Genomic DNA, 72,089 nt, shown 5'->3' on the forward strand with positions numbered 1-72,089 from the left:
ACCCCACAGAATTTTTTGACAAATGCCACTTGCGTGCAGATGTACCATAATTCTCAATTTGAAAACGTATGTGGTCATTGCACATGAACCCGGTGAACGTTCTGCATCGAATTCCAAACGCCCCTGAAGTGCGTCACGGAAAAAAATATTTGATTGATGAGCCTAGCATGTAGGTGTAGCGCAGGGTTCACTTTCAAAATATGTGCTCAAGACACATGTATCGCTTGCCTAGCAGCGAAGAAACTTAAAATGTCAACGACCAATTTTTTGTCTGTTTCAGCTTACAAGAAAGCCTTGGACTGGAAGCGAAACGAAAATGAACAAGCAACCGTAGTGTTTAAGCAAATGGCGTCAGATACAGAATAACTTCGCTTTTTTAGTACACACACTGAATTTGTAGAATCTTCAACTTCTTTCAAAAAAGAACTAAGGAAACCGCTGAACTTCTCGAGAATTGAGCTGGCTCGTGAACAAAGGACAGAACATCCGCTTTTGTGCTCCTTAACACTCGGCTACGTTTTACGTTTTAATGTGCTCATAATTTTAATGCTGCATTAGCAAATGTGGTGAAATTTGATGAAATATTTCTGATGACTACAAACCATATTATAAACGAAAGAGCAGGTTCCTTTCGTGTAGTATTATGTGTAGTATTGAACTTGTTATCATTGTTTAATTATATCCTATACTTTTTTGCGCACCTTCCACTGAGATGCTGCTACCCAACACTAAAAAAAGGTGAAGAAGGCATGCTTACGCACTGAAAACACACGAAAGCATTTACCAGGCTACAATGCAACACCATCCAACTTGTTATCTGTAAGACTCGCCTGTCAACTAGGACTTCTTCACAGCAATAAGGAATGAAATATACAAATCAAATCTCACCAATATTCGGTGAGGACTTGGGATGTCCGTTTTTTTAAATGCAGCACTGGACTTCACGCTGCGTTGATGAAAAACTTTGTTGAAAACGACTTTTTAAAATGGCTTCATGTTTTTTAGTTTAGAGCCAATAAACAATGCAAGCCCAGCACACTGCAATGCTTCCAAATCAGTGGTAATTATACATATAAAACATCATGTTTATCTTACTGAGAGCATCGTGTACTGGAAGAATAAGAAGCGCTTCGTATGCGGCATAACTTTGACTGCAGAACTAAGTATAGCAAACTAACCTAACCTGATCGATCTTGCCTTGAGCTTACCTAAACATTCTTTATGGGAATCACGGAGCACTTCCGCAATTATCGGATGCAGCATTATGTTGTTACGATTCGAACAGTGAATCTTTGGCATATCCTGGCACAGTTCATTTGACTTTCCAGTGGGATCAACTATGTAATCAAAACTAGGCTTCCCTTGTTCGTCCATTCGGTTCAACGGAAAACAACCGTTTTCACTGTGTTTGTGCAGTATGTTTCGCATTTATTCACAAGAAGTATCCTCACACCCCATTTTTCTATATCTATAACACTTTGCGTTCATATCAAAGAAACACATTATCAAACATAAACCCTAGGCGCACGCCATAGTTGATCTTTTGTTTAATGTGAACGGATTAGATCCAGCTATCTCATTTTCAAACGATTTAGCAAGTCACTGTTTAGCACTGCCCAATATTTGATTCTTTCAACAATATATTGAACAATAACACCTAATTGAGCAATGAGTGAGATAGAGCAATGAATATAATGATGGTTTTCAGGTGATAGCTGGATAGCTGCAAAGTTGAGGCTGCTGTTGATGGTCACCGCTTCATCGTCGTAGGTTAAGGGCAGATAACTTGTGCAGTGTAATTGAATGTCGAATACAATAGTTTCCTTTTAAGCAGCATTTGTATGAATTTCTACCGATGTATAATTCATCCATTATTCAGGATGACTGGTTTCCTTTAAAAGCACGGTTGGTGCTAGAGCCACACTTGTTGCCCTTCCGTGAACACAAAACAGCATTTTTAAGGGTAACATGATGTTCCGCTACTTTCTTAGTAAAAATAACTTGTTTTGTTTAAAATGTTTGTTTTACCATGTGTAAGCGTCTAAACAAGCACCCGAACTTAATCGGATTCTCCAACAACTTTGCGCCAACTTCTACATCAGACGTGCAAAACGTCATCAAGAGATTCATGAGTGCTGCTTAAGAACTGGCATTCTTTAATTTTCGGAATCGAAAGTACGTCTCATTGATAAATGTGCACCCGAAGAACGTCACTGAACAAATTATTGAAAAGGCAATAAAACGGAGATTCCATATACGTCATCCGCTTCTTAAGCAGCCTTAAGTTGGAGCCCAAATGAAGATAGTAAAGAAACCTTGGTATCAAACCATCTATTATCAGCTAGAATAAATATTAGTATTAAATATGCAATTGCCGGTTTCGCTCGTATAACTACGTTCAAGGCACGTTGAACCCCAGCAACTTTTTGACAAACGTCACTCGCGTCCATATACACCACAGCGTTCACTTTGAAAACGTATGTGATGATTCTCTATGAACCCGGTGAACTTTCTGCACCCGCTTCAAAACACCGCTGATGTGCGTCATGTAAAGCCATTTGATTGATGCGCCTCGCGTGTAGGTGTAGCGCAGGGTTCTCTTTCAAAATATGTGAACAACACACATGGACCACTTGTCTAGCAGTGAAGCAATTAAAGTGCCACGCAGAGATTTTATGTTTGCTTTCAGCTTCCAAAAATGCCTTGGACTGGAAAGGGAATAAAGTGGACAACGAACCTTAGTTCTTAAGCTAATGGCGTCAGATCCAGATTAATGTCGCTTTTTTAGAATAGACACTGAAATTGTAGAGTGTTTCATTTCTTTTAAAAAGTAAGTAAGGAAACCGCTGAACTTCTTGAAAATCGAGCTCGCTCCTAAACAAGTGTCAGAATATCCGCCTTGGCGCTCCGTGACACTCGGTTACGTTTTACGTTCTAATGTGCTCATGATTTTAATGCTGCATTGGTAAACATAATTAAATTTAATGAAATATTTCCGATGACTACAAACAATATTATAGACGAAAGAAGAAGTTCCTAATTAGGGCGATTGAGAAATTATATGTAGTGCTGATGTAGTTATCATTGTTCAATTACATCCTATACATTTATCGCGTAATTTCTACTGAGATGCATCCACTAAACACTAAAAAAAGACGAAGGCATGCTTACGCACTCAAAATAAACGAAAGTTTTTAGCAGACTACAATGCAACACTATCCGACATACTATCTGATAAGACTTGCCTGTCAACTAGGAGTACTTCACAGCAATAAGTAATGAAGCATAGAAAGCCAATTTCACCAATATTCAGTGAAGGCTAGAGATGTCCTTTCTTTAAATGCAGCACTGGACTTGACGCTGCTTTGATGAAAAACTTTGTTGAAAACGACTTTTTTATATGGCTTGATGTTTTCTTTAGTTTAAAGCCAATAAACAATGCAAGCCCACCGCACTGCAATGCTTCCAAATCAATGGTAATTATACATATAAAAACATAATGTTTATGTTACTGAGAGCATCGTGTATTGGAAAAATAAGAAGAGCTTCGTCTGCCGCATATCAGTGACTCCAGAACTATGTATAGGAAAATAACGTAACCTAACCGAGCTTGGCCTAAGCTAATGCAAAATGTGTTTTGGAGAATCACGGAGCACTTCAGCAATTATCGAATGCAGCATTATTTAGTTACCATTCGAAAAGCGAATCTTCGGCATATCTCGGCACAGTTCATTCGACTTTCCTGCGAGAGTAGTTATGTGACAAAAACTAGGCTTGCCTTGTTCGTCCATTCACTTAAGCTGAATACGATTGTTTTCACTGTGTTTGAGCATTATGTTTCGCATTTATTCAGAAGAGGTATCCTGACACTGTATTTCTTCTATATCTTGAAAGCATTGCGTTCATGTCAAATAAACAAAAAAAATGAAAAATTAGAACAAGGCGTACGCCATAATGGATTTTTTTTCTTTAATATCAACGGAGTACTTCCAGCTAATTTATTTGTATATGGTTTAGCAAGTCACTCTTTAGGACTGCCAATATTGGATGCTTTCAAAGATATAATGGACAACAACGCGTAATTGAGCAACCAGTGACAAAGAGGAATGAATGTGATAACATTTGGTGGTAGCAGGATGGCTGCAATGTGCGACAGTTGCTGATGGTCACCGCTTCATTAGCGTAGGTTGAGGCCAGATAATTTGTGCCGTGTAATTTGATGTCGAGTGCAATAGTTTGCCGTTAAGCAGCATTTGTATGAATTTATTTTGATTTTTAAATTGTCCACTCATCAGGATGTCTATTTTCCTTTAAACAATTAATGATACTAGAGTCTCACTTCTTTGCTGTGGTGAAAACAAAAGAGCATTCTTCTGCTTAACGTGCTATGCACCTATTTTATTAGTAAAATTATTCTGTTCTCTTAAAAATGTTTTTTTCCCGATTTGTTAGCATCTAAACAAGCACCCGACCTTTATCGAATTTCCCGAAAATTTCCCGCCAAGTTCTATCGCAAATGTGCAAAATGACACCTACAAATTTAGGAGGGTTGCTTAAGCACATACATTTTATAAGTTTTACAATCGAAAACACGTGTTACAAATAAATAGGGAGTGAAAGAACTCCCCAGAATAAATGAGAAAGAAGCAATCAAAAGGAGACTTCGTATCGATCATCTGTTTCTAAAGCAGCCTTCGGTTGGAGCCCAAATAAAGTTGGTAAGGAACCTTGGTATCGAACTACCTGATGGCATGTAGAATAAATATTGGTATGAAGATGTTATTGCCGCTTTTGCTGGCATATCTAGGTTGAAGTCACGTTGAACCCCAGCGACTTTTTGACAAACGTCACTTGCGTGCAGATATGCCGCAATTTTTACTTTGAAAACGTGTGTGATGATTGTAAATGAACCCGGTGAACTTTCTTCATCTACTTCTAAACGCCGCTGAAGTGCTTCACGGTAAAGTTATTTGACTGATGCGCCTCTCGTGTAGGTATGCGATGGTTTCACTCTAAACACGTGCGACCAAGACACATGGACCGCTTCACTAGCAGCGAAGGAATTTAAAATGTGAAGAGATTTTTTTTTTACTTCTTTCAGCTTCCAAGAAACGCTTCTGCTGGAAACGAAACGAAATTGCAAAGCAGTCTTAGTGCTTAAGCACGTTGCGTCAAATGCGGAATATAATCACTTTATAAAAATAGACACTGAATCTGCGCAAAACCAACTTCAAAAAAAAAAAATTGGAAGCCGGTAAACTACCCGAAAATCGACCTGGCTCCCAAACAATTGTCCAAATATCCGTTTCTGTGCCATGTTACACTAGTTTACGTATTACGCTTTGATGTACTCATAATTTCATTATTGCAGGGACAAATTTGCAATATGAAGAATTATCGCAGATGATTACAAGTAATACTATAGACGAGAGAATGAGTTCCTAAATAAGGTGATTAAAAAGACATTTACGGATGGTTTTATGAGGTTTCTTATTTACATTGTATGCTGTATTCGTAAATTTTGCTAAGAGGCTGGGACCCACCACAAATAAAAGTATCATGCAGTAACGACTTTTGGCGTTATATATATATATATATATATATATATATATATATATATATATATATATATATATATATATTTATATATATATATATATATATATATATATATATATAGGATGTGCGTGTTTTTTTCAACCATCGACAATTCCCTAGACATCAAGTCGGCGCAACACAAAAATTCGTTACTGGATCGAAATCTAACGCTATTGCGTGCTATGTCCTTTATCTTTTACGTTGAAGCTACGGAAACGTTTCATTTATAAATAATGAAGTACTGTGCGGGAAATCTCACTGGGATGTAAACTTCGGGTTTGTCTTTCTTCCAATTGAAATGCTTGACTTCTTGCCATTTTCGTCGAAAATTTTGTTCGATACGCCTTTTTTTAAAACTCCTATTGCGTCAAGCGGAGGATGACCATTGTCACCGTGTAAGCAAATTTCTTAGAGGCAGGCCATCTAGCAATGCACTGTCAACCTATGGTGAATAAGAGGTTAAAAAGGTAACCTTATCGACAAGGAATAGCACTGTAATTCGAGCTGATGTCACTATAGCAATGTGTACTTCGAAACCAGGTGTACCTAATGAGAAATTATTGCGCAAGATTTTTCAATATAACATGGCGGTAATACAGTTTATAAATGAGATAATGCTACAAATGTTGAAAGTCCCTTTCAACATGTTTCCTAAAATGTTAAGGAAGCAAGATAGAGCGGACATAACAATTACGGTCCGGCGTTGTTTATTGCGCTGCGTATGCCCGGCAAACGCAGGCACCATATTCCGTAAAGAACAGCCAACTGCTTCGCAGTGTTTTAGCATGCCTCTCGCAATCAGGTGATCCGAAATGTATGCAGGTCATGTAAGGCGAAGGTGATGTATGATGGATTACAATATCTTATATAAGGAAGAGAACAATTCATTTACAGCGCAAGGATAAAATTGATCACAACAGCTACTTGAAAACTATCCCAGAACCACATGACATCTCTACAGTCTAGTAATCTTGGCCAGTATTTGAGCACATGGACACATACGGCAGATTGCATTATACGGCACTATACAGCCTCCGTTCTCCGAAACATGTTTCCAAGGATGCCCATTGCAAATTCAAGAAAATGTGCTGACGGAAAGATGATCACTCAGAAGGTTCGGTTTCTGTTTTCATGGTCAATGTTTTCAATGCCATGTTACGTTAATCCGCTCCGTGAGGAGCGCATTGATATGACATGATCGTGGTACACTTTCTGAAAGTTAGCGCTTTTGGAGATAGTAGAAATGTAGGCTGGGAGGTGGTTCTATGCTGTACTGGAGCACGGGATCAAGGAGTTGAGGTAAACACTCCAAAGGCAAATCAGCAACCCAACCTTGGACTGCTGGTTAACGTGCGCGAAAATATAAGGACGACATAGAAGTTCATCCGTGAGATAATGATTTGTGTAATAAATTTCGTTTAAAAAGTCATAGACGAGAATTCCTGCGCCGCCAGACGAGGTCAGGTAAACCAAAGGTTCATTTCACGGATGAGACACGGCCCGACGAGAATAATGGGAAAAAATGAAAAGTCCCGCGTGCTACTGAATGAACTCATGATTATTCGTGAGGAAACCATGCCCAGGGTCCCATATGGAGCATGCATGTTCAAGCTTCGGTCGTATTGGTGTTTTGTATAAAGATAAGAGTGAACTGCTGGGTTAGTTTGTTATCCGACATAATAAACAAGTTTTGCACCAAAACCAAACACACAAGAAAGGAGGCAACTCGGGCGATTACCTCAACTGTTTAATGAGCGTAAAGCATCCTACATATATAGCCCTCCCATTTCCCGAGTGCATGGGCATGCGTACAAACCATCAATTATATTTTTGTAAAACACGTTATCTGAGTGAGAGTGAAAGAACTTTCAGCTCTTCGTCGTACAGAAAAACAGATGTGTCACTTGCAGAATTTGGACCAGCTTTTCTACTTTGAAAACTTCCAAGGTTTCGCGTGCCGCTTGTTACCTGCCTCTACCCGAAATCCTCAAATCTGGGAACCTTGCAATACAATCGGTGCAAGCCGTGCAGTGTTCTACTAACCGTTCAACATCATTATGTTAGATATATTTTGCATGTTCCCTTAGTCGGGCATTCACTCAACGGCCCATCTGTTGAATATGTGTTTCTTCTCCGGGTGGGGAATTTCATCAACTACGTTAGTGGCACACTTTATGAAACGTTAGGCATGAGAACTACTGAGGCTACTGAGAGCCTCAATTGCCGGACAAATAACAAGGTAGGCTATGTTCCTAGGGAAAACAACGTCGTGTATCAACTACCCCTGCCGTGTGGCAAAAATATATCGGCCAAACGGGAAGGTGCGTGAATGACAGACTGCGTGAACATGGTAATAATGTGCAAACATGCTAATAATGTGCGAAGTGGAGGAGTGGGGCATCTGGCTTTGCACTGCAGAAAGCATGGGTGCAGTCCCATTTATAATCAGTCCACTGTGATAGGAAGTCCAACGCAAACAACACGTGAGATTTTTGAAGCGGCGAAGATAGGCAGTATGGCGAACGCTTGTGTTAGCGCGCCTTCAATTCATCTTTCAAAAAAAAAATTCACTTTTTAACAGTAGAGGGGCTCCGTGAAATGAGCATCTGAAATGCGTCCTCGTCCATACCCTTCATTATATCTTGATTTTATTGCCCTCAGTCATGAATGCATCGACGCGTTTACAGAGATCGATGACAACTTCGATGTAGCTGGTAAAAGTCTCACCATGCTGCTGAGGGCGCGACTGTAGACGCTGTTCGGCACGAAGCTTTTGAAAATCAGAACGGTCGAAGAACTCGCTGAACATTGTCTTGAACACCGTCCAGCTTGGGTTTCGCTTTCGTGGTTCCGAAACCATAGTAGGCAATTCCGGTGAGGAAAAGGAGGTCCATTTCGTGGTGTGATCCCATTTGTTGTTCAGACTGACGCGTTCGTATGATGAGAGCCAGTCATCAACGTCGTGGTCGTCAGTGCCGCTGAAGATGAGAGAGTCCCGCCGACGCAGTGTGCCGGGGCATACGGAGAACTGGGGAGGAGGTGGTGGTAAGCTCGTGGAGCTTGCGGTGGTCATGGTGGCCGTCAGAGTATGGCTGCGAAATTCCAAGATTACAAGATACCCAGCAAACCTTCACCAATTATGACAAAGGAGTCCGACACGCGTGTGGAAGACGCGAAGGACGCAGACAAGACGCAACAGCGTAGGCTTAGTCACTCACACCAGTTACAGCGTGTAGCCCGAGCCCCACTTCAGTAGCATTGGCGATCCGGCTGCGGAGCTCTGCAAGGCCTCCTTCTGCCTTACAATATATATATATATATATATATATATATACATATATATATATATACCTATATATATATATATATATATATATATATATATGTAGAGATATATACATATGTGTGTGTGTGTGAGTGTGGGTGTAGCGCTTATTAGAATAACAAAACTATTCTTGGAATTTAGCGCTGTTTCCACGTCGTACTACTGTCTATCGTCCCTTTTCGTGCGATAAAACCGTAACTGTTATAGAATACCAACATGCCCAAACTTACACTCCTTCGATGTACCACAATTCTCACTTCTAAAATGCACGCGATTATTGCGAATGATTCCGATGAACGTCCTGCATCGACTTCAAAACGCCGCTGATGTGCGTCATGGAAATTTTATTTGATTGATGCGCCTCCCGGGTAGGACGTCTGGGCATCAAACCACCTGTAGGCAGCTAGAATAAATATTAGTAATACATATCTTATGGGCGCTTTCGCTCGTATATCTAGGTTCGAGCCACGTTGAACCCCACCGACTTTTTTGACAAACGCCACTTGCGTGCAGATGTACCATAATTCTCAATTTGAAAACGTATGTGTTCATTGCACATGAACCCGGTGAACGTTCTGCATCGAATTCCAAACGCCCCTGAAGTGCGTCACGGAAAAAAATATTTGATTGATGAGCCTAGCATGTAGGTGTAGCGCAGGGTTCACTTTCAAAATATGTGCTCAAGACACATGTATCGCTTGCCTAGCAGCGAAGAAACTTAAAATGTCAAGGACCAATTTTTTGTCTGTTTCAGCTTACAAGAAAGCCTTGGACTGGAAGCGAAACGAAAATGAACAAGCAACCTTAGTGTTTAAGCAAATGGCGTCAGATGCAGAATAACTTCGCTTTTTTAGTACACACACTGAATTTGTAGAATCTTCAACTTCTTTCAAAAAGAACTAAGGAAACCGCTGAACTTCTCGAGAATCAAGCTGGCTCGTGAACAAAGGACAGAACATCCGCTTTTGTGCTCCTTAACACTCGGCTACGCTTTACGTTTTAATGTGCTCATAATTTTAATGCTGCATTAGCAAATGTGGTGAAATTTGATGAAATATTTCTGATGACTACAAACCATATTATAAACGAAAGAGCAGGTTCCTTTCGTGTAGTATTATGTGTAGTATTGAACTTGTTATCATTGTTTAATTATATCCTATACTTTTTTGCGCACCTTCCACTGAGATGCTGCTACCCAACACTAAAAAAGGTGAAGAAGGCATGCTTACGCACTGAAAACACACGAAAGCATTTACCAGGCTACAATGCAACACCATCCAACTTGTTATCTGTAAGACTCGCCTGTCAACTAGGACTTCTTCACAGCAATAAGGAATGAAATATACAAATCAAATCACACCAATATTCGGTGAGGACTTGGGATGTCCGTTTTTTTTTAAATGCAGCACTGGACTTCACGCTGCGTTGATGAAAAACTTTGTTGAAAACGACTTTTTAAAATGGCTTGATGTTTTTTAGTTTAGAGCCAATAAACAATGCAAGCCCAGCACACTCCAATGCTGCCAAATCAGTGGTAATTATACCTATAAAACATCATGTTTATCTTACTGAGAGCATCGTGTACTGGAAGAATAAGAAGCGCTTCGTATGCGGCATAACTTTGACTTCAGAAATAAGTATAGCAAACTAACCTAACCTGATCGATCTTGCCTTGAGCTTACCTAAACATTCTTTATGGGAATCACGGAGCACTTCCGCAATTATCGGATGCAGCATTATGTTGTTACGATTCGAACAGTGAATCTTTGGCATATCCTGGCACAGTTCATTTGACTTTCCAGTGGGATCAACCATGTAATCAAAACTAGGCTTCCCTTGTTCGTCCATTCGGTTCAACGGAAAACAACCATTTTCACTGTGTTTGTGCAGTATGTTTCGCATTTATTCACAAGAAGTATCCTCACACCCCATTTTTCTATATCTATAACACTTTGCGTTCATATCAAAGAAACACATTATCAAACATAAACCCTAGGCGCACGCCATAGTTGATCTTTTGTTTAATGTGAACGGATTAGATCCAGCTATCTCATTTTCAAACGATTTAGCAAGTCACTGTTTAGCACTGCCCAATATTTGATTCTTTCAACAATATATTGAACAATAACACCTAATTGAGCAATGAGTGAGATAGAGCAATGAATATAATGATGGTTTTCAGGTGATAGCTGGATAGCTGCAAAGTTGAGGCTGCTGTTGATGGTCACCGCTTCATCGTCGTAGGTTAAGGGCAGATAACTTGTGCAGTGTAATTGAATGTCGAATACAATAGTTTCCTTTTAAGCAGCATTTGTATGAATTTCTACCGATGTATAATTCATCCATTATTCAGGATGACTGGTTTCCTTTAAAAGCACGGTTGGTGCTAGAGCCACACTTGTTGCCCTTCCGTGAACACAAAACAGCATTTTTAAGGGTAACATGATGTTCCGCTATTTTCTTAGTAAAAATAACTTGTTTTGTTTAAAATGTTTGTTTTACCATGTGTGAGCGTCTAAACAAGCACCCGAACTTAATCGGATTCTCCAACAACTTTGCGCCAACTTCTACATCAGACGTGCAAAACGTCATCAAGAGATTCATGAGTGCTGCTTAAGAACTGGCATTCTTTAATTTTCGGAATCGAAAGTACGTCTCATTGATAAGTGTGCACCCGAAGAACGTCACTGAACAAATTATTGAAAAGGCAATAAAACGGAGATTCCATATACGTCATCCGCTTCTTAAGCAGCCTTAAGTTGGAGCCCAAATGAAGATAGTAAAGAAACCTTGGTATCAAACCATCTATTATCAGCTAGAATAAATATTAGTATTAAATATGCAATTGCCGGTTTCGCTCGTATAACTACGTTCAAGGCACGTTGAACCCCAGCAACTTTTTGACAAACGTCACTCGCGTCCATATACACCACAGCGTTCACTTTGAAAACGTATGTGATGATTCTCTATGAACCCGGTGAACTTTCTGCACCCGCTTCAAAACACCGCTGATGTGCGTCATGTAAAGCCATTTGATTGATGCGCCTCGCGTGTAGGTGTAGCGCAGGGTTCTCTTTCAAAATATGTGAACAACACACATGGACCACTTGTCTAGCAGTGAAGCAATTAAAGTGCCACGCAGAGATTTTATGTTTGCTTTCAGCTTCCAAAAATGCCTTGGACTGGAAAGGGAAGAAAGTGGACAACGAACCTTAGTTCTTAAGCTAATGGCGTCAGATCCAGATTAATGTCGCTTTTTTAGAATAGACACTGAAATTGTAGAGTGTTTCATTTCTTTTAAAAAGTAAGTAAGGAAACCGCTGAACTTCTTGAAAATCGAGCTCGCTCCTAAACAAGTGTCAGAATATCCGCCTTGGCGCTCCGTGACACTCGGTTACGTTTTACGTTCTAATGTGCTCATGATTTTAATGCTGCATTGGTAAACATAATTAAATTTAATGAAATATTTCCGATGACTTCAAACAATATTATAGACGAAAGAAGAAGTTCCTAATTAGGGCGATTGAGAAATTATATGTAGTGCTGATGTAGTTATCATTGTTCAATTACATCCTATACATTTATCGCGTAATTTCTACTGAGATGCATCCACTAAACACTAAAAAAAGACGAAGGCATGCTTACGCACTCAAAATAAACGAAAGTTTTTAGCAGACTACAATGCAACACTATCTGACATACTATCTGATAAGACTTGCCTGTCAACTAGGAGTACTTCACAGCAATAAGTAATGAAGCATAGAAAGCCAATTTCACCAATATTCAGTGAAGGCTAGAGATGTCCTTTCTTTAAATTCAGCACTGGACTTGACGCTGCTTTGATGAAAAACTTTGTTGAAAACGACTTTTTTATATGGCTTGATGTTTTCTTTAGTTTAAAGCCAATAAACAATGCAAGCCCACCGCACTGCAATGCTTCCAAATCAATGGTAATTATACATATAAAAACATAATGTTTATGTTACTGAGAGCATCGTGTATTGGAAAAATAAGAAGAGCTTCGTCTGCCGCATATCAGTGACTCCAGAACTATGTATAGGAAAATAACGTAACCTAACCGAGCTTGGCCTAAGCTAACGCAAAATTTGTTTTGGAGAATCACGGAGCACTTCAGCAATTATCGAATGCAGCATTATTTAGTTACCATTCGAAAAGCGAATCTTCAGCATATCTCGGCACAGTTCATTCGACTTTCCTGCGAGAGTAGTTATGTGACAAAAACTAGGCTTGCCTTGTTCGTCCATTCACTTAAGCTGAATACGATTGTTTTCACTGTGTTTGAGCATTATGTTTCGCATTTATTCAGAAGAGGTATCCTGACACTGTATTTCTTCTATATCTTGAAAGCATTGCGTTCATGTCAAATAAACAAAAAAAATGAAAAATTAGAACAAGGCGTACGCCATAATGGATTTTTTTTCTTTAATATCAACGGAGTACTTCCAGCTAATTTATTTGTATATGGTTTAGCAAGTCACTCTTTAGGACTGCCCAATATTGGATTCTTTCAAAGATATAATGGACAACAACGCGTAATTGAGCAACCAGTGACAAAGAGGAGTGAATGTGATAACATTTGGTGGTAGCAGGATGGCTGCAATGTGCGACAGTTGCTGATGGTCACCGCTTCATTAGCGTAGGTTGAGGCCAGATAATTTGTGCCGTGTAATTTGATGTCGAGTGCAATAGTTTGCCGTTAAGCAGCATTTGTATGAATTTATTTTGATTTTTAAATTGTCCACTCATCAGGATGTCTATTTTCCTTTAAACAATTAATCATACTAGAGTCTCACTTCTTTGCTGTGGTGAACACAAAAGAGCATTCTTCTGCTTAACGTGCTATGCACTTATTTTATTAGTAAAATTATTCTGTTCTCTTAAAAATGTTTTTTCCCGATTTGTAAGCTTCTAAACAAGCACCCGACCTTTATCGAATTTCCCGAAAATTTCCCGCCAAGTTCTATCGCAAATGTGCAAAATGACACCTACAAATTTAGGAGGGTTGCTTAAGCACATACATTTTATAAGTTTTACAATCGAAAACACGTGTTACAAATAAATAGGGAGTGAAAGAACTGGCATATCTAGGTTGAAGTCACGTTGAACCCCAGCGACTTTTTGACAAACGTCACTTGCGTGCAGATATGCCGCAATTTTTACTTTGAAAACGTGTGTGATGATTGTAAATGAACCCGGTGAACTTTCTTCATCCACTTCTAAACGCCGCTGAAGTGCTTCACGGTAAAGTTATTTGACTGATGCGCCTCTCGTGTAGGTATGCGATGGTTTCACTCTAAACACGTGTGACCAAGACACATGGACCGCTTCACTAGCAGCGAAGGAATTTAAAATGTGAAGAGATTTTTTTTTACTTCTTTCAGCTTCCAAGAAACGCTTCTGCTGGAAACAAAACGAAATTGTAAAGCAGTCTTAGTGCTTAAGCACGTTGCGTCAAATGCGGAATATAATCACTTTATAAAAATAGACACTGAATCTGCGCAAAACCAACTTCAAAAAAAAAAAATTGGAAGCCGGTAAACTACCCGAAAATCGACCTGGCTCCCAAACAATTGTCCAAATATCCGTTTCTGTGCCATGTTACACTAGTTTACGTATTACGCTTTGATGTACTCATAATTTTATTATTGCAGGGACAAATTTGCAATATGAAGAAATATCGCAGATGACTACAAGTAATACTATAGACGAGAGAATGAGTTCCTAAATAAGGTGAATAAAAAGACATTTACGGATGGTTTTATGAGGTTTCTTATTTACATTGTATGCTGTACTCGTAAATTTTGTTATGACGCTGGGACCCACCACAAATAAAAGTATCATGCAGTAACGACTTTTGGCGTTATATATATATATATAGGATGTGCGTCTTTTTTTCAACCATCGACAATTCCCTAGACATCAAGTAGGCGCAACACAAGAATTCGTTACTGGATCGAAATCTAACGCTATTGCGTGCTATGTCCTTTATCTTTTACGTTGAAGCTATGGAAACGTTTCATCTATAAATAATGAAGTACTGGGCGGGAAATCTCACTGGGATGTAAACTTCGGGTTTGTCTTTCTTCCAATTGAAATGCTTGACTTCTTGCCATTTTCGTCGAAAATTTTGTTCGATACGCCTTTTTTTAAAACTCCTATTGCGTCAAGCGGAGGATGACCATTGTCACCGTGTAAGCAAATTTCTTAGAGGCAGGCCATCTAGCAATGCACTGTCAACCTATGGTGAATAAAAGGTTAAAAAGGTAACCTTATCGACAAGGAATAGCACTGTAATTCGAGCTGATGTCACTATAGCAATGTGTACTTCGAAACCAGGTGTACCTAATGAGAAATTATTGCGCAAGATTTTTCAATATAACATGGCGGTAATACAGTTTATAAATGAGATAATGCTACAAATGTTGAAAGTCCCTTTCAACATGTTTCCTAAAATGTTAAGGAAGCAAGATAGAGCGGACATAACAATTACGGTCCGGCGTTGTTTATTGCGCTGCGTATGCCCGGCAAACGCAGGCACCATATTCCGTAAAGAACAGCCAACTGCTTCGCAGTGTTTTAGCATGCCTCTCGGAATCAGGTGATCCGAAATGTATGCAGGTCATGTAAGGCGAAGGTGATGTATGATGGATTACAATATCTTATATACGGAAGAGAACAATTCATTTACAGCGCAATGATAAAATTGATCACAACAGCTACTTGAAAACTATCCCAGAACCACATGACATCTCTACAGTCTAGTAATCTTGGCCAGTATTTGAGCACATGGACACATACGGCAGATTGCATTATACGGCACAATACAGCCTCCGTTCTCCGAAACATGTTTCCAAGGATGCCCATTGCAAATTCAAGAAAATGTGCTGACGGAAAGATGATCACTCAGAAGGTTCGGTTTCTGTTTTCATGGTCAATGTTTTCAATGCCATGTTACGTTAATCCGCTCCGTGAGGAGCGCATTGATATGACATGATCGTGGTACACTTTCTGAAAGTTAGCACTTTTGGAGATAGTAGAAATGTAGGCTGGGAGGTGGTTCTATGCTGTACTGGAGCACGGGATCAAGGAGTTGAGGTAAACACTCCAAAGGCAAATCAGCAACCCAACCTTGGACTGCTGGTTAACGTGCGTGAAAATATAAGGACGACATAGAAGTTCATCCGTGAGATAATGATTTGTGTAATAAATTTCGTTTAAAAAGTCATAGACGAGAATTCCTGCGCCGCCAGACGAGGTCAGGTAAACCAAAGGTTCATTTCACGGATGAGACACAGCCCGACGAGAATAATGGGAAAAAATGAAAAGTCCCGCGTGCTACTGAATGAACTCATGATTATTCGTGAGGAAACCATGCCCAGGGTCCCATATGGAGCATGCATGTTCAAGCGTCGGTCGTATTGGTGTTTTGTATAAAGATAAGAGTGAACTGCTGGGTTAGTTTGTTATCCGACATAATAAACAAGTTTTGCACCAAAACCAAACACACAAGAAAGGAGGCAACTCGGGCGATTACCTCAACTGTTTAATGAGCGTAAAGCATCCTACATATATAGCCCTCCCATTTCCCGAGTGCATGGGCATGCGTACAAACCATCAATTATATTTTTGTAAAACACGTTATCTGAGTGAGAGTGAAAGAACTTTCAGCTCTTCGTCGTACAGAAAAACAGATGTGTCACTTGCAGAATTTGGACCAGCTTTTCTACTTTGAAAACTTCCAAGGTTTCGCGTGCCGCTTGTTACCTGCCTCTACCCGAAATCCTCAAATCTGGGAACCTTGCAATACAATCGGTGCAAGCCGTGCAGTGTTCTACTAACCGTTCAACATCATTATGTTAGATATATTTTGCATGTTCCCTTATTCGGGCATTCACTCAACGGCCCATCTGTTGAATATGTGTTTCTTCTCCGGTGGGGAATTTCATCAACTACGTTAGTGGCACACTTTATGAAACGTTAGGCATGCCTTTTCTGACCACCAACCTTTTGTCCTTCCCAAGATATGCGTCAGCTAAGCTGGGCTAGCTTTTTAGAAGCTGAAAACACTACCGGTACGTTCTGTTGGTTCGCCACTTTTTTGAGGCAGTGCAAAACCCTGTGGATGTAGGGAACCACTACAGACTAGACCTTGCTCACCGATTCTTTCCTGCTGGGCCAAGCTTTTATCTTCCTCAGAAGTGTTTCTGCCACAAGGACCAAGGCCAACTCAGGGAATCCGACGGCAACTAGCCTGCCCAATCGGTTGTGAAAGCTAGATTGCATCTCATCCACACATGACTTCCGGAGTGACGACTCCAGGAAGAGGTATGCGATGCTTTATTTGACTATTTCTGAGTGGGCAGAATTATACTACAAGAGTCCATTTTGCGTACGCGGGGTGTAAGTCGAGTAAATATACCAATCTACAAATTTTAAGCGTAAATCCCAAAACTGATGCATGTCGTTCACGAGCAGTTCATGGGGGATCAATAGCTCCTTTCCGAATTTTATGAACTAATCTAAAGCACTGCTTACCGTTTCCTTACTAGAAACAGCCCTTTGCGTTGTCATTATTAAAATCATTAAAACAATCGTCTAAAAAGCTATCAATGAATAATGAAAAGATGTCACAAAGATTAGGAGCTATGCAAGAGCCGATGCAAATGCGCTTTTTTTTTGTAAGCAAGCTTGCTCGTCAAATATGATAAAAGTACTAAGAAGATCAAATTCTGAAAGGGCTAAAAAGTTATATTCACTGATATCAGCGAAGTATTGGAAAGGTACAGGGCCATGTTCATCTGTGCAACCTTTTACAGAGGCAAAAAGCTCAGAATGAAGCACAGAATAGAATAGATCATCCACGCCAACAGTAAAAGCACAACCTATGTTACTATTCTCTGCCAAAAATTTCGCTACACACGGCGAACTTTTTGCAAGAAAAGCATCAGTTATTTTCAGGCTATTCAGACTTCTCTTCAGGAGCCTACTGACGCAGTGCTGTCAAGTGCCACTTTCGTTTACAATTGTACGGAATGGAACTGCCGATTTGTTCGTTTTATCACTGAAGAAGACATTTAACGCCCCCCTGCTGTAATTAGTTATATCCCTAACAAGTCTTTGCAGATTTAGACGTTGATAATTGTTAAAGAGAAAATCAAACCTCCGCCCGCTCGGAGCAATTGCTAGGTTGATTTTCTTTTTATTAATTACTTTTCTCCACCTTCCTCGTTCCCACACAACTAAAACGTCATAGACGTTTATAAAGTGCAACAGCTTTACTCTTCATTCTTGTTTGACCTTTTTTCACAGGTACAAAATTTTTCTCTACGGCTTGCACGGCCTCATCATTATACATTGTTTTATACAAAACCACAACGCCCCCTAACTTATCTGTCTGCAAGAGACAAAGCTCAAGCACCCGTGTTGCCTCCTTTCTTTTGTGTGTGGTGTTGGAATGAAACTGGTTTATTATGTATACGGATCATTTTATCGGGACACTGCAAGTTGATAAATTGCACCGTAATAGCCACAGAAAGCGAATAACGTTCTTAGATATGAATTTCACAGGCAGATTCCATGAAACGCTGTCTTTTATGTGAACACCAACGTATTCATATGAATTCACGCTTATATGTGTAGCTGTATTCACGAAATTTTGTTTATGGTCTGCGGTTCTACACGCCAAAATCGAGATTTCATTATAAGGACGACGTAGAGAGGGACGCCGGATTAATTTTGACATATTTGATTCTTTAATGCACTACAGACTTATTTGAAACACCGTTCGTGCACTGATCACTAAGCTGATTCCTCTTAACTCGCTTGTGTGTGTACATATTTCATGGCTACATTACCTGTTTCATAATGAAAAATGCGTATCGATAGATGTTTGCCTTGCTTTTTGCTATGAATTCTAGCAGCGATTTCTGTCAGTTCTCACCACAGAATAATTCACAATTTCAATAGTATACTCATGCTTTTTGTCAAAATATGCACTGTGTTCTTAACCCCATTTTACGACGCTATGGATGAAGCATATGCATTTGACCTTACATTCTCAACTTTTCAGTTTAGAATGCTTCTTTAAAAAGCAAGGAACTTCTTATGATGGTCATGCTATTGGCCGGCACGGCCAGCCAACAGCAAATACAATTTTGAAGAAAAACATTTTTTAATTCAATCCCTGAAGATATTCTGGAACATCTGGGTATCTTGAACAGTAAGGCACTTGCATTTGAAATTGAAACTGAAACACCATTTCAACATTTAAAGCATTTCAAATTTTAAAGATTGAGAAATTTAAAAACATTTTAACCGCAGCTTGACACTGTTCAGTTCACTTCCAAGAATATTGAAGGCTACCTTCAAAGCTTGATGACGAAAGGGAATAGAAATGAGCTGATGGTTTTTGTCTATTTCAAAATGCTACTTCGTTTTCCAACTGGGCCTGCGATTGTGTAAGTTCATTCGAGACCGTATAAAGACTGCACGAAAGCCGCCTGACAACAGTAAGCTAACTTCTTTGCGAAAGTGAATTTCAGCTGGGGAAGGAAATGAAGCTCCACTTTGGTATTCTCGCCACGTATATCTCCGTCTTTGCCATTACGTGTAAGTGTTGAATGCATCTAAGTAAAAGAAATAACAGGGTGTACCAGAAATGCATCGCAATGCCGCATAGGCTAGGACTGAGGAGACAGACTTACCTGCTCATTTGGCATTTTAAGAGCGTGAATCTCAGGTGAAGATCCGATATTCATAGAAGTAGCCGAGAGGAGTTGCGCATGATTCACGTATTTATTTACCTGTGCGAAGGGAGATGCATCATATACAGGAAAACTGCTGAGAAAGTATAGTAGCATGATATCGGAGGGTTCTTTAGTGAGTCATAGTACAGTAAAAAGAAGCCATTCTACGCACACTCATGTTGAAAACCTTCCTTATCAAACTCATTTGCGTGTTTCTTGACATCGGTGAGAAGCTCCTTCTGCGTGTACGCTTGTAACAATTATAAATCTTGGCACTTATTATTACAACGATGAAATTGATGTTTCGTGGCAGCACTCGCATTTTCCATTTTTCAGAAATAATAAAAGTAATATAGTCACCATCAAAAGAGCTTATAGTAAAGGTGCCTTCAGAGCATTGCTGAAGCTGGCGAAGTTCTTGCCATGGCATATATCTGAAGAAGATTTAATTTTTTATTCCGTATAAATTTCTTAGGATATCTCGCGCACTTTTCGTTGTCAGTCACTAATCCTTTTCCTGGGAATCTTGCGTGACAGGATAATCCATGGCCTAATGAGTAGAGCATTCGACGGCAATGTTTAGGAAATCTGGTTAGAAGCCGACCACCAGGCAAACTTGGAACAATTCGTTATTTGAAATGAGTAGATGCTGCTTTTCAAGAATACCCTTTTACGACAACTGGTATCATTGAGTATGTGCCATTGGGTATCTCCAGCTGATCAATCGAAGCTTTTCACGTCAAGTGGAGACACTGGGTATGCGCTGCTCTTCAATCCTGTCGGAATACATATTAACAAATACACCAAGCGCGAACATTTTGGCGGCGCCGCTAGATGTTGGAGCGTGTCAGGATGGAAGTGCTAGAAGATAGCCGCATACACGATGCGCCCTTCCGGTAGTGATGTGCTGTGTCCGTACATTGCGTCTATACTAATAGTATGAACATACGGCAATCATCGTGAGATGGGTTGTGCAGGAATTTTTGTCTGGGTACATTTCTGTGCTGAAACCATTCTGCAATTCTCCTAAACACATTTCAGAACATATGGTAGTGAGTTGCGTCCGCTAGAATTCTGATATGTTTTCAACCAAGACATTGCTCCACTGACTAGATAAGTCGGCATGATGCTTCTCACCAAAAAAAAAAAGAGTATTTTGACGTCTATTACAGTGAGGTGCCTTGCTTTTTTTAACCGAGGGCAGCTTGAAAACTAGCTGAGACTTTCTTATTACGCATGTATATAGAGAATACATGACAGTTCTGTAAATATTAGCATACTTTTATACATTCAGCAAATATTTGAGCAGACCACCGCAAGTTTTCTTAGCATATTTTTCAGACGATCAGCGCCATATATTCGCTAATTGATAGGAGGGCCTCATGCTCGACCATAACCGCTGCTTAATTAAGAAGGACACCACCGAACAGCTGCGGGGTGAGGTTAATCACTAGTTTTACAAAAATGGGTGAACTACTACAAAAATGTATTCAATACTTTCCGTTCTACCAAAATGTTTCAATTTATCTTTTTCGAATAATTTTGAACGCTATACGTATTAAACACTATTTGCATTTAGGCACGTGAAGAGTCCTGTTATGCTCGGGTTTGCTTCATTACGTTATATCTTTTGTTACCGATGTATTCCACAGATTTTGATACTTCCAACGGATCCTTCCCATTTTATGAGCTGGTAAGCATTCCAATAATTATTAATGCGTTATCGTTAAGAGCCCCGTGTAGCAGGAAACTTGGTGTCTGTGTACCACGTCATTTTGAACCACCTATACCCAACCACGCAGGCCATTCATGTAGTGCAAGAAAATTACTGGACAAATTTTATTGCTTAAGGTTAAGTACGTACGAAAAATCCTAAAATTCGACTTACACACAACCAACTTGCGCGATAGTGTGAGACTGTATTTTGAATGTACGAGAAAACATAATCCTCCGAGATTTGGGAGAGCCGGCGCGTGCAAATCTCACAAGCCATAAAACAGTGAACCCGGTTCCTTCCGACACCTCCAGATGGCGCTCGAATCATTTGTTGTGCCGTGATGTTTGCGACGGACGAACGTGTTTTCCAGCGCTCCGTGCATGCTTTTAGTTTGCTTCTGTTTTGGATTTGCTTTCTTTTGTAGCATTTAAATAATAATTGGCAAGCTTTCTTTCCCTCTTTTTTTTTGTGTGCGCGGGTGTGTTGTGTATATGTGGTTTTGCAGGATAGTCAGACCATCTTTTCGCACCACGTGCTTGCGCTCGCGCAACCATATGCGGTACGTTTGGTACCACATATTGTCACGTGGTAGTGACGGTAAAGAAAACAGCCAACCTGGGAAAGACAAAACTAGCGTTTTATTGGGTGAACCTGTGCCCACAAAAACAGGCTAAACTTAAAGAGCGGCGACAACAGCGAACACAGTCGGCGATCGTCAACAATTTGATCAGCGGGTCAAGCGCGTCGGCTTTTATACAGCAGACTTCGAATGTTCCAGACTAATCGTTGGGACCCGCGTGCCTTCCACAAAGTTCTACACCATTCGCGTCACGCGATCAAATCAGATAACACAAGATTCGGCGACAACAGACAGCGGATAGAAGCATCGATATCTTTCCAGAAACTTCGGATACATGCAGGCGCGTCCCGCGCTGTGCGATAACATTTGTTAGGCGGCGAAACGTGGTCGCCCGATAAAGATAAGTACACGTGTCAATATGGTTGTACCACATATGTGGTACATATATACCCTTTAAACAGTAGTTTGGAAGTGGCAAGACTAATGCCTATTAGTGATTTTACTTGTGTGCATTGGCCCACATTTTGCCAGAAAGCTCACCTTCATGCATACCGTTCGCCGCCAGTGTTTCCCGGTAAACGCTATGGTTGCATCATCTACAGTTGCTGAGAAGCAGTCAGGGGTCTTCGAATGATATTACGTTCCACTCTTAAAGGCGAAGCTTGAGCGTCCTCCAAATGTTTTACAAAGAATAGTAGGCTGCTGTTCTGATGTGGTTCATCGAGCAGACCTAAATCTGAGAGTCAGAGACACTTCCGAGGGCATCAAGAACGGAATGGCACAATCACCGCACACAAACACGTATTCAAACATACGAAATGCAAGTGTGCGTACACAGGGCAATTTGGAAAGGGAGACCAAGCGTCTCTACAAAGCATCAGACTGACTACCAGAGTGCACTCGCAGTTTGGCTAGTGGTGCGTCACTCGATGAACTGCACGAGCAAAAATAGCAGGCTATCTCTTGCAGACTCGTCTTTGTAGGCAGTTTGACAAGAGCGAAACCCGTCTTGCTAGTAGGTCCCCTCATGCGTTCGCGTTAGACCGGGTCCCTCAGGCAGCTGTTAGCCTCCCGAACGCTGACGCCCGACCCAAGTCAACGCGCGTTCCTCGCCCCGCTTCTCAGCTCCGCTTAGTCAACCGACTTGGGTCGCTTTCCGTTCTGTAGGCTGCTTGAGCCGCGTCTTATTTGGTGATTTGCTCCGCGCTCTTTCAACGCTAGCAGACAATTAGGTGTCGGAATGCCGCGTTGAGCGTCGACCGTTTTTTGGCTTTAATATCATTCCGAAACGCGCATACCCAAACACGTTTCTATCACCAAAGTTGCTCATACCTTCTCTTCCGTTCTATTTTATTGGAATTTTGAGAATGAGAGGCCTCAAAGAAATGTTATTAAAAAGAGCGGTGACTGCACATATCTTATTTTATATAGAATCAGACTGAAATATTACATGTGCGAACGAATGACAGAAGATCGGCCCACGCAAGAGGCGGTATTTCTACCAGAAATCTCGCCTTCGTGTATAGCGTTCGCCACCAGCGTTTCCCGTTAAACATTACGATTACATGACTTGCAGTTGCCGGGATGGTTTTTGTGGTAGAAACTTTATTCAGTGAATTAAGAGGCCGCCATTCCATGGATGGCCTTCAGGCTACCGGTCTTGGTCTCCAGATCATGCCTTGCGGAAACTTCCGCTGCCGATATCGTATGCCGTAGCTGCACATCCGGTTCCGAGCTGGCCAAAGCAGCCTCACCCAGCTGCGGACTAGATACATGCCAATAGGCAGAGGGAGAGTGTTTCGGGCATGAATAGAGAATATGATCCTAGTATGCTCTTGTGTGTCTGCAGAGCGTGCATTCGGGTGAGAAGGCACCGGGTGAATAAGCGCAAGCCGGGTAGGAGAGAGGAAAGTGTGACCCTGTAGATGGTGGCACGTGCTTCGCTGGAGCTTAGGGATTTGTGAGGGTGAGGGAGGGATAGGCGAGAGTTGTGGTAATAAAGGGTGATGTCATGGAAGATGAGGTGGGGATCGCGCGTATCCATACCGGTGTGGAGAAGGCCAGCTCGGTCTGTCATCTCGTGAGTGATGGAATTTGCCGCTTCGTTTCCAGGGTTCCCCGCGTGAGCCGGAACGCAGACGAGTAAAATACGACGAGAAGAGGAAGGAGAGTGTTCAGTGATGCTGAGTGCAGAGGATGAGATGCGACCCTTCCTAAAGGTGTGCACTGCAGCTTTGGAGTTGCTGAATATGAAACTGGCCGCGGTAGTGGCAATGGCGAGAGCATCGACATACGCAGCGTTGGACTCTGTGCCGTACTGACGCCAGAGGGTGGAGGCGCGGGCAGAGCTGCGGGCGGCGTGATGCTCAGGGTACATGCTCTTGGGAAGATGGTTCACATTGAGCATGAAAGATACAGAGGAGGGTGAGGACTCGGTCACACAGGCAGGGGACACAGTGTCAAGTGGAGGGAAGAGGAAAGGGCTCTACCAGAGGGGGTGCGAGAAAGGCGGAAGAGTTGTGCCGTGTGATGGACCTCCACAATCTTCGAAAGAGTATTGTGGACGCCCATCGCCAGCAGACGAGAAGTGCGTGGGGAGCGCAAGGGACACTTCTACGCTTGGCGGATGAGACACTTCACCTTGTCTTCCTCGGCACAAAAGAAACAGAGTTAGAGGAGAAGTAGACAAATCGGATGAGAGCGAAGGCCTGGACAACGCGACGGAAGTCCGGCTCGCGCACGCCGTGGTGCCGGTTGGCGACACGCCGAATAAGTCGGACGGCGTGGTGGACTGTGGTAGTTATACAGGAAAGGACGGCGGTGTGTTTGCCGTTGAATTGGAGGAGGAGACCCAGAATGCGGAGGCATTCTGCGTCACCCCGTCCCTTCTTTCCTCGAGACAGAAGGAACGGGGTGCGCGTCAATAATGACGTTAAGGGTGGGGAACGAGATGGGGGCCGTGCCTCGAGCCGGGACGAGCAACGGCTCCGATTTTGACAGGGAGCAGGCCAGCCCGACTGCGCGAACATGACCGGCAACCACGTCCGCGCCCGCCTGGCGGACGGCCTCTATCTCTCCAATATTTCCGGTGGTCACCGAGAGGGTGATATCATCGACGTAGAAAGCATGGGACAGGTTAGAAATGGTAGCGAGAGCACGTGCCTTGGGGAAAAGGATGATGTTGAAGAGAAGGGGGAGAGGACGGAAACCTGGGGTATGCCTGATTTCCAAGAGTGAAATTTGAACAACAGAGAGGGGCGACTGAGACCTCAACCGTACGACGGGCAAGGAAAGTTGTGATATAACCGTGGATGTGAGGAAGCACCTTAATGGTGGAAAGAGCATATGGGATGGCGGAATGGAGCACGTTGTCAAAGGCTTTCGTCATTTCAGTGACAAGACCGCACCATTGCGCTTGGCGTGAAGAGGGTGAAGAACCTCTTCGGAGAGCTGGAGCATGACGACATGGCTAGAAAGGGAAGGGCGAAACCGAACATCGAATCGGAGAAAAGGTGTTGTCATCTAGAAAGTTCGGCAAGCGATGGAGAACAACATGCTCCAAGAACTTACCGAGGCAACAGGGGAGGGAAACGGGGTGGAGATTTCGGGTGTCTATTAGTTGGCCAGATTTGGGGATGAAAGTTACCTTGCCTGGGTTCACTTAGAAGGCAGAGTGTTTTCATGCCAATGTTGGTAAAGAGGTCAGTTTTGGCCTCGAGGGATGGGAGCCAGATTACGGAGGGCCTTGTTAGAGATTTGTTCGGCCCCCAGTGTGGAGGTGGGGCGGAGCTTATGCAGCGCGGCACGAACCTCGCCCAGGGTGATATCCATGTGGAGCGCAGAATTAGGGCTGCCGTTGTAGAAAGGGACAGAGGAAAGGGGGTTGGTGCAGAGATAGCGATCACGAAGAGAAAGAAACTTGGAATCAGAGAGTAGAGATGAGTAAAGGAGGCGCGTAGCGTCCCTGCGGTGCGGGGCCTTGGCATGCGACGGGTCAATGAGGACACGTAGGAGAGCCCACGTATCCCTCAGTCCGAGGTTACCAGCCATGCGCTCGCAGGTCTAGCCCCACTGCTGTCTGGTGAGGGAAGAGCAGTGTTCCTCCATGTCCATTGTCAGGTGAGCAAGGCAAAGGCGCATCGAGCGGTTGTGTTTCCGGGAAAAGCCAGCTGCGGTGCATGGCCTCCCAGAGCTACACCGGACTATCAGCCGTGTAGGCGTGAGATGGGGCGGGGACGGTGGAGGTGGCAGAGGAAACATCCTGAAGCAATTTGGTGGTCCAGTTAGAGAGGTATGAGATGGAGGTGGAGGCTTGTTGGCGCGGGTGGCGGAAGCGATCCCAGTCCAACACCTGCACCTGACGCTTGCGGGAGGAAGAGAGGTGAGAAAAGAGAAAGAGACGGACGGGATATAGTGGTGGCTACCGAGAGACCCACGTGTTCGTCCACACCACGTGCGAGATATTTTTCAAATGGAAAGGTCCGGATTAGTCTTTCGTTGTGGGCTGGAGCCAATGCGGGTGGGGTCTGAAAAATCGTTAAGGATGGACAACTGTTCGTTTTGGACGCACGTCCATAGCGCTAGGCCCTTCCTGCAGTTCTTGGGGTAGCCCCAACTTGCATGATGAGCGTTGATATCCCCAAGAATCACGAGCGCGTTCGTGCGTGAGACGGCGTTGCGGAGAAGTAGGAGGAGGAGATATGCAGGTGTGCGGGGAGGCCTGTATACATTAAGGACAAAAAGGCTGGCGTCCTGCCGCCGCCGGGCAAGGAGCTCTAAAAAGAGCTGAGTGCACTCCGGACCATGGAGAATATGCTCAATTGCCATGTAGGCGCGATGAACTAGCGTGACAACGTACGGAGGTGAAGATGAAGCGGGCCGGAAAGGTGTGTAGTCACGTAGTTTTACTGGGGAAAAGGTTTCTGGAAGGGCCATGATAGCGGGGAGGTCGGAGGGAGTGATGTTCTGGAGGTAGAGCTGCAGCGTGTTCCGCTTTGCGCGGAACCCGCGGCACTTGCACTGCCAGCAATTAGGGTGCGTGGGGTGTCTGGCCATCTCGACGCCGGGGTTTCTCTGCTGGTGCAGGGTGCTTGGGAGATGACGATGAGGGGAGGAGCGATAAGACATCAATGGTCATCTGGGCGAGATCGGCCTCGAGGGAATACTGGCGGGCCTCAATTTTGGCCACGCGGTCATTAATTTGAGCCATCCAGCTCTGCGTGTCTGTACGGAGAGCTCTAATTGAGGCCATGAGGCGTCGTTCATGGGCCTCGAGCAACCAGACGGTGTGGCGGCTTACAGCCTCAATCTCCGATGTTGGAGCAGGACCGTTAGAGGAGCATGGGGAGGGCTGCGGGAGGGGAAGGCGGCACGAGAAGACGTGGCCGAAGAGGAGGCGGACATAAGGGCGGGAGGGGCTGGTGGTGCTGGCGGGGCTGGTGAGCGATGGATTGTGGGATTTGGTGAGTGGAAGACGTGGGCAGGTGGGGGCGCGCGAGCAGCGCCTGCAGCTGTTCTATTTAATAAGGCAATTTTAGTAAAAGTTGTATGAGTTTATGCGTACGCGGCCCTCGGCACGGGCGGCGGCGTGCTCAACGCTTGTGTTGGAACAAAGTGAGGCAAAGAGAACCCCATTGGTGGTAGTGCGGAGGTCTAGGCCACCTCCAGGGTGGAAGACGGATCTTGGAGTCTTCCGCTGGCAGTTGAGGCAGTGGAACGTGCAGTCGTAGGCAGTGTGTCTTCAGCGATGGTGATGGTGCAATGGCAGACTTGAGGTTAGCGTTCGTAGCTGGAACGGCTTCCTTTGGTTAGGCCGCACAGTCGGTTGGAGCATTCGGGACCAGCGGAGGTAGTCATCAAATTCTTGTTGGGAGATCCGCTTACTGTCATACATTTCATATCTCCTACATTTCATATCGGCGGCTTCGAGACAACGGGTACGAGTGGTGGCGCAGCGGACGCCTGTGCGACGCAAGATGCAGCAGTGCGCTGCGGGCAAGGTGGCGTTGCACCGAGCGTTGGGCTTAGCTCCGCGGCCCCATGGCTGGTCAAAGATGAGGCACTGGTGAAGCGGTGGTGGGCGGGTGCGGGTGAATGAGGTGTCAGGAAGGTCCTTACACCTTCGCGTGCTCGGTAACAGAAAGGGGAGGATATCCTGGATGAGATGCCAAAGCCAGGAGCAGAAACCGTGGAACCCATGCGAGGCACATCCGAAGTACGCTGGGCGTCTACAGAGTCCCGTCCCTTGAGCGAAGTGTTTTGGCGTCCGGACACTGTCGCGAAGTCAGTTGCCGGCAAGCGCGAAAAGCAGTAAAGGATGTTTGAAAGCTGTAGCGGTCCACTCTGAGAGGCCAAGCTTAAGCGTCTGGCAAATTTATGTGGCGTGCGCTTATTCGTAGTTTTCTTTTTGATTCACAATTTTTTTCCACTCCACGAGCCCAGGAGCAGCGAGGAAGTGGCCTGTAGTGAAGGGTGCACGTGCCGCGAGCCACGTGCTTCCATATTTTTAACGTGCTTCGTCGTCGTTTTATAGTGTCGCTAGGCGCTTTGCCATAGCTGTGTATTTGTTGTTTCACGTGACCACAATATGTAATAAATTTAAGACGACAAGGACGGCTGCAAGTGTTTCTGCAGACTCATAAGATGCACAATTTAAACTGCGAAACTTTGCATGTGGTATAAACAGGAAAGTGAAGCTGAATATTGAGCCAAAAAAAAACTAAATTAAAGCCTATTACACAGCGATAGAATGATACAGCTACTCTAAAATTACAAAGCATGCTTGTAGCATCCCGCCTAATCGAGGACGAAGGAAATAAACGCTTTGTTTGTAACCTTACTAGCATCAGTTCGTTGATATGATGTTCCCGTTGGAAGTTGCACTTGAAAAAGCTGCCTTTGGGAGCCATTGGTACGGTAGACTGGGAAATGCGCCCTCATTTTCAGATTATTTCGTGTACCCATGAGAAACATGGATTACCCGTATCATGTATCTTCAGACTGTATTTTCAAATTACGACAACCATTATTAATCGTGCTATCTTCCAGTGTGCACCACTTTCCAGGGTAGTGGTTCCACTTTTCTCGATCCATACAGTTCGTGTTAGTCTAATATCTACTATATCAGCCAAACCATTTTGCTCTTAAATCTATACCAATGTTTTCTTTTGTCTTAATGTTACACGTAAACTTTTTCGATCGATCACATGTTACAGGGTCCGCAGCTTCTCCGGCTTCTAAACACTCAATCCGTTAAATGCGACATCATGGGCTGAATGTTTACAAAAGTTTTCAATGATGGTGTTAATGAGCATGTCGTGACATCGGAGTTCGGCGACAACGGACATTTTTATGCTGAATTAATCTTCTTTTCTATTGTGGTCATGGCCCTAACGGCGACTTAGCTACCTAAATGTCAGAATCATCAAGGTCGCACGAAGCTGCCCACCGGTATTTCACGGAAGCGTTTTCAACGTGGGCCTGTAGACAGTTGTTTAATACCTCACGCATGTTGATCAACGCCCAATTGCAACCGCCAATTTCTCTAAAAATTCGTTCTACAATAAATGCTTCGGTCACTCCACGTTTACCTAAGTTTATATTCCGCTTTGCCTTTATGGTCGTGATGTCTATGTCACCACTAATGAAATATTTCGTTCGCAGCCTGCCAACAGCACGGATACTCTTTATCTAGTGGGGAACTCTCTCGAGGGGTACGACGGGAAGATATCATGCATGAGGACAAGCTTCATTAGTCGGGAAGGCGAAGTAGTCACTCGGAATCTGACTTTCAACTATACGGAAAGGGTGAGCAAAATTTATTTTATCTGGTGCAGCGTTGCTTTTACTATTAATTTAGGAATAGTTTCCGCGGACAACCCACCACTTGATGTTCCTACCTGTGAATCGCGCTCCGTTGTGTGCCCTCACCCCCGCTGTTTCAATAATTATTCAAAAGCCATTGAATGGCAGTTGTAGTACGGCAATCAACAATAAATACGGTTTCCATACCATAAACTGCTTGGTATTTATTAATATGTTCTCATGATCATCATTCTCATACACTCTAAAAAGGAAGAGCATGCAAAGGACGCGAACATGATTTTCAAGCAGGATGCACGCGTCCACTTCGTCTGTCATGCGAAATCGGAAAACCGCAAAAACACACCACGTCAAGGTGCCATGTACGAATCAAAGATGCACTAATATGCCGAACAAAGCTGCATACATTTCTGAATAGCGGGAGCCTGCCCAGTTCCGTGAGAAATAGAAGGTGGCTGCCCTCCGATTGCTCAAGCATTGGTTGTTCCCAGTTGCCGGAGGGCAAGAATTTATTTGCGTGTAATAAAGCTTTTGCGGGGCAGTATAGTGTTATCGAGACATCTCGGCACGTATACGACATCGTTTTGCCAACTCTTCTTTGCTGAGGATTTTTAGCGGCATTCTTAACCTTCCGTTGTGTGCCGCCACGCTTTTAGACCAGTCACGCAAGCTAGTAAGAGGAAGCGGACCAATCGCGAACGCCGGCACCACCTTCCTCATACGCTTATCTGTACCCTTCTGCCCATTGAAACCGTCTCCACTTGAGTGTGCCTCTCGCCTCCTGTAATCTCATTATAAAAGTAAAATGTCTCAATGTAGGCAAGGCTATTCCATTTTAAAGCAAAGAAAAAGTGACCTCCTATAAACGCTGATAACAGTTGATTGGGCTCTTCACACAACGCTCTGGGTAACCATCATATACTTGCGTCGGCGCTTTCGTAAATTCCACTTGAAGCGATTGGGATAAAACAGATTGGACACATTTTACGTTAAAGCGCCCCTGAATACCTCTATGAGGTTACTTCGAGGCTCGCGCAAACTTTGGAGGAACTAGTCTAGAGTGTGGACCGTACCACCTGCAGCACAATATACGAAGGGAAGTAAAAAATTAAAAGGTCTTTTGCAAAATCTCGGACTAGGGTTTGGTAACACTGCTAGTTTCCAGCGCTGAATTAGTTTCGTCTGCAACACTTCTATGAAGCGTGTAACTCTTATTCCCACATTAGTCTTTAGAGTTTAGCAGACCGTTAAACATGGCAGGTCCATTGTTGGTCTGCACCAAGGACGAAATGAGGGCAGTGAACCAATTTTTGCTTGCGGAAGATGCCACATCTGCGGAAATTATTCATCAAACAGAAGTGCGGTATGGTGACCGTTGCTTATCATGAAGCAAGATCTACGAATTGATAGAGCGTTTGAAACAGGGAAGAACTTTTTTTATGTGACGAGAAACAAAGGGCCAGGCTATCGACGTCAACGACTGAGGACAATTTGAAAGTCGTTGATGCTATGGTGATGGAAAACAGATAAATCCCAGTCGACGAAACACCAATGCTTTACATATCAATCATTGTTCGGTGTTTTCCATCTCACGCGACAGGCTAAATATTCGCTAAGTGTGTGCAAGGTGGGTCGCGAAAGAATTTTCAGCACAGCCTAAGGCTGGACATCTCTCGTAGACATTTCGCCCGTTATCGTCGCAAAGCAAGGCTGCGAGCATCCTTGGGAAACATTCATCATCACCAGAAGTTAAGAAATTTAAACGTCAACCATCAGCTGGTAAGATTGTGCTAACACTAATCTGGGTAATGGAAGGTATGGTATCCGTTCATTTCACCCAAAGAGGCAAACAATGAACAGCGAGAATTATGGTGATGTGTTTCGAACTAAACTGAAACCTGCAATCAGATCCACACGTTGTGGAAAACTGTGGAAAGGTGTCATCCTACACCAAGATAACGCTTGGCCAGAGTCTGCCAAATGGACGGCCGAACCAATAAAGCGGTGTTGGGGCTCGAATTGCTGGACTCGAATTGCCAAACAGTCTAGGCCTCGCTCCAAGTGATTTCATATGTTAGGACCATTGATGGTAGGGCAAAGAGGAAGGCGATTTGCAACCAATGCAGAAGTTATTGATGTGGTGAAATATTGGTTACACGTACAACAATCTTTTGTTCGACGGAATAAAAAATCTTGTGGAACATTGGGCAAAGTGCGTTGAAGTGCAGGCAGGTTATGTCGAAAAGTTGTGTATGTTTGATTTTATATCACAAGAATAAGTGTACCTTTTCTCAAAAGACCCTTTACTTTTTTACTTCCCCTCGCACATAGGGGAGAGCTCACAAGAACATCCTTCAAGAATCAAAGACCATCAGGTAGATACAAGACGGAAATTACATAAAGCAGTAGGCAGTTAATTTAATGGATGGAGTTAATAAATGGAGTTAATAATGGACTTAAGTTAATGATAGAGTTAAGTTTAAAATGGAGTTAATAAATGTAACCCCAAATTCGGCAAGACAACACTATATTATACCTATAACAAATTTATGTTCATGGGCTGAGGAAAACTACCGAAAGTCATATCTCATACCTCATAGCTTTTATATCTCATATCTCATATCTTATCTTATCATATCTTATCTCATATCTCATAGCTTTTTGAAACAATGGGACATGGGCAACTTATGCTGACCAAAAGCTGTGACAAGATGTGAACGAAGTTGTGAATCTTGATGTTGGTAAAACAGAAAAGAAATTATGTAAATCCGAGGCTCGTGTTGGAAGTTTTCTGAAGTGAAGCTTTCGTGAAGTAGGTATTGACATGCTGTAAATTTTGCCATGACATTTCTGCCCCTTCGGCGTAAAATAAACTGCCGCGTGCATGTACTTTAGCATACTCGTGCTAGCAAATGCTTGAAATATTATATTGGCATGTTTTTGTTAATTTCTTCTTTTTTATGTTAAATGTACCGACCATTGCTTGATCTAGCCTCCATTGATGAGATCTGCCATATTTTGCTAATAATAAACATTATCAACATTCGGCGATGATTCGTAACAGCTTGCTGGAATTTATAGAATATGAGTGAGTATACATAGCCAAACTGCATGTACCGGCAGTTTGGCTGTTCCTTATGCTTGAATAGGGCAGCCCCGAGTTTGGTGAGCGTCATTACCATTGAAAGGCGTGCATAATGAGGTTCCTAAAGGAAGCTGCACATGCAAGCCCGAGTACGCTGCAAGTGCGCATCTTTCTCAACGGTAACAAGGAGGACAGAACCTTCCCGCTCGAAAGCGCCCCACAGCAACGTCTGCAAGGTAGCTGAGTTGTCCCACTACCAATTAGTACACTCACCAGCTATTGCCTCTCGTGCCTTCTTGCGGTGTGTCCATGGTTCTCTGAGCACCGGCCTTTTGTTCCAATGTGGTGAATTGAAATTCACATTTTCTAATGCGAAGAATGCACAACTAGCGCACACTTAAGTGTGCCCGTTGACTGCGTCCTGATGTACTAAAATGTCACTGTGCCTAATTGCAAGTATTTCTTCGAATGTTTCTTTGTTTTTCTATAAACGACAGTGCAGGTTTGCTCAGGAAATAATGTTGCGCACAAAGGGTCGAAATGTTCCCACTTTTTTCTGCAATATGCACAAGAGAGCAGATTTTGCCTAGACGGTTGTGCCGGCCACCGGAGGCAATGGGTATATCAATTGTACGAAAATGTACTTCAGTGGCCTATGCTCCTGTAATTTTTCTGTTTATGCGTACGACGAGTGCATGATGCGGTGTGGTGACCGGCGCATCTCAATCATCGTTATAAAAGACGGGATGTATTGAGCTTTATTGCTTCATGGCAGCGCCACAGTAAAAGTGCCCATCAATAAATTATACCACTAATGGAATGTTGCCGCTGGAAGTGGTCTCGACGTACGTGATCGGGTACTGCTATCGAAGATAAAAGCTTTTTTCTGACAAGGCATCCTTGTTTAGTTGAACAGTAGTGAACAACATTGGCCCAAAGTGTACTCACAGTGAATGTGCTTTGCACTATGCTCATGGCAGCGACCTTAGTACTCGCTTAATATTTGCGAGTAGATGGTGTTTTAGTTTCCCTGACACGTGAATTGAGGCACAAGTTCATGAATAAAAGCGCGCTTTTAATTTGTGGCTGCAGCAACTCAGCGCTCACATTGGGTTGTAATGTCGCGAAACGTAAACGCTTTGCGCCTGTGGTGGATTTATTACACCAGGATCTTACTGTTTTATGCGTTTCTGCTCATACATCTTCTTGTAGGCAAAACTATCGTGTTGCTTTCTTTCCATAGCAATCATTTTATCACATGGTCTCTTAAAATACCACACGTGTCACGGCTTGGGTGTGTCTTTCGATTCTTAGTGGAGTACTATACCGAAGCTCCTGTAGGATTATGCGTTCGTCCTTGTCTGTAAAGTGCCGTCTGTAGTCTTAACAAAATACGTTAAAAAGGGTGTATTTATTACAGAAATGAAGTGTTTTTTGCTGCACAAGCTACATTAGCGTCTTTGGCATTGAGAACCATTCGAACAAATGTGAGAGAATATTCGCAACTTCACGCCTACTGGTAGCCAGAGACGCCGTTTCTGGGACATTTTCCTGGCGCTTGCCGCTAAGGTTTCTCTTGCCACAATTTCTTCGAATAGTTCTCAAGGGCACACCTTTTTTTAGAGTGCTCGATAGCTGCTACGCGCTCCTATATATTGCAGATTTCAAGTTTGCATTGTTATAAAAATACTGGGCAAGGAAGTCGTTCTGCTCTAAATACTTAGCTGCCGCGTGGAACAAAGGATGTCGGAGGTGTTCGAGGGAAACTGCACAGACACCTAAGGAAATAAGTATTGCCCATCGATCCACACGCCCCACGTTCTGGCGAATCAAATAAAAAAGCACAGCGTGCTCGTAATTGTCTATCCAAAGGTATATAGGTGCGTCCCTCGAGTTCGCGAGATCGCAAGTTTAGCGAAACTCGTGCCTCTCAGCGTAGCGGCCGGCGTAATTCTTTTTATTTGTTAAAGGAAAGTGCGATATCACAGTGAAAATTGGTGCATGCATTCCTAATTGTATGTATGTATTTGTTTGTTTATTTTTGTTCGCAGTTCAACGAAACTCCGCCGGTAGAAAAGTACGTATGCTTCATTTATAATATTAGAACATTGGGCACCCTGGCATGTTGTTAGGGGTTACTCAACACGTGTGACTGTTTATGTCACTTTAATCTTGTAAAATAAATTCGCATCATTAAGAACCAGGCTAGGTTTCAGTATTAGCGCTAACATGACAAGGTCTCAGGCAAAGTACAACGCGTTGGCGTCGACGCATTGATGAACCAAACGAAATGATGAGCACACATAAAAAGGATATGATTGTGCCAACTACCGTTTAAATCAATCGAAGCAGCACGTGGGAATGTTATTTGAAGATAATAATTTGTCAGGTATTTGTTGAGGTGTGGGGTATTACAAGTACAGAAAATACAGCGATTTGGCTACATAGCCTTAAGCATTGCCAAAATGTGTCATGCCAGAAGGAAAGCCTCGGTGGGCCCTCGCCACATTACTTCTAACGGGCATATTGCACCTTTTTGCGGCAGTTGCGTTGTCGGTACTTCAACAAAATGAGACACATCTGCTCAGTCGCCTAGCGGGAGCACATTGTGCGTCATTATTCATAACCTTCGAGAAAGTTATCATTGTCATTGCCTCACCCGGCAAATCGTGCAAGAAGTGTTTTGCTCTAATTGGGGGGGGGGGGGGGGGGTTAGGGGGGCTTGTGGGACTGTACGTGGAAGACACAGAAGTGGTTTGGTCTTTTCGGTGTGTATTCTTAGGCCATTTACCGCCTTGCGATCATCATACGTCGCGAATTTATGGGGCAGAATTGAGGTTTCCTTGAGGGATGCGTTACGTAATTGGAGTGATTCTGGATGATTTGTTTCAAATAAACACACACGAAGCTCTATGCGTCAGGTGTGAACGTTTAGGACCAGATTTCTGTATTAGGTACTGCCACGTGTACAACTATAGAATACCGCTGTATTGCCTAATAATGTAGTTCTTCCGGAGATGTCAGCATTATCTCCAAGCTTTGATTTCCTCTTGTTTCATGGCACCAATTCCATGTTCTTTATTTGCAGAACATTTCATTTGCAAGTGAAAGTACCAGACACTCCGATAATGTTTAACCTTGAAGTGAATGCGACAGGTAAGGCTACGCAACGTTATTAGAATCAGAATATCACAATATTATTAACATTTCTATACATCTGCTACTGATTATACGTAAGTTAATAGTTTCTGATAGAAAATATTTGCCAGGCTCCCTGAACTTTATAAAGAGGCAAAGTAGATAAAACGACAGGCAGCACAAAATATTGTTTTGAGTTTCCTGCTGCAACTGCTTTTAGCCTGTGACATGCGGTCATAAACATACTTAAAGCATTAAATCCTGAATTGTTTCGAGCGTTTTATGCAATTTGCATTTTTATAATAAGGTGTTCACTTTACGGAGCGAAGGACGTTGGAAAGTTCCCTAGCCAGCGTTGGCAGGCAACCACTGTCGGAAGATACTGCAACTTCTATGCTGGCAACTAAAGCTATGTTGAAGTTTCTGTAGGACACCAAGCTAGACGAGTGGCATTAGTAGGGCCACTGTCATATATACATAAGCACTCGCCACTTATCTTATCATCATCACCCATCCCAGTGCGTTCACTCACCTTCCCTCTTCCCCAGTGCAGAGTAACAGACTATAGCGCACTATCTTAGGTCAACCTCGTTGTCTTTCCTGTCAAAAATTATATCTTCTTGTCTGATCGGCTTCCCGCCAACTTGCATAAGTGTGCAGTAAATTGGTAAAGGTAAAAGCAAAAAGTAACGCTCAGTAAATGAGCGTTACAGAATCTGGCTGCTCTAGGAAGGAAAGCGTGTTCTAAACCAACGGGACCAACTTGGCTCATTGAGGATGCTACACTTAATATGTGCCACTCCTCAATTACCCGCTTTCACGCCAAATTTTGTCATTGGCTATCTGCCGCCCTTTCATGAAGCTCTGACACGAACTGGAGCCGCTAGTTTATGCGCCACTGGTTATGTGTTGCATCTTAATGAACCTATTTGACGCTAACATGGGTCTCAAGGCACGCACCGCTCTTGAATGAACCGTTACGATGCCAGCTTGGGTAATTATTATTTGCAACTGAGAACGCCCGCTGTTCAATGGCAAAAAAATAAAAGCTTTCTTCACGTATGAAGCATGTACTGCAGCGATACTGCACTTTCGCGCTTCCCTAAGAATACTTGGCACAATCTAATACCACCCCAGGGAAGCCTGCTTGTGGCTGCAGAATTGAGTGGCAGCGATAACAATCACGTCTTGGGGCAACTGGGCTCCTCTATCACGCTTCTTGCTTGGCACTTTGCGTCACCTAGTGGCATTGCGTAGAACTCCGCACGTGACCTCTGATGTGATAGAACGCTGGGAATGGCTCCCTTGCTTGCCGCACCCTCTGTGGCATACGCTCATTGACCTAAGTTGGAGAGAAGTTCATTGCAGAGCGAAACATATCCTTGTGCATTCATGGCGCCGCTCAGTAAACAGTTTGCGAGAAATGAGTTCATTGAAAAGCGGCCCATCCCAAGTGCATTTGGTGAGCGACCTGCTACTGGGTGGGGTTATTATTCTAAGGAACCTTTCTGATGTGGGTTCGATTTCGCTCAGCATCGGCGAAATTTAGGGATTTTTTGTTATAGAGACGAGGCTAAATAGAATTCGCACCTTTCTGAGGGAAAAGCCAGTCCGCTTTAGCTTAACTGCTGTTCGGGAGACTTCGTCTTCCTTTGCAAAAAGGTGTCGCCACAGCGTCATTGTAGGGCGGCCATTCCCTTTGGTGCATAGCTCCTTAGCCACGTTGGCGTTGAAGACGTTGATTGAATAGCGGAACACGCCTGCTGGCACATACCGAGTGAACCTAGTTGATACAAAACAGGTTCACTGATGCCCAGCACAGACCGTATGAGACAGACCTAGTGCTTCTAATAAGATATCGCCCTTTATATTGTGCTCGATCTGTGCCAATTGTTTCGTAATGCATTTTCACATCAGGCCTTCAGCCTTTCCGTAAAACCTACGTTTCGTAGGAAAAAAAGTTTTCTTAAAACATGTTCACGTCAAACAAGTTCATTACCAATGGTGTACAGTGGAACCGTAACAACAGGGACAAAATAAAGGATTCATGGACGAGCGCTGATTTCCAACTGAACTTCAATATCGAAAACATTAAGATACATACCGTTTACATAGAATAGAATATAAATATCTATTTAATGAAGAGAAAAAATAGACATCGACCCGTTCGTAGCAATTGCTACAAAGCAAGCCTATACTGGTTCCTCGAAAAAAATTCTCGTAGTTGAAGAAGAATTCGTCCTGGTCCGGGGCTTGAACCGGGACCACCACCTTTCCGGGAAGCCGCAGAACTGTTAAGTCAAACGGTTGCCTTTGCTTCAACTTGTCAACAATTTCCACCTCATCCTGCCATCTGCTAGCTCCGAAGGTAGAGCGGCTGCCCTGAATAGGCGATGGTCCCGCATTCGAGTCCGAAACCAGGACGAATTTTTCTTCAACTGCGAGGCTGTTCTTTCCAGGAACACGTATGGGTTTCCTTTGTAGCGTTTGCTACGAAAGGGTAGATGTCTGTTTTTCCCTTTTATTAAGTACTTCTCTCCACCTTGCGAGTTTAGGACGTCATACAAATATATATTGTTCAGTGTTTATATGCACGAACCCAGTGACCCAAGCAGCTCTGACACTTGGTTTTGAACGGGGAACCATTCCGGTGTAGCAGTCCGGTGTAGCACAAACTAGACCAAGACTACCCCTGACCCAAATCGGAGTGCAAGAGATTCGGCATTGACTGTCAGGCGTTCTTACCGCAAACTGGGTTATGTGGACAAAAAACGACAATCGCGTTAATAAATTTTTATGTTTGATGCATAATCCCAAATAGCATGTAAAATTGCACAAATTTAGCATACGAAAAGGTATCATGAAATCACTGTTCTCTCACTTCGTGGACTTTGCCGCCCTGCCGACATCCATTGACTATTTATATCAATCCCGCTTAATCATCCATCCAAATGAAAGCAGAAACATCCACTGCGTCACACAAGCGTTGCATGCGGTGTACCACCAGTTCTCTCGTGTATTCCACTATTTTTGTGGGGTACAAGCGCTCGTACTCCTCAATGAGACGTGAAACACACGTCGTTGCCAATAGTAACAGACGCTACAAGAACATCTTCATACACAGGGTCAGATCAAAAATAAACATCAAGAAAAAAATGGTAGCCTCCATCACACGTCGTGTGTGAACGATAACGCACTTAACATTGAAGGAATGTAGCGACGCCACATACCGTCACTGTCAAAACGCCCTTCATATGAGGCGTGTATGAAGAAACGCTCACGTCCCGTGCATTGGGGGCATGCTAAAGATCACCTCGCGGTCAAAATGAATCCCAAGTCCTCCACCACGGCATGCGTAACAATAAATTACTCTCTCGGCCTTGCCTAAAAACACCCTTTGCTATTCAGCGGCGCCACCTCGAAGCGCATGCCTCCCCTCTGAAACACACAGTTCGCCGGTGCATGGGCAAGTAACCCATCATGGGGAGGCCAAGATCTTTCTCGTGCTTTCTTGTGGGCACGCTGTGCCATCTAGTGGCGCTGCCGATAACTTCGCGCGGTGCTTGCGAGACGAGATGCGCGAGGCACACAGGTGCTTACAAACCATGACATTTTTCCCTCTCGATGCACAAACGCCGTGGCATATAATCAGTGACATTTGGACTCAGTGACTCAATGACAACTTTGGATGGGCAATCTTTATTTATAATGTAATGAGTCTTTTACGCTTTAGCAATAAATTAAAAATATCGGAGAAAAATAATATTCCTAGATAAGACAAGACGCAATCAAGTAACGTTTACTTCAAGATTATTTTACAGAAGTGGCAATTGATGTGTTCGGTTCATATTTGTTACTTGCTTAGCTTTAGATTACGTTGAACAGGGTGTCGTCCTTTGGCAAAAAAACAAACAAGATAAATTTCGAAGTAAGAGTGCTCACTTAAAGGTATCGAAAAGCAACCAGCTTCAAATATTTTACTTGACACAGAAACTCAGCATTAAAAACGCTACGTCGTGTTGTGCGCAGACCGTGGCCTGTTAAACTACACTGAAGTACAATCGACGTACCGAATTATCCATTACGATAACGTGTCTATGGTGCTCGGGAACATCATGCCTACCCTATCGGGTGAGTGAATTTTATGCGTTCTTTTTTTTGTAGTATGATAAGTAGGTTATTCCAAGATTTCCCGCATCCTTCCTGCAATATCGCCGCCGCAGCTGGCGTGAATACTTCTCATTTTCTCCCATACGGCAACCAAGTTTCTGTAAAACTAGCACTGTTTGGTTCTGGTGGCTGCTATTATGTGATATATTAGGCTGCATTCACAAATAATTGCGCATTTTCATAATATTCACATGTGGGTAGTTTTTATTTTAACATAAGTAGCCATGCTGCATTGTCAGACGTCTAAAATTTGTATGTCCTACAGCTCATCTTTATTGGCTACAGTCTTATCGCCCAAAGCACTATTTCAGGTGTTGGAAACTTCGTTTACTCTGCCAACATTTATTGAGCAAAATGCGAAAACACGCGTTTACTGATATTTCAGCAATTTTTGATTACCAGAAAGGAAAACAAATTTATTACAGCGAGCTCTTTTTCCTCTTCTCTGAGAGTAGCTATAATTCCAACAGGTAGATCCAATTGGTTAGCATTGACCACAGATTTAACATCTGCAGTTTACCCTGTTTCTTGTAGTCCAATGATTGGCACGTGCTACTGAGTGCCACTTGAGTTTTCACATAGCTGAAACTACAGGTTGTGCCTATATACCACGCTTAGAAAATTTTGTCGTTTAAGCGTAAGATTGTAAGACTTGGTAGGTGTAACAGCTCAGCCAGGTGAATTTAGAAGTGCGTGATCAACGCAATAAAAATACCTTCGTTGAAATACCAGGGCGTTGATCCAGCCTAGATGCTATGACGTTGCGCTGTTGAGCTCGAGGTCGCACGTTCGATGCCAGCCGCTGGGACCACCTAATAGTGTTGGCACAATGCAGTAAAGCTCACATGGGCTTACCGGTAAAGTGTTCCACATTCTCCCGATTAATCTGAGGGCCCAAACTGCGCCATGCCTCACAGTCAGATCGTGATTCTAGCCTTAAAATCACAAATTGTAATTAGTATTTCCATATCTTGGATTGTTAATAGCGTGGGAGATCCTCGAAAAAAAAACGAAAATGAGGCAGTATACGGCATAGGAAATACTAAACTACAAATTTTCATTTAGTAGTAGAGGCCTAAAATGCATTTCGCCGCCAACAATTACAATTTTCGTCCAAGTGTAGTGGAGGCAAAAACATTGCGCCTCTATGGGCGTCATTACATGGTCCCAGAAGAAACACCCTTATTGTTTCTCACCTTACATGACGCATTCTACAAATTGGGTTTTTTGTTACATGTTTCTGGGGAGGGATGCTTAATATCTAACATATTAATGGGCATTGTATGTCTACAATAACGCTCACAGAAGTTAGAACGAGAGAAAAAGAACTGCATCAGAACATTGGGACAAAAATCTACACATTTCGTTCATAAAAATTTCTCTGAACCCCTTATTATTTTCTTAAATTAAAGAACCCACCATCCCATGTGCGTTATTCCCAAATTAGTACCGATAGGGTCGATCACAAGCTGAGATCACGCCTCGGTCGCCCAGCCCGACAGCCACATTCGTTCATTATTTTTAAAGCTGTCATCCCTCTTAGGGTTATTACAGGGGTAGAGAATAAAACAACAAAAAGAAACATTGAATGCAAACGACTTACAAGCTTTGACTAACAAAGCTTCTCTTAGAATGGAAAAGACGTATGAAATACCACATACATGGGAAAGTAATAAAGAAACCATTCAGACCTTGGCACCGCATCTCCATAGACACAATAAGAGTCACACACGTAAAAGTAAATGCATACATATTGGGTAATTCACTACGTGCTATTACGAAAAACTGCGCTTTGAAGACTTTCCAAAAAGGCAGTTAAGGACATCGAAGTTACAAGAGAGTCTGGTAACAAATTCCATTCTCTTATCGCGCTGGAAAAGAAACTGAACTTGAAGCAATCATTGCGGGAGAGTGCAGGAGGAATGTACATACTATGACGATGCCTAGTTGACACGTTCATAGGAAGCTCAAAATAATCATGTGGTTTAATATCTACTTGAGTGTGAATAACTTCGAAGAGGAATTTAATCGGTCGTATTTATTTCTGAGCTCTAGTGGTGAAAGATAAGCTAATTGAGATAACTCTGTTGGAGAATGGATGCGACGATATTTATTAAATATAAACCTGTATAACCATTACGCCTCAAAAGTACGCATTCCTTCTCATGCGAAACTCAACTAGCTCTTAGACAGTGTGCGCACAAGTCATGTCGCGTAGAAAAAGTGACGGCGCGTACGTGTGACCCAACTGATAATTTGCAAAGATACTCTGCGCAAGAGCAGGAACGATGTTTTCCAAATAATAGGCCATAATACACGAAATATTGCCGTAAGAGTGCATGGCCGAAATGTTTCTTTGTGTTACTTGTTTAAAGATGAAACCTTGACGTCTTGGTAGCTATTCTTGCAGATCACGGCAGCAATTATCAGCAGAAGGTAGCGCTTTCGACAGGGACAAGCAGCGTTTATTTTCTGATTAATCTAGAACGTACGTTGAAGTGAAAAAGCATTCCATCGGTGTGTGCACCAACTGAGCTGGTTCAGAAGCGGTGAAGTATCAGTTTCAGCAACAGTGGGCGTGGGCCGTGTTTGGAACCAGGTTTTGCAGAGTAGCCGCAGCACCCACAAGGACGCGCACTATTTTGCAAGAGCTAAATTTTTCTTAGGGCGTAGACGCAGGAATGAAACGGGAAAATAACCCTCAACAATACCAGTCTTGCGTGATGGCATGCGGTAAGTAATTGTTTGCAAAAACCAAGACATGTCAGTTTCCTATATTTTTCCCTGGCGGCAATATGCATGCGGACTACGTTATTTAGCAAGAAAAGAATCACTGACGGCTACGATACCCCCTAATGCAAAATTTTAGCCCAGCTCTATACGTGTTTTAATTTTGGGATATAGTGGCAGGCGCCGGTGTCTTTCTCCTGCGGTACGTTCCAAATGGAGTGAAGTGCCACGCGACGGCCTCGCTAATCGGGAGAGAGCGAGGGGCAGCGCGTGGCTGACACCTGGGTGCCATTAACAGCAGCCGCCACAGACAGACCTCCAATCATGCATCGCTTTGTTTCCATACAGACGGCGCGCACTACTCCAAACCTGTCTCGTAGCCATCGTCGCCACACAGCCATTCTTGCGCCGCATTAAGCTGTTCTTGGTGATGTTAGGCGATGGTCTATTTTAACGGGTGTAAGCATTTCAAGTCTGTCTTTCTGAACATTATTTAAATGACCTACCGTCAGATAATAGGAACTTCGGAAGAAGATTATTACAAAAGGCTTTTGTTGCTTTTTGGCAAGTCGTACTATTGAAGCACCTAATCAAGTGTACGGGGGCTGCTCATTTGCATGACATAATATATATATATATATATATATATATATATATATATATATATATATAGAGAGAGAGAGAGAGAGAGGGAGACAGTTATTTTCACAATTTATGCTCTATTTCACCGCACACGAAATAAAATACTCTTTTATTATTCGCAGCCTACTATGCTGTTTTGAGTGAGCAAGATATTAAATTTGTTCTGCAAGGCATGCAATATGCGAGCTAAAATGTACAGAGAACAAAAATGGGGTCGAAAAGAAACACTGCGAATCTGAGAAACAAATGGGGAAACAGAAAATTAGGAAGCGTAAAACGGGGTTAATTATACAACGTGATTTTGTGCATAGTTACAAAACACAGGAAATGAACTCTCAAATATGTCACTATAGGCACAATACTTATTGGAAGTCGAGCCATATAATGGACGGTCTTTGATGCAACAAAGCCAGGCAGAGAGTGTGCAATGCTGCCTGTTATACTCTTGCAGCACAAAACATTTCATGACATCAAAAAGCTTTGGGGAATCTATAATCCAATGGACCGCCTTATACGGCAACAAAAGGTCTGACTAATCAAGAGAAAGATTTAGCTCGGGCCCAACTTCGACATGGTCTATTCAAATACATGCAAAACGCAAAAAACGTGTTTCTGAGATAACCTCTGGACCAATTCTGATTAAATTTGCTGGATCCTAAACTGTTGGAAGCGCAATCTTGATTTAGAGTTGGAATTTTGTTAAAGAGGTTTTCAGAAATTCTCGAGTTTCAATAAATAGAAGCATGCAGTTTACAAAATAATAATTCTGCATTAAGAATACATATCGTGGTTCCGTACACGGCAACCCCTAGATCATTAAAAGCGCACAAATTTCTTATGTCGCTCTGTATCTTAGATTTTCACGTTGTGTACAAAGGCTCTGCAAAAGCTGTATTCACCTATTCGTAATATTTACAGATTCATGTGTAACATATCAATTTGTCCGCTTCAGATGTACTATTATATGCGATTCACATTATTTTAATATCATAATATCAACAGTTACAGAGCCGGAAACTTTATAGTTCTGTTTTCTGAAAATTTTCAATATTCGCCGCTTTATTAAAAGATTGACAACCTACATCAAAAATTAGAAACCAACAATCATTAGATTTCAAATTTTTCATTTAAATGCGACCAGCCTCGCCAAAGTTGGTGCAGTGTTTGTTGAGAAAACTGAATTATCCTTTTACGCATATTTAGATAAGAGCATCCGAGCTAAAGCTTCATCTAAAGTCTGGAGTCTGGAGGTGCGAGTTGAGGTATAATTGAGAAGGCTGAACTCTGTTCGCCAGAAGGGCAAAAGGGTTGCTTCAATTTAGATATCAATTTATTGTGTACGCAGTCAGTCAGCTCAGAATTAGATTTGCATGTTGCACGGCTACCTACAGAGGCATACTCTAGTAGTGGAAGGCACACAGCAGAATACAATTTCAGAAAAAGAACAGGTCAGTGCAAATCAAAGCATATACAACATGCAATTCCAGCAGCGCGAAGGGCATATTGTGCAGATTGAACCTGTGAAGACTGTGACATTTTGTTAACCAACCAGCTTATTTCTTACAACACATATTGATCAATCTATACTCATTATTCATTGATGTTGTTTAGGCACTCAGCACCATAAACCAGGCAATAATGTTTGGAATGAATCAGCTAAAGATGTCAGTCTATGTTGCTTAGTAAACTGTCTAGGCGTAGGGTGAGAAATAATGGTCACTGGAAATAATGGAAATTTGTCATTGTGTGTAGCCATGTCCCGGGACACCGGAAAATTTCCCTTAATATAGAAAAGGCAGCCAAATACATAAGCAGAGTTTACAGCGTTCACAGGAAGCGGAATGTCCTCACTCACCGAACCACGATCTCGCATTTCAAGCAGTTGCCCACTCTGGGTCTGATCGATCATTTGCTGAACTCATAGAGGCACTCATTAGAACTCCGGCGGCTCTGCTTTGCTTCCACTGCAGTTAGGATAACTGGGGTCTGCTGCTTCCCAGCAACGGACAGCTTCTGTACCGTATGGTCGTCTGGTAGTGCGACAAGCTAGAAATGTGGTCTCGCCGCTTAACAAAGGGCACGTGAGTACACGGGAGGCGTATCAACGTAGGTTTATTGATGTAAAATTAAAGCCTACGCTTAGAGTGTCGAACGTTTTTCTCTTACGTTTCCTGGCCATAGCAAAATACGTTTGAACGCCACCTCGCACGGTGTATGATATCCGTGTGCAGCTGCTCTGGCTTTTAACCCGTGTTTCCCGGAGTGTCTAGCTATGGGAAGAGCACACGAAAAGTGCGGTTGCTTTTCTTGCCATGTTTTTTTTTTTTTTTTTGCTAGTGCGAATAAAGCTCAGTAGCAGCTGTTCAATTGTACTTAATAAAAACGGAACTGGAATGTGGCGAAGGTATTCGCAGCAAAGTGTACTCATATATAAACGACACCGCTGATAAATTGCGGAAACGAACAGCATATGTAGCAGCGGGTGGCGGTTGGCTGTCATAGAGCAGCATACCAAGCGCCAACCCCCGAAATTGAAGACTAGGTAGTTTCGCTTCTAAGGAAAAGCAGTAGATGTGGCAAAAAAGAGCTAAAATCATGTGTCGCCGCCGCCACTCACCTAAGTTCTCTATACTCACTAGCTGTCATTGCATCCTATTTCTGGCATCCCTTGTTTATTCTCCCAAAAATGCCATCAAATCCGTTGCCTGTAGAACAGTTCACCTGGAAAAGTGCACCGATCCCACAAATGCTCTGCGATCAAATATCGCGTGACGTTTTATTGGTAGTTCTGGCAACCAATTGTCTTATTTGACTGGCCGAGGAGAGCGCCCTAATTGACTGTGGTCAGAATTTTGTCGGAGATAGTAATACTTAGTCATGTTATTTCATGCATGCCACCAGAAAATGTTACCGAACTACACGTACTGAGTGCTACGCCTCCGCAATCCACCCCGTACAACTGCTTGGTACCCAAGTCTTGCAGTGCACAACCACTTCCATCGAGCTCATTGTTCATGGCTGCTAGTCGTTGCTGAAGAACTTGGTGATCGCTAGCCATCACAATACTTCAGCAAATTTTGCCTCACTTTCAATGGCATCGCATAGACAAGTCAATCATTTTCAATCGGTAGATCCTCCATGATCTGCTACTGCAGCGCAATCCAATCCGCATTCACATGTTGCTCTTGTCCACTGCCTAGTTTTCACTGGTTGAGCTTGCCAAGCTGGCCGACTAAGTCACGGAAGTTCTTTGTCCTATAACCGATTGCACCAACTCCTCCTCGCCCACTGAACCTTCATCGCACCTTGCTGCATCTATGTGCAGAATGTCTAGAATAAGTGCAGTGAGGGAGTTAGGAACCTGTCCACTCAACCTGCGGCTTTCCGTGCCTACTGCAGCGCCGCGCGTCACGCTGCCGTTCTTCGTCGAAAAGGCTTTCCCCACGCTTCGCACATGGCCATTACGGGCGTTACGGCAATTTTAGTGAGGCTGCATTCAAATACAGAGCTTTCCGCTCCTTCTAAGGAACTGCTCAACACGTTAGTAGCGTACACGACGGATAAGAAACATAAGGAGGCCTGTTTTTTTTTCCCAACGGAGCACATACATCGGCTGTGTTTGCTCACTGAGGTCGGCGTCGAAATCCGCGAAGCACTGTGTTACGAAAACTAAATTGGCTCAGTTTTCACCCATGCGGTGCTAACAAGGTCTCGAATGCAGAATATGGTGAATATACTCTCTGCCACAACTGGGGCCTGCTTGAAAAATGACAACTGTTTTTAATCGCCATGTCGCCGGCTACATTTCAGACGTTGACTTCATTCAGCATAAGAACATTTCAGTTCATATTCTGCGTAAGTGCCTTAATACCTCCACTCAACTGATTTTACATAGTGCAGAACTAGCATTTTCGCTGGCCGCTCACACCAGCGTGCCACCTACATTCTTTGAACGCAGTTGTTGGTCAATTCTGTAACCTAATTTCAGCAACCTTGCTTTCTCTTTCCAATGAATCTTCATCACACTGTCACTACAAGGCCTCCCCCGCATGCTCGACCCAGTCACCTTGCTCACAACAGGAAATTTACGTGAAATGCGCAGTTTTATAGAGCAATATGGCGTGCCATGCGTGTTCTGGCCGCTGGTGACAATAAAATGCATGACGTTATGCTTCAAAGGCTTAGTCCAGTCTGGTGTAGCGGCAACAGAAGAAACCTCACGGAGGAGATCACCATATGATGTTGGGACTCGCACACGAAGAGTAAAAGGGACGTCAAGCCTGAATGCATGAAGATCTCCAGCCAAGGTGCTCAGAACATTGGTTTGGTGCTACACTTAAATGCGCGTTCACTAAACAGGAAACACGACGAATTCACGTAATTGCTTGTCAGTTTTCACTTTAGATTCAGTGTAATTATGGTGACGGAGACATGGTGCAATGCACTGAACAGCGCGCCCACATTAAATGACTACAGACAACATTCACTTAACAGAAGAGATCGACGCGGCGGAGGAGTGGCCATATATGTTCGCAACACAGAGAGATGTACGATGTTAAATGAATTCACCCAACTCGCATCAGATTATGAGGCTCTTAGCTTGCAAGGCGATGGTGCTATTTTTTCTGTCATTTATCGCCCTCCATCGGCAAATATTGCAAAGTATTAGGTTTTATTGATGCACTTTTGGAATATGCATTGTTTAATAGGTGCCGCCTTGTTATTGGAGGTGATTTCAATATTAACATTTCCCCGGAAAACAAATCCTCAGAAGATTTCTTAAATAACATAGCTTTGTGTGGTTTCATCAATATCATTACTACGTCCACTCGAGTATCACCTACAAGTTCAACTAGTTTGGACCTTGTAATCACTAACATAGATACGCACGTCATCGCTGTAGGTACAATCAGCAGGGATATAAGTGATCACTGCCCGATATTCATGGCCTTCGTAAGTTCTGCAACAGGAAATAAAACTGCTTGCAGCCCAAAGCTTGTCTACCAGCCTATAACGCAGTATTCACTGGATATATTTCGATCCAAAATTGAAGGTACGGACTGGGAACCTGTTTTAAGCGAAACGACTGTAGAAGCCGCGTACGAAACGTTCATAAAGCTCTTCAATGGCCACTACAGCAGCTGCTTTCCGATGGAATCATTTTATACGGAAAAACGCACACGAAATTGCCTTGGATTAATCCGGAACTGAAGCGTATGATCACAGAAAAGCACAAACTTCATGATTCCTTTCTTAGAACGCGTGACATCAATACTTTGGCGACCTTTAAAAAGCTACGGAACCGTTTAAATGCTTTACTAAAGAAAGCTACAAAGGAATATTATGAGAACTTTTTCCAGACCGGATCTAATTGCCCACCTGATGGTATGTGGAAAATAATTAATTCCGTACTGGGCACAAACTCAGCGACCAATGAAGTACGCGAAATTGTCATTATTAACAAATCACTGTCAGGGATGGCTCTGTCAGAACATTTTAGCGAATATTATGCATCAGCAACAATCAGCCATGCTCCTCCCACAGACATGTCGTTCAGACTGGAACGAAATGTTCGGGAAACGGCATTTTTTCCACCCACAGATTCTTCCATAGTATATAACACCTTCACTGCATTAAAAACAGTAAAGCCACTGATATCGATAATATCCGGATAACACCCGTAAAATATGGGATCGATATTATCTGTCAGTTCTTGGTCCATATCTTCAACCTAGCGATTGGTTAAAGGACGCTTCCTGCTAAAGTAAAACGAGCTAAAGTGTCTGTTATATTCAAAGGGGGGAAAAGAAACAACATCGGAAACTATCGACCAATATCTGTTTTGCCTATATTTTCTAAGGACCTCGAAAAGATACTTTTGTGTCGACTACATTGTTGTTGTTTTTTTGAAGCACAAAATTGTGTCTGAATGCCAGCACGGTTTCACAAAGGGCAAGACGACTGAGTCTGCGCTCCTGGTACAAAAAGAAATAATTCTCAAAAACATTGCAGCGGGAAAGTTAACTCTTGGAGTCTTCATTGATTACAGCAAAGCATTTGATTCACTCTATTATGACACACTTTTAAGAACACTTTTAAGAAAGTGCGTAGTTATAGATGGTTCTACGTCATGATTTCGCCCACTACTGAGTGGCGTACCCCAGGAAAGCATTTTGGGCCCCTTTTTATTTAATGTATATGTGAATGACTTACCTTCCATTGATAAGTGTCAAGATTTTGTTTTATACGCAGACGACACTAGCCTCTTCATTTCTTCTGATAACGCGTCAGACTTGTTTTTACACGCCAATAATGTTCTGTCCAAAGTGTTCGAGTGGTCCTTATGTAACAGCCTACAAATCAATATAAAATATCAAAGGCCGCTGTTCTTGCTGCCAAGAACAGATCTTTGTCATGCGTCGATTTAAACATAGGTTCCCACTCGCTTGATGTAGTACAGGAACACAAAATTTTGGGTGTTGTATTTTCTTGTCACATGATGTGGAACACACACATAAACCTTGTTGCAAAGGAATTGTCTGCTGCTTTATCTGTGTTATTCAGATGCCGGCATATGTTCCCACCTCGTGTAATGTTCCAGCTTTATCATTCCCTTTTTGGATCGCATATAAACTATTGCACCTTAGTATGGGCTACGACTACACAACGTAACATTAACAGGCTGCTGCTGCTTGAAAAGGAAGCTATTCGTTGTATTCACAATGTTCACTATTTACATCCTACAAAACCGTTATTTCAAGAAAGCAGAATAATTAACGTCAAAGATCTTTACGCATACCGTCTGCTACACCAAGTACAATTTGCAGATAAAAAAAACCATACGATTCCTAAAAAATGTGTCAGCCCTCGTAGAACGACCGAGCTCCCGTGTAATACGAGGATCGGAAAAATGGAAGATAAGGCACCATCGAACAAATTACTTTATACAAACCCTGACATACAACGTACCCGCTCAATTAAATCAACTGCAGAAGTGCGTAAATGGAGATGCGGTTCTATCACGCATGCTACTGCGCGATATCTTTGTCTCTGATAGATTTTACCTGACTGTTTGAAATTCGTAAATTAGTTGGTTTCCATACCTATTCAGGATGTACTCATCACATGTATATTCATTTCATTTTTTGTAAGTTGCACGTGCACATTGTTTACTGTTGCTTAACTTCCTTTTGTTTAATGCTTTTATTAATGTTCATTTTTAAAGTGTAAAGGTATATATTCCCCTGGCACTAATGTTATTCACACGAATGTCAATGCGCTCGTAGTGATTATGCATGTAAGCGGATATATACCACTTGTTGTATTAATGAAGCTACTTACGATAGCTTATTGTTTGTATTGCGGATGTGTGCAATGCTGATGTTGCCTGGTGGTGGCCTCCTGGCCTCGTCAAGCTCTATGTTTACAGCTTTCTTGCCAGGGTGGCCTTCAACACTGTACTTTGTAAATATTGTAAATAAACTTGACTTGACTTGAAGGGTAGAGGTGGCCATAATAACCCCTGACTGCGAAGCCTGTGCTGAGGTAGAGGATTTTCTTTTGGGTCATGTCAACCAGGTAGAAAAAAATTCAAATAAAATTTCCCTCGAGCATAGCGTGACTGAAGGTACTGGCGAAAAAAAATTGAGGCAAGGATCGGATCACGCGGAGGCTCACATGTGCATCGGTATACAGGATGCTCTTAGCATTCACTGCTGGAAGATGACAGAGAATAGCTTCTCGTTGAGGTAGTTTGTGTACGACGTTTGGGGGAGGGTGCTGTTGACAGAATTTGGGGGCAGGACACTGACCTTGGCGAGAGTGTCTAAAACAATATTGACTACACTTCTGTGGTCGTTGATGTAAAAGAGACGAGCTGAACTGCCTGGAGAAGTACCCGTCACAATCAGTGCTCCCTTTCATTGTATTTCAGCCAGATACAACGTCATTTGTAGCGCTCAGTGATAGCACCAAAAGTCTAATTGTACAGCAGACGCGAGTACCACATTGGGGGTTGAGTGAAAATTTGGGGCTCCGAGATCTACTGCGACAACTACAGTCAATACACCTACAGTGACAGTGACTAAGATGGAAGCCACAATTTACCGGACGCCATTCCTGTGAAGGAGAATTGCCGTGAACTCGTGGGTGAGTTGGTAGACTGAGGGGGGCAGTGCATCGAAACCCCAGAAACACCAGGAACGCGCGGCAACGAACGAGTTGCTGCCACTTGAGTTTGTCTGGCAACTTTCAAGGTTTTGTCACCCTGGACCGCCAAAGGCGACAGAGAGTGGTCTGACGACTTGACCCGGGTAATTTGTAAGGAAGTTGAGGAAATTAGTATCAGCTAACAAGAAATTCTCCCACAGGATATGTTTGCCAAATGTGGGCGCTTGATCTTGACGAGGACATTTATGTGACAGAGAAGTTCTGCAACTTGGGAGTCACCAAATTTTTGCACTGGAATAACCTGATCGTTATTTATATAACCGGACGCCGGAGTTTCGACAGATTGGTATCCTCCAGCACTATTTCCTTGAGAGTATCGTAATCGTTTGTCGCAACTGGTTTAGAGATGACGTCGTGAGATTCTTGAGTGACGTCGCTAGAGAAGGAGGGAGGACTGCATATCTGCAAAACGAGCCTATAGAGAGTTGATGCAGTATTCAAGGCGGCGCAGTCGTTCAGCTTCTATAACAAGGCTTCAGGATGTTGCGCCGGAAAATCAGGAAGGTGAACAGTGATAAATTGGATGACAGGTGCAGGTGATGTTGCGGATGCAGTTTCTTCGTGGGAAGTGTAGGTTGGGTCATTCCCTGTCACCAATCCAAAGGTTAGTAGGACACGAACCCATTTCAGGGTAAACGGGAGTCTGCGTTATTGCTCATGCTCCTCCAGGGGGATAGAGAGAGACTTCACCTTGCTCTGTTCAAGAGCGCCACCATAAACCTAATTATTATCTGTGCTATGTACCTAGCTCGGTAGCCGCGTGAAAGCAGCGACGCAAGGATATTGGCTTTGGTCACCGCGAATTGAGAGCTGCCTTTCCCGCGTGAAGTGCAAGCCAATGCGCTGCACAGCAGAATTGAAGAGGGGGAGAATGGCATTAAGCAGAGTTAATTCTTCCAAGTAACGCCTACGACCTCTGGTGTCGCGGCGCGCGGATGCGTAATCATGAGGCTATTTTCATATCTCGCGGGTTTCCTTTATAAGCTGGAAAACTAAATACGCGAGACATTGCAGACTAAAAACAACGGAATGAAATGTTATAAATTTACTTCGATTACACTGTTTCCTAATGCGAAATTTGAGCGCAGCTGTATACATTTTTTCATTCACAATATATTGACTGGCGCAGACAATCTGTCTCGTCCGACACGTTGCAGATAGAGCTAAGTGGGGTGCGACTCCTTCGCTAATCACGACGAGTGCATGCGATTCACAGCAACCACCGCAGACCAACCTCCGCTCATGCAGCGCTTTGTTTCTATACTGACGACGCTCGCTACTCTGGCGCCATCTGGTCGATCAATATAAAGCATCAGATCAATATAAATGGAGCGTCAGAGGAATGTAAAGTCAAATAATCATAATACATTTCTTCCATAGTAAAATGACCAAAAATAAATATTTTGGTATTCGATACTGCGCTAATATTTACAACGTGAAAAACTGACGTCACTGGTGTATGAGGGGCTGCGATAAAAAGAGCGCCCAATGATTGCACGGGGACCTATCACATATTTGCAAAAAAATGACTTCTGCGCCTTTCAACATCTGCAAGTACATTGAAGAATATTATTTTGCTCATTTAAATTACCACTCAAATGCCTCATGTAAGTGCGTGTTCGCGTATAATTGCACAGCTTGATTTTCGTGATCATGAATGACACCTGTTAACTACGTTTCTTTGATTGCGACGAAGTGTGGTTGAAGGTGGAATGAATATTTGGAGTTATGTTAACGTATGTATTTTCGAATATATTTACCCACACGTGCTTAAGATCTCGTCAGAGACTAGTAGTAAGCTGAAAATAAGTGAACCTAATTTTGCGCTTCTTACACATCGTGCTTACCTAGATTTTTACTTTTCATGCCTGCAGAACTAGCGAGATGTTCACTCTGGGTGAAGGAGAACTTCACTATGGAAGACCAAATCCCTTTCATGGCAAATGTGTCTTTTCAAACAAACTGCAAAAGCCCACACCACTTTGGATATCTCGATAGCTGCGGAAGGTCGTAAGAAGCTTGTGGAACACGAATAAATTTTTTTGACGGAAACGCTAATAGTTGTTTTTGTGGATAGATTTACTGCAGAAAGGATTCTGCGAAACACAACAGTGATTTATGCAGCTGTGCAGTTCCGAATAACATATTTCTGTTTCTTGAGCTAGATTATTCCGGGGAGCGGACATTGCTTGCACAAGAAATCAAAGCAATTTATTCAAGAACAACTTGAATAAATTAAACAATTTCACTAAATTCATCTTTAGTAAACTTCTTTACAGCACATGTAGTAATTTAGTAATTGTAGCTTCGGAGTTTGCAACTGGTATCCACTTGGAATGAACTTCCAGAATAAGACCAGCATAGACATTTGCGCCATCAAACTCTCCGTAAAACTTGACTCTTGTTCCAATTACTATTTTAAGAAAACGCTCTCTTAAGCAGCGAAACACAAAAGTAACTGGAGCACCCATCTATATTCTCCAGTTTGTGCATTATTATATCAAAACTTGCCATCGTGGAGATTAATTCCAAGTGGATACTTATTCAAGCTCACTGGGTACAATTTGTAAATTGCCAATAACTAACAAGGTAATCAATCAATCTTATTGGTAATTAGCTGAATTTCTGTTTTGATTTCTGATGCTGATATGTCCACCTCTTTGAATACTCCAGCTCAGTGACAAGAATTACGCTATCTGCCAGAAGAAAGTTTTAAATATTTCGGCAAACTTTAAAATTATCACCCACTATGTCATAGCAGCCCGATCTCGGAATGGAAGCGTGTAATCTTTTAAAAGCGCCGCTTAACGCTTAGTCAATTTCCGAAACAGAGGCATCTTTGTCAGCGAAACACTACACCATCATTTCAGAAAGCCTGATGTTCGGCAAAGACAGCGCACGCGAGGGGCCAATTTCAAGGTTGTCGTTTAGTAAGTTTGTGATTCCTACACGAAATTATAAATATGCCATTAACATAAATTTCAATTAACAAGTCACCCGAAACACACACTGTCAAAGACGTATTCAGTATCCTGGTACAAAAATATGAAACGCCTTACTAATACAAGGGATGGGTGCCAGTAACTTCATGTTCTCCATAAAAAAGAGTATATCTTTCAACGATCAGTTACAAATACTGCACTGTCTTTACGGTGATAGTCTTTCTGTAATCCTACTGTGTTATTGCTGCACTGATGTATGTTTTCCCCTTTTGTTTCTTATCCTGAATAATTATGTACAATTATGCGCGATTGTTCAACTCTGTCTTAGTCGTTGTTGCACATACGCATGTATACCATATGGGCCTACACTAGCCTCAGTTATGGGGCCAACCGTTTGCTTATGTTCATGTAGAACGTTATGATGAAATCAATAAAGTCTAATGTATAACCATCCACATTCGACCACAACCAGAAACTGCAAACTTCAGTCGAGCTAACAAAGCAGCATCACAGGGAAGGCAAGTATATTACTCAGGGTATCATCACCGGTAGATTAACATGGCTGCAATATTTCATTCCACAGTTAAAAAAAAAGGGTGTCAAAACAATTGTAATCTGCTGTAACAATTGCGACATCAAAGAAGCTTCGAGTGACTGTGCAGGAAAACAGAAGGCAATTTTTTTAATGAAGGCTGCAGCATTTATGCCATCAGCAGCAAGTACTACTCTGAGGTTTTCCAACTATAAATGATGAATTGAGAATGAAGCAGCTGGCCTTGATCACTTCGGATGTTCTCGTTATCCGAGGCTATTCGAGCGCACATAGAGCGCAACGTACAATGTACACCTTGCCGGATCGAAGTTCGAGGTACTGCCATCGCCACGGAGTTGTTGCCTCTTAAATTTGTCCAATGTTTCTCCCGACGGGTGAAGAAAAATTCCTGCAAGCCTAACAGTTCAGCGGTAATGATATTGTCAATGTCACTATTCATTCATGGATGTGACTCTACGAGAGATCTTTCTGTGCTTCTGGCAATTATGCACTGACAAAGCGATGAGGTAAATGCGTTAATTTTATTGCAAAATTGCCTCATTCATTCAAATCATTTAAAATGCCTCTCAGGCTTCAGCACGAGTATTGTGCAGAGGGAGGAGGGTTATGCCATATATATCTTCATAAGTGGAAGCATTGCGGAGAATGGGAAGAGATAATGAATATATAAATCGCATACTACGGTGCATAAAAGAAGGTTACGTTATATAATGGTTACTGAAACGGAACGTACACTACCGCAATAGATGATTCATACACAATGCAAGGCTCCATCATTTAACACTGTCTAATTTTACAAAAGTAAGGTAAGGGTACATCTCTTGAAACCGCCAAATACAGATGTTAGCGAAAACCACGTCCATAATGAAGAGAAAATTAACAATGAAAAAAGCTGGTTGCGAAAAAATGGTGATTACTTCATGATGGAACTAGAAAGGGTCATGAATTCCGACAACATTATCAGGGAGACCATTCCATATTTCATTTGCTAGTGGTAATGTTAAAGAGTTGAAAGAGTTTGTCCGGCCAAAGATGAGAAAGAGCGGTTGTTTAAACGGTGAGGCCATTATAATGGTTGAGAACGAGGGAGGGTGGTTTGGTGCTGACGGTTTCTTATTTTATTAAATGAGCACATTAGCGCAATCTTTCTGCATGATTCTAAGGAGGGTAAGGACGGTGAAAATTGCGTATTAGCAATACGGCAATGTAAGTGATAGTCTATGGCGATAAAACGCGCGTCACCATTTTGAACACGTTTAAGAGCCTTAATAATATATGCTTGTTGAGGTGACCAAATTGAGGACGTGTATTCAAGTTGAGGACGGACGAGTGTTCGACATGCTTGATATGTGATCAAAGTAAGAACGCTGTGAAGGTTTCGCTTAAGGTAGCTGAGTGTGCGTGATGCATTTGCTGTGATATTATATATGCAAGCTCTCAAAAAAAGTTTGGATGAAAGATGCGCGCCAAGGTCGTTGGAAGACGCTGTGCGTGCTGCGTGGCAGTTATTAGCAGTGTAGTTAGATGCCGAACCTGGTTTCTTGCGGCTTAAGGTTATTAGATTACATTTATCTCTATTAAAATGCATTCGTCAGCGTGAGGACCAAATAGATATGAGGTCCAGGTCCTTATTGATAGTAACATGTTCAGCTGAAGAAGATAGTTTACAGTAGATCACGCAATCATTAGCTAAAAGTCGCATGATAGAGGACATACTCGCTGTCAGATCATTAATGAAAATTAATGTGAATAGTGGCTCAAAACAATAACCTAGGGGACGCCGCAGGTGACATCACTCATAGGAGATTAGAAGGAATTAGTGACGGTGTATTGTTCACGTAAGAAAAGAAACGTTCTCACCCAGCATAAAGCTGAGAAATTTAAATTAAGGGACGAAAGTTTCGATAACCGACAATCATGCAGGACGCGATCCGAAGCTTCAGAAAGATTAATCAATGTGCAATTGATGACTAGGTTATCATCCCTGTGCATGATCAAATCGTTGATAAAATCGACAAGTTCAGTGTCACCTCAGAGACCTTTTCTGAAGCCGTAATGGTTCGTGTAGAAAAAAAATTTGCTCTGCCGTCCTGAGCGATGGTGGAAGCTATGACATTAAAGTAATTTGCATGGGGCACTCGTTAAAGATATCCGACGATACACACTAACGTTACATTTATGGCCTGATAAGAATTTCAGTATGATTCTACCGGTTTTACATTGATGCAGTATTTCAATTATTGAGAGAGATAGAGCAAGAACAGGAAAGGCAGGGCGGTCAACCGGACGAGCACGTGGTGCTACCATACACTGGGAAAATGTGGAAAGGGGAATAGAAAGAGGCAAAAAAGGGAGAGAGTAAGCACTGAGTGCGTGTGGGACGGACGCTATACCCAGGGACACAATAAACGGTCTCTTAAGCCGGTGCACTTCAAGTATTGTACTAGTGCACGGTTCGCTTTTCGTGCCAGTGACAGGTGCGGCCATGGACCGAGCATCTTTGACCCGGTGATTGGTCTTGGGTCCAGTCGGTGTAATGTTGCCCGGAGGGAGAGGTGTCGTACGTCGTAGCGAGGGCAGGTACACAATAGGTGCTCGATGGTTCACTCGCACCCACATAATTCGCACACCGGGCTCTTAGCCATTCCCATACGACAGGAGTAGACGTTCGTAAACGCCATTCCCAGCAACAAGCGGCCAAGCAAGGTTGTTTCGCTGTGAGAAAGGGTAGATGGCCGTTGTAGCCGTAGCCTGGGGTCCAGATCGTTGAGAATGATTGCTGAAAGAAGGGGGTAAGTATCATACTAGATACTGTGGAGGTGTATTTCCGGTATTTAGTATTATTATCATGAATTCCTGCGCATGTTTTACTTTGAGGTTGTTGATGAATGGTGAATTTCCGGCAGTAGTTATTACTATGGGATCCATATACCTGTAATCGACTTCTTCCGTAGAGAGCATCCTGGAATGATGTTCCTTTGTGAACACACTCGTACAGTAACTGAATAAAGTAGCGCAGTCCTTTGGTTGAGCGCTTGACCGATCATCAGCAACCCATTCAATGATTTCATCGTCAGGGCTGGTAGGATAAACCATTTTCCAAAGCCTTCTAGGGTTATATTTAATAGGCGATTGAAGGTCACATGACATAAATTTGCGTTTGACGGCACGAAGAGAGCGACAGTAGTTTTTTTTTTTTTTTTTTTTTTTGCAGAGCATGGTGCTTCGCCCAAGATTGGGGAGTGCCCCTAGCCGTTTAAACAGTTGTTTCTTTTTATTATTCATTGAGCGTAGTGGTCTGTGCAATCATGCTTTAGATAAGTTCATTCTAAAGACGGCACTTGGTATGCTCGCCTGAGCCAAGTCAGTTAGCTTTTGCTAGATAGATTTCCGTAGCTGAGCGAGAGGTGAACGATGGAAGGAAGGATTTGCAAAAGATTTTAATGCCCTGCTAACAACGTCGATGTTTCCTTTGTTATAGTTGAGAATACGTTTTTGTACAACGTTAGACGAGCAGGTAGGTATCTGCAATACAGCATACAGAGCCAAGTGTTCAATAAACCTAGTGTGATGAAAAGTGGTCACGCTATCGGTCGCAGGTGTGAAAATCAGATCTAAAATGTTCGCTTGACGTGTGGCTATGTAAACAAGTTGAGTGAATGAGAACTTAATGCGATAAGCGACGTATGATTTTAGGTAAATTGACATGAAAAATAAAAAGCATAAGAACACAGGAATAATAGGAGGTCTCCTGCCAGGACTTGTCTTACGCGAATGTCACCATGCAAAGGCAGTGCAAACTCTAAACAATTTGTACCTAAGTAAGAAATGCTCTGGCACCTGCTTCGCCAGCGACTTTCTGTAATGCTCAGTATTCTGTTTCTGATTTTTATTTTGTTTAACACGTTTTTCTTCCTTTCAGTTGAATGGGAATTTTATGTTTAATGGCGGTCACCTTTTTTGTTTTTGAAAAAGAGTTTCATTTCGTGTTTGAAAGCTCCGTATTATATAAATGTTTCTTTTTGTTTTGGTTTACGGAAAATGTATGTGCAAAAACAATTATTTATTTTATTTATTTTTTAAATTATGTTTTGTTTTGCTGTGACTGAACATCTTTTTCTGTTCCGCTATGCATAAGTTTGATGTCTAAAGGTAATTCTTTATCTTGATCCATAGTGGGCGAGCCAGGAATGTCGCTGAAGCCAACGTTTCGGCAGGAGCATTTCTCTTCGCGAGGGCTGGTACAACGCTGTTGAAGACAGCTTCCCTGGTCAACACGTTGGCTGCAGCCGATATTCCTTCTTTGGCAAGTGTTGATCACGTTTAGCTTCGTTATTTCATCACGTCTACCTTATTTAAATCTTCTATCGGGTGTCGCAGAAACATTACAAGAAACAGCCTTTACATATGCATTCTGCCTCCAAGGGAGAAGTCGCCCTTGTGGTTGAAGCTCACATTATATAACTGTAGTGCTAAAACACAAAGGTTACGCGTAATGCTCGTGTGTTACAGCACTCTTCTGACTTCACTCAGTTCAGATGACCACCCTCTTTCGTCCCCTTGTATTCTCTACCTCACTGCGCTTCTGCTAAACATGGTAAGCACGTTTTCTCTGAGTTTCTGCTGTAAGAAGGAATTTGTAATTTAGAACGGTATGGAAGAAAACGAGTTTTGGGTTCTTTTTACATTAATGATTTTTTGACAGATAAATGTGAAAGCATTAGTAATAATAGAAGTGTTACGTACACTAGGTTGCGAAAACACGCAACACCAGTTTTCCTCTAGTTCTTACATGAGTTTAAAAGTAAACTTCCCACGGTATAGATTAGCTACCGCTTGCCATGGACCGCACGTTTACGCAAAGAAGTTATAACGGAAACAAGCACATTTCCTTTCAATGCAAGGTAACAGATGTAAATGAGTACGAGCAGCTTTGGATTTATTTGGCACTGATATCCAATTTACTGAATTCTCATGACCCTGTCAGGACAATGCTTTCAATTAGTGACGGCGGTGCTTTCATGCACAATTTTTCGACACAGAATAACATCAAGTTGGCATGCTGTATATTTGGCATCTTGCTAGCTGTGCAGTGTGTAATTGGTCACGGTGTCTAGATATCGTGAAGTCCGCATTGAAGAAATGTGTGTATTGTCAAAATGCAAGTATGAGGCAATGCTTTTCTATTGCAAAAGGAATGTTTTATAGAAAGACTGCTCTCACCTAAGAATTGTTTATTTCAACTTCATCTTAACGCTTTCTTTTTTGATACACAGGGGTACCAGACATTACATGGACGCACGCGTGACAGAGAAAAGGTGGCATCTCTAGCACTATGGTCAATAACGCCTCAAAGAGCCAGACTAAAGGTGGTTTCATACGAAAATAGGAAACATCAGAATATTAGTACGTGGCTAGTCACTGGCACCATTTAGACTGTGAAGCAAACAGGGCCCACCATGGAACAGAATACGCATACACACAAAGACGCACACAGAGAGACAGAAGACACTACTCCGGGTTTGTAGTCGCTCTTGAGATGTGTGAACCTCAGCTCAATTGTGGCATCTGTGGATATCTTCTTTACATGCTCAACATAAACGAAACTAATTCAGAATGACTATTACTTCATTTTAATAAATTATAGACTGATCAGCTTACTGTCCGTTGTCTCCAAAGCATTTACTAAGGTAATCGAAAATAGAATCAGGAACACAGACTGCTGTCAACCAAAGCACCAGGCAGGATTCAGTAAAGACTACTCAACGATTGATTATATTCACGCTATCAATCAGGTGATAGAGAAGTGCGCGGAATATAACCAACCCTTATATATAGATTTTATTGATTACGAGAAAGCGTTTCATTCAGTCGAAACCGCAGCAGTCATGGAGGCATTACGGAATCAGGGTGTAGACGAGCCGTATGTAAAAATACTGAAAGATATCTATAGCAGCTCCACAGCCACCGTAGTCCTCCATAAAGAAAGCAACAAAATCCCAATAAAGAAAGGCGTTAGGGAGGGAGATACGATCTCTCCAATGCTTTTCACAGCGTGTTTAGACGAGGTATTCAAAGACCTGGATTTGCAAGAATTGAGGATACTTGAGTAACTTGCGATTCGCTGATGATATCACTTTGCTTAGTAATTCAGGGGACCAATTGCAATGCATGCTCACTGACCTGGTGAGGCAAAGCAGAAGGGTGGGTTTAAAAATTAATCTGCAGAAAACTAATGTTTAGCAGTCTCGGAAGAGAACAGCAGTTTACAATGGGTAGCGAGGCACTGGAAGTGGTAAGGAAATAAATCTACTTAGAGCTGGTAGTGACCTCGGATCCGGATCATGAGACTGAAATAATCAGAAGAATAAGAATGGACTATGGTGCGTTTGGCAGGCATTCTCAGATCATGAACATCAGGTTGCCATTTTCCCTCAAAAGAAAAGTGTATAACAGATGTGTCTTACCACTACTCACCTCCGGGGCAGAAACCTGGAGGCTTACGAAAAGAGTTCAACTTAAAAAGAGAAAGACGCAACGGGTTATGGAAAGAAGAATGGTGGGTTATAACGTTAAGCGATAAGAAAAGAGTAGATTAGGTGCGGGAACAAGCGCGAGTTAAGGACATCTTAGATGAAATCAAGAAAAATAAATGGGCGTGGGCAGGACATGCAGTGAGGAGGGGAGATAACCGATGGTCATTAAGGGTTACGGCCTGGATTTCAAGGGAAGGAAATCGTAGGAGGGGGCGGCAGAAAGTTAGGTGGTTGGATCAGATAAAGAAGTTTGCAGGGACAACATGGCCGCAATTAGTACATGACCAGTGTAGTTGGAGAAGTATGGGAGAGGCCTTTGACCTGCAGTGGACGTAACCAGGTTGTTGTTGATGATGATGATGATGATGATGATTTAGTGAAATGAAATTATTTAGAGATCAAATGCCTTTTAAATATCATTTATTATAGCCACTATAATTATTCCCCGAATAACAGCTTGCTCAATTTTGATAAGATAATCGGCACTAAAGAAGTGCAATAGTCATGCCTGACCCAAATTGGACGAGATGGTGAAGCCTAAACATATTTAGGTAGTTTATGAGGCAAGCATAGGAATGATTTTTAACAACCTTGCTACAAAATGGCAAGATACAAATGGGCTGGTAATTGTTAACGTTTTCACGATTGCCCTTTTTGATTACAGCGATTATTTTGCCAACTTTAAGTGAGTTACGATATACACCAGCACGGAACTTATTGTTAAAATTATCAGCACGGAGAGGTGAGATGTTAGAAGAAACAAGCTTCATATGAGCTGGTTTGGTAGAATCATGGCCAGGGCCACTTGATTGTGAGGAAGAAATAACGTCGTAGTCAACGCGCGGTTAAATAGTGCCAAAATATAATGAGCACGATCAACGCCAAATACAAGGCACTGCACTAGCTGGAGGTCGGTTATCAGAAGGAACAAATGTTTCCCTAAATGCGTTAGCAACATCAGTATCTCTGGTGTATTCATGATCATAGACGGTACTTCTTCTGATGGCCGAAGCTGGCGCTTTTTTATTAAGATACTTTTGAAATAGTTTCCAGATATACCTGGTATTATTTCCATTTTCAAGTATTGCGTTTTCGTATAAGTGTAGTTTTGCACACCTAAGAATGGCAGGAAGAGGCTTTTGAGTATATAAGGAAGCGAGTTTTCAAATTTATGTTAAATGGCTCTTATTTTGCCTTTTGGGGATGATTACGCTTTCTTGTTATAAAATGAAGCGTCGCATCTGTGATCCAAGAATTTCGTGGAGTAGAAAACCAATGTGTGACTTGTAAATAAGTAGTACACTGACCAAAGCATTTACTCATTCTCGAATGGAGAGTAGAAAATGCCTTCTCAATACAACCTTTCATAAATACGTCATCCCAGTTTCTGTTATGAACCTGTAGAATAAACTTTGTTTTGGCGAACGAACATTACCATTTTTACAATTTTAACTGTTTCTGAACCTAGGCAAAAATAAAATGCGATTGGCCAGTGATTGAATAATCCACTACTTAAGAGAGGAAATTAGAATCAGAACTTAATGAATAAAAGATATGGTCAATGGGCTTGGAAGAGCCTGGAAGATCACGGCTAGTTGGTGCCTGAATTAGGGAAGCAAATCCATACCTCACTAGAGAAGTTACTCAGACACAGTGGGAACGGCAACTGAAATTGAGAAGAAGGATGTTGGCCTCCGCAAATTATTATATCTTCGTTTGTATTCGCCAGCATTTGTAGTATACCTTCGAGTTGAGAACCTCATTTACGGATATTAGGTGGACGGTGAAAAATGCATCGCACCTACTATTGTAGAGCTTTACTGACTGGCAGATTATTGTGGTCAAGGTCTAGCCAGATGGATTTGCATAACAAGTCCCGAAAACCAAGATTCTACTGTCGAACGTACGGCAATGACGATCTGATGAAAACAGCTCAGCCGCCTCTACGGTGTGAAGCACGATTATTTATTTTGCATTTATAGCCTACAGACCACACAAAGTGCAATAGGAAGATGCGATCAAAGTATTCGATATGTAAACGTAGGATTAAGTGTGGTCAGGCATGGAAAGGAAGTTCAGTAGGTTGTCATGATGCCTGCGTAAACTACGTATGTTTCTGAGAAAGAAAGAGAAGTAAGGTGATTTAATATTGAACAAGCATGGTCACTTGGTCACAAAACAACATAAGGTAAAAAATTACCGCCCAAGCGCTCCATAGGAATAGTTAACCAGGAAAAGGTGAAACTTGCAGCCCACATATTTACCACTGGGTGAATCCCGATGGTTCATTAAACCACAGCTTGATAGGCTTCCGGATCCTCGGTACACATTTACTGCTTGCGCTCGGCTGCATGAGCGTGTTCTTGTGCCTCGGTTGCAGTATCGGCACGGCGTAGACGAGCTCGTTCCGCTTATGCTCGCGGCGTTGCTGATGGAAAGCTGCCTGCACTACAAGAGTATCTATGGCACGTGGCCTACCCATTTCGGATACAGAGAGAAACTGCTGCACGTACGCTCGGCTGCGACGGAGAGCAATGATGTCACTAGTGGCGCAGGCAATCGCACTCCTCTTTTTCTTCTTTTTTTCTTTGAGCATGCACATGGGGTTGCTCCAGAGGAGTTTTCGGCGTGCAGGCGACAGGCGAATAGATTGGCTAGCCATATAAAGATTATCTGTTGAAAGGCAAGACAGCAACTGTAGTTAATGCAAAAAGTACTTTAACGATCACTGAATGATCGCCATATCCATCACACCATAGATGCGATGGACGTGGCTGCTGTTTGATTTCCTGGCTTTGGTCACACAACTGCCAGTTCAGAGGTACTTAAAACCTCTACTTTTTTGAGCTCAAGGGCCTGCGCAGAGAGTCGTCTGTAATCAGGTGTGAGGTGATCATTATTGAAAATGGGCCTGTTGTTACTCGGAGAAAAACCGATGCTGCATGTAGGCGGCCTGGCCTTTCTTGCCTTGTCTGCAAACTTTGCGCGCTCAGCTCTTGAACAAAAACGTACAAAAATGTTCGTGTCCTTTTTAGCAGGAACTCGATGCACAGTGTCAAATTCAATGACGGCACAGCCAATCCTATCAGCTATGGCCTGCACCACCACCAGGTAATTTACGCCCTGCGTAGCGTTCAACCCACTTTACATCAACGTTATTTTGACGAGAGTAGTGTTCCGGAACGGAGACGCGCTTCCACAGCAGTTCACTTGCCTCCTTCAGCGATTTGTTCTGTTTGGTTAGATATTCATGTTGAGGTTTCATGGACTCGTATAGCGCATATGTATCATCGTTCAATATAAAGCAACCGACGTTTGCGAAAAAAATAATTACCTTTAGAGCAAATGAGAGAAAATGTGACCTTATTGTCAATTGCTGTCCCTCTCTGGCAATGCACTAAAACGTGAATAAATGACGAAAACGTATTATTTCTCGGCAATTTCTTAAAGACAATTCTTAATATTTCCCAAATAAAGCAGAACTACAACTCCGCCAAGGATTAGCAATAAATTATCAATTGCTTTCAATTTTCGAGGAAACTGCTTAAGGAGAAAGACTGGCTCATGAAATATCTTGCTGCTTAAAAACACGCTGGAATACGTCGATGACGCTAAGATTACCATTGAGGGGTTAGTTAAGTTCAAAAGATCTCCGCTAGTTTTTGATGTGGTTAAGACGGTACGTAACTTGTGCCCAGAATTTCAGACACATTGAGAACGAAACGGAAAACATCTTGCGAGGAAGGTGTAAACTTTGTCGTATAGTGTTACCACCAAAATGGCCCACGTAGCGGTTTCGCGCGTTCGCGTGCAACAATCTCCTTAGCGGCAAAATTTACGGGGGTCAACGGCTTGTAGCTTTGCGTGCTCTCAGTTCCAATAGCTCAATTTGTGTTTAGGCAATAGGCAGCACGAAGATCGCTTCATTCGCTGTATGTGCCGCGAATTTCGGCCCCAGCATTTGGACAGCGAGTGTCTGCGATCATCGAATGTGAAGCGTTTATATTTGCCTGTCCGCGCTGGCACAACGCTTGGTAATCGAGAATGTGAGCCAATGCTTGCAACTGACCCTTCTACTCCAGCTGCTGATGCGTATGGAGCGCGACGTGAGCCCTGTCTTGCGCCGCTATAGCAGCTATACGCTTGTGCATCACCCGGATTCACGAACTGAAACGTCGCTGTAACTTTTTGTTTCATTGTCATCATCATCATCAGCCTGGTTACGCCCACTGCAGGGCAAAGGCCTCTCCCATACTTCTCCAACAACCCCGGTCATGTACTAATTGTGGCCATGTTGTCCCTGCAAACTTCTTAATCTCATCCGCCCATCTAACTTTCTGCCGCCCTCTGCTACGCTTTCCTTCCCTTGGAATCCATTCCGTAACTCTTAATGACCATCGGTTATCTTCCCGCCTCATTACGTGTCCTGCCCATGCCCATTTCTTTTTCTTGATTTCAACTAAGATATCATTAACTCGCGTTTGTTCCCTCACCCAATCTGCTCTTTTCTTATCCCTTAATGTTACACCTATCATTCTTCTTTCCATAGCTCGTTGCGTCGTCCTCAATTTAAGTAGAGCCCTTTTCGTAAGCCTCCAGGTTTCTGCCCCGTACGTGAGTACTGGTAAGACACAGCTGTTATAAACTTTCCTCTTGAGGGATAATGGCAACCTGCTGTTCATGATCTGAGAATGCCTGCCAAACGCACCCCAGCCCATTCTTATTCTTCTGATTATTTCAGTCTCATGATCCGGATCCGCAGTCACTACCTGTCCTAAGTAGATGTATTCCCTTACCACTTCCAGTGCCTCATTACCTATTGTAAACTGCTGTTCCCTTCCGAGACTGTTAAACATTACTTTAGTTTTCTGCAGATTAATTTTTAGACCCACCCTTCGGCTTTGCTTCTCCAGGTCAGTGAGCATGCATTGCAGTTGGTCCCCTGAGTTACTAAGCAAGGCAATATCATCAGCGAATCGCTGATGATATTGTTTGTTTCATTGTATTTGTTCATAAAGTGTCTGGATAGATTAGATTGTTTAACAATAATGTAAGGTAGACCCCCAAAATATGCCCCAAATATTATCAGAGTCCTGAGATTGGGTGCCGGCTTTGAAGAGACTAGCGGCTCTGAGCCAAATTTCGGTATGTTCGTTGAATGTGGCATTGACAATGCAGGCCAGCCATACGAGAACCTTCGTCATATATGTTGTCATGCTATGAGTCATCCCTCAAACCTATATCAGAGAAGCCGATGCCTTCTTTTGTAGTCGCATGGCGATTATCGGAAGCATCACAATTCTGGTGGGGAATTATGTACAATGGTTCGTCCTCGTCATCAACTTCCTCGGTGTCAGAAGGGTGGTTAAGATCGGCAGGTAAAGAAAACTGTAAATCCAGGGCCTCTACTAAAATCAAGCGCATGTGCACCTAGAGAAACAGAAAATCACCTACATGAGAATTAGCGTCGCGGAAAGCGCGTAGGGAAGTAAGTTCCCTTTGCATAGTTGCAATTGCAGATTGAATTCCAAAATACATTAGGCTCTAAAAGGGAACCAAACAATAGGCGAACATTTGAAGCATTCAATAAAATCATTTAGTAACCCTTTTACGCGGGCAGATGAATTCATCCTTGAGTTTTGCAGTTGTTGAAAAGGTGCGCGGAAAACGCCTGCAGAGAGAGAAAAATTCCGGTATCACTCATCGGAACTGTAGCGCCACCTAGTGAGTTATGCGGGAGACGCTAAAATTTTTTCCAGTTGCTTCTCAAGCGTTAATTCAGATTATTCCACTCTCTCATGGCTAGTCAATTGAATGTCTTCGAAATAAAGACTTTGAAACATGGCAGGAAATATGTTAGCTACGGGCGTTTAAGGTATAATAGGCATATAGACGGCCATCAAACCGCGAAAAAAGGCCTTTGCACGTTGCGCGAATATAAGCGGTATCGGCTTGTTAGTGTAAACACTAGACTTACATTCGTGCTTATGAAGAAAAGTATTCAGATGATAAAGTCAATTTTTGTGAAACACACGTTACCGGACATCCTCAATAATACCCGAAAGCAGTATACAAACTCAACGTGACAAGGCAGAGAACTATGACATTAACATATCAAGGGTATGTGGTTCCTGATCAGCAATGTGCTGCAATACTAACCGAAAAATTTAATAAGGTACAATATTTTCTCTTAGTAGAATAGGATCACCTCTGTGCTCATTTTTTTCAGTTTAGTGCCACTGAACTATATAGTCGATACGTCGGAAGCCATTTTCGCTATAATTAAGGGGCTTAACTAAGCATCCTATAATGCTACTGACGAAAGAGGAAATTTCTAAAAAATAAAAGCACAATTAAAAGTCTAGCATCCTTTTAGGCGGCATAATATGCTAGTCATTTCAATCTGCAACTGTCGTGAATAAAGGGAAAATCAGACATCCACCCGTTCGTAGCAATTGCTACAAAGGAAACCCATACGGGTTCCTCGAAAGCAAAGCCTCAAAGTTCAAGAAAAATTCGTCCTGGTCCGGGACTCGAACCCGGGACCACCGCCTTTCCGGGGCGGTGGTCTGTCTGTCTGTAGCCGCTCTACGTCTGTACTCTACGTCTGTACACTACGTCTGCAACTGTCGTGTACAGAAGTGCAGATCGCCTTTTCAATCTCGCAATTATTGTCATCTTTTCCTGACATCAGCCTCGAGCGAAATCGTACAGCCTGTTATTTTTTTTTCACACAGAGCGAAATATTCTGAGTTCACTCGATTTTTCAATCCGTCACGACACGGTCTGCGTAAAAATTTCGCTCGAAAATCTCAGCTACTAACTTTTACTGTTCATTTGCATCAGGCTATAAATTCCGGAAATATATCGTTCTGCGTTGTCCTCGATTTTTCTAAAGTGTTCAACGAACTAATTTCTTAGTAGCTTTAAAACTTAGCTACCCAAATTGCAAACCAAATGCATTTATCTCGATATAAACAATTTTTGCCAACCGTGCTCGGTAGGTCTCAGCGAACAATTTGGAGGCATCAATTGAATGACTTTTTTAAGATTTCCGCGGTGGTCGCTATGTTACGGTTATTATTTCTTTTCATGATTAATGAGCTATCAAGTAAAAATTCCTCTAAGAATGTGTTTGTACGTTTATGACGGCTAGATACATCGGCGTATATTAACGAAGATGATGTTGCTTCTTTTCGCCGCGTGTCTGATGACGTTCTTATTTGTGTCATTCTTGAAAGATGGAATAAAATGTTGCTGAATGTATATATATACATATTTCGCATAGCCCAATAAAGAATGCATAACGCTTCCGTAATAAAACCCTACAGTAACTACATGGTGATATCTGTAAACTGCATTTCACACTTATAATAGGGAAACAGCATGTTCTAAGAATCAGAACGAAAACTAATTAAACATTAGCCTACATTAAAAATATTGTTTATTCCCACAATTTCAAAAAGCCTAAATATATCACCTATATATGCCCCCAACCAGAACAAATAAACAATAAAGAATGCTGCTAAAATAAAACTAACAAAAGATCTCAAGATGGCGCTCAACTGTACCGTCTGTTTATTCTGATTGAAACAACATCGTACTGGACGTGTGCCATGACAGGATGAAAAGTTCTGCTTTGCGTACTTTGCAATTGTTGCCAAATAGCTCGCGTCCGTATATTCGACAAATGTGGCTATCATAATAACTACGTTCCTCGTCATATCATTCGTCCACCACATTTTATCTCAAGTAGGATTCACCACACAAAAACAATGTTAATGTCCCACGGGGGAATACGGCGATATATTACCGCGCTTTCTACCAAGACGCATGTATCGATAGTAAAAGCCCCCAGTTGCATCAGTATAGATCTCTTGTTTAAACCTATTTAATGAATATGTGTTAGAGTGATTCACTGTTTGGATATTTTATGGTAATCCAACACGTGTGGCCTTATTTAATTTATGCACTTCTATATATTCCTCATCGTATACTACTTCGCTTCAAACGTTTCTATTGTTTACCTCTCCACTCTCTAATCTGTAAACCCTGAGGTTAGAATAAAGAAATTAAGACAACTAGTGTAAACAAGTTCATGAAAGTGGTACTCACTGTCTCTAACACGTTTTACGTGCTAGTGAAAGCATGCGAGGGAAGCCGACGACCGGGGATGGATATGGCGTGCGTGAACGAAGAAAGCGGAGTGCGAATGCCCCGGGTTCCGTCGCGCGAAAGGCCTTGGGGAGATGGAAGAGAAGGAGTGAGGGAAGAGGATGACCTTGTGCTCCGGAAGCAACTGTGCATTTAAATACGGGGCGCAAGGGAAACTGTCGGTAGCGTCTCAATCTCGCGAGCCAAATATGGAGGGAAACAGGCAGGCCAAGTGGGAGGGAGAGGAGCGGCTTCGATTCCGCCAAGTGCGCACTTTGCACGGCCGCCTCGTATCGTTAGAGAGAGCTGCAGATGTCACACACCTATGCGTGCGCTGGTTTCTCACCGCTCTTGCGTTGGAGCCATAGACCGCACGAGCGTCACTTCGCTAGCTGCTGCGGCCGCGTTTGTTCAAACCAGCGTTGTGACAGCGAGTGTCGGCGCTCAGTGAGTGTTATGGGTTCATCTTTGCTTGTGCGTGCTTTCAATATGCTTGGTACTTTAGTTATCAAGTGAATGTTTCCCTGTTTACATGGTCTATAGAACAACCATCCTTACCTCGCATCGTTGCCTAGCAATTTGCTATCGCAATCAATAGAAAATTTGGTTTTGCCTTTCGCGCGAAACGCCAACTTTCTTTTTTTCAGTAATAGTAGAAACGAGTCGTTCCCGCCTTGAACATAAATGTTTCCCGCGTGCCCGCAACCGCTGTCCTGTACCCACTTCACCTTTTCTTTGTTCCAGCCCACCTTGTATGGTAAGTGCGAGTGAAGAGCGGCAAGGCCTTTTTTATTCACTCGTTTAACGACTCCGTCGATTCTGCCCACTATTTCTCTAGGCTCCCCCTCTTCGCTACCATTCTATCAAGCGTCCCTCTAGGCTAGCAAATTAGCAGAAAGGCAAACGCTACAATGTCTGCAATGCTTTGGGGGGTTGACAGGTGGCGGAACTTCGGGAGCTCCATAAGGCATTTGTCACATTCGACATGGTGCAGAGGCTGAAAGGAGTAACTTGCGTCGTCTTTCCACTGTGCGGCGCTTCTGTCGTCTGTGCACACACCCTAAACGTCCCCCCCCCCTCCCCACATGGTGTTCGAGAAAGTACCAGCAGCAGCAGCAGCAGTAGGAAGGTACAAGGGAGAGGCAAAGAGAGCTTCATTTTGGAGGATGCGCTGTATAAGAATGTCTTGAAATTTTCGCAACTGTAAGACGGCGCTTTTCGTACAAACTTTAAACAGCAATAACGCCAGCGTATGCGATGAGCCATACTTCATTCGCCTGAATGTCAAGCTTCGAACGCTATATTTGAAACGCTTATGAAGAAGGATTTCCAGATGATAAAGTTAACTTTTTTTTAACACACGTTACCGGACTATGGTCACGCGCTGCTAATGAGATCACCAGCCGGGCCCTTTTATGCTCGAACACAAACACGCGCACAAAGAAAGAGACGTCAATCATGCTTGCGGTCGCACAGGCATATGCTGATGCACGACGCAAACACACGTCTTCAAACGCGTCACCTTTTCCGAACTAGTATTTCTCCGCTGTTGTATTTGCTTTATTTTATCTTGCTGATCAGTTTCGGCATTTTCAGTTTCCTGGAAATAAGTACCCTTTCTCCAATTCATCGCATCCAACTTCGTTCCCGTTCAGTCAGCGTGTAAACGAGGTTCAGTTGTGTGGGTTTTACTGTTATTTTTCATACTTCTGGCAAAGGTCGGGGAAGAAATTTGGTAGAGCTCATCGCACGATGACTCCCTTCAGTTCAGCGTTTAGCACTGAATCAATATATTGAGAGAACATGTTGCCACCGTCGAAACGAGTCATACTGTGTGTATCATCTTATGTTTCGCTCGATGTTCTACCGTATACAGGATACAGTGATAGGGGTTACGGAGTTCGGTCGCTAGATGTTTGATGACCCAACAGAGTTGAGCTTAAAGTCATACATTGCGCGTCTTTCAAATTTCTTTCATTTTATCTTTTTTTTTGGGGGGGGGGGGTAGGGTGGAGTTTTAACAATTTGCTTAAAGGTAGCTGGCGCACTATCTGTATGAGCCCTTTATCGCAGCGCGAGTATTTTTTGCGTTGCCTAGTGACA

At 42.8% G+C, this 72,089-nt stretch overlaps 1 protein-coding gene across 1 annotated transcript; it reads left to right on the forward strand.

Annotated features, from left to right (window-relative positions):
• Nucleotides 1-19,470: 19,470 nt before the first annotated feature.
• Nucleotides 19,471-53,847, forward strand: LOC129384274 (japanin-like). The gene is made up of 7 exons (XM_055069488.2): nucleotides 19,471-19,552; nucleotides 21,342-21,382; nucleotides 29,649-29,792; nucleotides 34,944-34,969; nucleotides 35,981-36,048; nucleotides 40,060-40,161; nucleotides 53,676-53,847. Exons 1-7 carry the CDS (start codon nucleotides 19,498-19,500, stop codon nucleotides 53,813-53,815), a joined length of 576 nt encoding a protein of 191 aa, XP_054925463.1. The 5' UTR covers nucleotides 19,471-19,497; the 3' UTR covers nucleotides 53,816-53,847.
• The last annotated feature ends 18,242 nt before the right edge of the window (nucleotides 53,848-72,089 follow it).

Source organism: Dermacentor andersoni, chromosome 8 (assembly GCF_023375885.2).
Source record: "Dermacentor andersoni chromosome 8, qqDerAnde1_hic_scaffold, whole genome shotgun sequence".
NCBI classification, from domain to species: Eukaryota; Metazoa; Arthropoda; class Arachnida; order Ixodida; family Ixodidae; genus Dermacentor; species Dermacentor andersoni.

Excerpts from the sequence above, each read along its gene's own strand:
- LOC129384274 (XM_055069488.2), top strand. The coding sequence starts at position 19,498 with ATGAAGCTCCACTTTGGTATTCTCGCCACGTATATCTCCGTCTTTGCC. Across the intron at positions 29,793-34,943 it reads CTTTCAACTATACGGAAAGG|TTCAACGAAACTCCGCCGGT; the intron begins GTGAGCAAAATT and ends TTTTGTTCGCAG. Across the intron at positions 34,970-35,980 it reads GAAACTCCGCCGGTAGAAAA|AACATTTCATTTGCAAGTGA; the intron begins GTACGTATGCTT and ends CTTTATTTGCAG.